This window comes from Nicotiana tabacum, chromosome 9, assembly GCF_000715075.1.
Source record: "Nicotiana tabacum cultivar K326 chromosome 9, ASM71507v2, whole genome shotgun sequence".
Classification (NCBI taxonomy): domain Eukaryota; kingdom Viridiplantae; phylum Streptophyta; class Magnoliopsida; order Solanales; family Solanaceae; genus Nicotiana; species Nicotiana tabacum.
This window is the reverse complement of record NC_134088.1, coordinates 24,690,775-24,762,863: the sequence shown is the minus strand read 5'-3', so window position 1 is coordinate 24,762,863 and position 72,089 is coordinate 24,690,775. Positions and strand designations below refer to the sequence as shown.

At 36.7% G+C, this 72,089-nt stretch overlaps 1 protein-coding gene across 3 annotated transcripts; it reads right to left on the bottom strand.

The window, feature by feature from the left end:
- Positions 1-38,251: 38,251 nt before the first annotated feature.
- Positions 38,252-46,046, bottom strand: LOC107807035 (oxysterol-binding protein-related protein 4C-like). Of its 3 annotated transcripts, none has more exons than XM_016631313.2 (7): positions 45,885-46,046; positions 43,130-43,288; positions 42,310-42,555; positions 40,107-40,203; positions 39,685-39,961; positions 39,104-39,206; positions 38,252-38,616 (listed from the first exon to the last, which is right to left on the bottom strand). In XM_016631313.2, the coding sequence occupies exons 1-7, from the start codon at positions 45,885-45,887 to the stop codon at positions 38,362-38,364; spliced, it is 1,140 nt and encodes a 379-aa protein (XP_016486799.1). In that variant the 5' UTR covers positions 45,888-46,046; the 3' UTR covers positions 38,252-38,361. The 3 variants fall into 3 exon arrangements, with proteins under 3 accessions (XP_016486799.1, XP_016486798.1, XP_016486797.1); XM_016631312.2 differs by having other exon boundaries at positions 39,685-39,973; positions 45,885-46,045; XM_016631311.2 differs by lacking the exon at positions 45,885-46,046 and having other exon boundaries at positions 39,685-39,973; positions 43,130-43,303.
- Positions 46,047-72,089: the final 26,043 nt, after the last annotated feature.

Sequence of the window (72,089 nt, the reverse complement as noted above, 5' to 3'; positions counted from 1 at the left end):
ATATCGAGGTCGATTATGTGTTCCCAATGTGGCAGGGTTGCGCCAGTAGGTTATGGGAGAAGCTCACTATTCTCATTATTCTATTCATCCAGGAGCGACGAAGATATATCGTGATATCATGGGAATATACTGGTGGGACGGAATGAAGAAGGATATAGCAGAGTTTTTTGCTCAGTGCCCTAATTGTCAGCAGGTTAAGATTGAGCATCAGAAACCATGTGGATTATTACATGCTATAGAGATTCTGACTTGGAAATTTGAAGTGATTAATATAGATTTCATCATAGGCTTACCTCTTACCCAACGTAAGTTCGATTCTATATGGGTTATTGTCTCTAGACTTACAAAAGTAGCCATTGTCTGTCTGTTAGGACTACTTACTCAGCAGAGGATTATGCAAGGCTTTACATTAGAGAGATAGTACGAATTCATGGTGTCTTTATATCTATTATCTCAAATAGAGGTGTTCAGTTTACAGTTAATTTCTGGAAGTCCTTCCAAAAAGGATTGGGGACTCAGATAAGTTTTAGTACAACATTTCATCCCCAGACAGACGGTCAGGCTGAACGTGCTATTCAGACACTGGAGGATATGCTGCGGGCTTGTGTGATGGACTTCAGGGGTAGCGGGGATGACCATATTTCACCTATTAAGTTTGCATATAATAATAGTTATCATTCCACCATTCAGATGGCTCCAAACGAAGCTCTTCATAGACGGAAGTGTAGATCACCTATTAGATGGTTCAAGATTGGGGAAACTAAGTTAGTAGGACCAGAGTTGGTACAACAGGCAGTTGAGAAGATTAAGCTTATAAGGGAAAGGCTATTAGTAGCACATAATCGTCAGAAGTCCTATGCAGATAATCGACAACGAGACTTGGAGTTTTAGGTAGACAACTGGGTATTCCTAAAGGTATCACCGATGAAAGGCTCTATGAGATTCGGTAAGAAAGGAAAGCTTAGTCCTCGGTACATTGGACCTTATAAGATTATACGCAGAGTAGGCCAAGTAGCATATGAGTTAGACTTGCCTTCCAAATTGGAGTATGTACATCCAGCCTTTCATGTGTCTATGCTCCGTGTATTGGAGATCACTATAAAGTCATTCTAGTTGATAATGTTCAGGTTACAGAGCAACTATCATATGAGGAAGCTCCCATTGCTATACTAGATAGACAAGTTCAGAGATTAAGAACTAATGATGTAGATTCGGTTAAAGTACTTTGGATTAACAATAATGTGGAGGAGAGGACTGGGGAAGCTGAAGAAGAAATGAAGACTGGGTATCCACATTTTTTTTTTCACTTCTGGAGGAGGCTCAGACTGAGACATTACAACCTTTAGGTACGTATATGGTACTTAATTCTTATGTTAGTTACTGTTATTGGTCGTGTGAGGCCATTGGTGTTATTGATAATTGTAGCTCTGTGTGGCTTTGTATTGTTGGTTTTGCTGTGTGGCAAGTTGGTAGTAGTACCATTACAGAGGAGACTCTGCAAAAATTTCTATAGATTTCTGAGAGTTTAACATTCGAGGACGAATGTTTGTAAGGGGGGAAGATTGTTACACCCCGTGCGTCCCAATGTGACATAATAAATATTAGACTTGTTAATCATGATTTAAATAATTTTAAAGTCATAATATGGTTATATATGATGTTTGTATAGAAAATATGAAGTTTGAAAAAAATCGGATTAAAGTTGCGGAAACATCGACTAAGGATTTGCCATGTAACATAATTGTTTGAGAAATATATTTTGTGTGCTATATGAGGTCTCTTTAGGACATATTATATATGAAATTGAAGGTCTTGGAATTTAGTTTTCAACTCACTTAACCGTTCATTCATACGATACCCGGATAAACAGTTATAAGCATTGGAAGAAGGGCCAATCAAAGGGTGCCAAGTATCACCTTTATGACTTTTAAAATAATTGGGATATTTGCATCCCATCTCGTCTCTTTCTCCAATTTTCCAGAGAGCTCGCCAAAATAACACCCCTAACTTTACTCTTAAGCTCTCTATAACAGCTTCAAACAATATTATCATCCCGGGCACGGAATCAAGAAGCGATAACATTAAAACGATCCCTACGATATAAGTATCGCTATATCGCCTCTCTTTTTCTTTCTGGTTTGAGTTTTGGAAGGTACTTCATAGTTAAGAAAATATGTACTTTCTGTATTTAAGTGTTTAAATATCAAGGAAGGTTGATAAATTCATTTCCAAATAGTTAGAACTCACGGGACGGTGATCGGAAGCCGTGATTTCGAGTTATTTGACTTATAGTGGACTGTTTTGTGGGCTGTTTCGTGTTGCCTTTGGGCTGTATATTTTTATACTGTTTAATGGAGTTGTGGAGGATAAATGGTGTAGATAAACACCACATAATGACGAAATGGTGGGCTGGTCGTTCATCGTTACATTATTTTAAGTTGTTTGACACTACTTTGGTTGTCGTTTTTTGTATGAAATGATTAGGGTGTGTGGGCTATTTTATGGTATATTATGATGGTGATAAGGTTGGAAAATGATGCTCACATGTTGTTATTGTTGTGTTCTTGTTGTTGGTATATGGTATTGGAGGAGGGCCTAGTTATAGGGGAGATACTGCCCAAATTTACGTAAACGAACTACTAGTTTAAGTTGCGGACTTAGCCTTTACTCAACACTGATTTTGAATCTCCTTATGATGTGGTAGATTGAATTGATTTGTTTGAAGAATTTCTTGGAAGGTATTAAGGACTCAACGGAGTTAAGGTATGTTAAGGCTATCCCTCCTTTCCTTTTGGCATGATCTGTACGATACAAACGAAACGAGCAAATACACAACTTTCATAAGTGACTCTATTAATAGAAATACTAGGGATGTCTATACTCTTGATTCCCCATGTGAATTATTATTATATCCTCTGTTCATGGGTCTTAGAAAAATATGTATTTGATAAAGTTTGTCCGAAAGGCATATTGATTTTATGATATTCGAGAAATCTTATTAACGTATTTCTTATGCATTTCATGCATTTATACATGTACATTGACCCATGACCAGAAGGTGTTATATACGCGTATATTATATGTATATGGGATATGGAAAAAGGTTACAGACATTATATATGCACCACCACCTGATCAGCTGGTATATGTTGATGATTTTGCCCACAGTGGCCGAGATGATATGATGGGATGCCCTCAGAGGTTTGATGATGTTATGAACGCATATACCTATGCATGGTATGACATTTATACGCACATGCATGACATTATAAATTTTCATGATTCAGAGAGCTATTCAGAATTTCAGGTTGAGTTCTTTACTCCATGTTTCTTTCATGTATTTTATATACTACTGTTATGTCTTACATACTCGGTACTTTATTTGTGCTGACATCCCTTTTTGCCCGGGGATGCTGCGTTTCATGCCCGTAGGTCCCGATAGACAAGTTGAGAGTTCTCCTAGTAAGCTATCAGCTCAGCAGAAGGTGTTTGTGCACTCCACTTGCTTCGGAGTTGCCTATGTGGTCAGTATGATTTGAATATGTATTGTTTGGTATGGCGGGCTCTGTCCCGACCTTTATGATATTTATGTACTCTTAGAGGATTGTAGACAGATGTCATGTATACGGATACTGGAATGGCCTTATAGGCTAGTACGTAATATGTATAAGTCGGTATATCAAGTTGGTTCACCCTATATTGAGTATTTCCTCATGTTTTATTCTACTTATCTCACGACAGCCTCGCCGGCTAAATTACCTATGATAGTATGATATGAAAGACACGTTACATTGATACTCAATTGAGTAAGGTGCCGGGTGCCCGTCGTGGCCCATCGATTTGGGTCGTGACACAATCATAATGGGGTAAGTGCTTTCTTCTCAATTTTGAGTTAAATACATGAGTTTACATGGATTTGAACATGAAAATTAGTATAAATTATGGGGTTTTTGGTAGAAAACCTAGAATTCGGTATTTTGGATTTTGACCACGAATTTGGACTTGCAATTGGGAATAAATCATATATTTGAGTTCATAAGGTTATGGGTAATGATTATCTTCGAAATGTTTTGGAATCCGGGCACGTGCGCCCTAGGGTTATTTTTATCGACTTTTCGATCGGGGTTAGAAATTGCTATAAATTGGATTATAAGAGTATTCGAGCGTATATTAATGGGTTTTGCATAATTATTGGCTAGTTTTGGAGCGTTGTGCATCGATTCAAGTTGTTTGAAGGGCTCGGAAGCTGGTTATGGAACTTCGGAGCGAGGTAAGTCTCCTTTATAACTTTGTAAGAAGGAATTGACCCCATAGGTGAACTAAATTATTATATGATTCTATTTGTGGGGGCTACGTACACACGGGGTGACGAGAGTCCGTACGTAGCTACTAAATATGCCTATGTCCGGATAGTTTTAGGCTTACATCATGCCTTGTTGGTATTGTTGTTAAATTTATGTTTATTTCTTGCCTTGAATGGAAGCGAGATTGAGTTAGCTTATTAAACGTTTCGAAAGGAATTGAAATTGAGGAAAAGTTGGGAATTTAAAGGTTTCCATTTGAACTTCTTATTTTTGAAAAGAATTGAGGAACAGCGTAATAACTTAAGAAGTCTATGTGTAACCGCGTCACATGTATGTTTCGCGAGCGGTGTAATTTCCTTAAAGAGCTACAAGCTGAATTTCCCTTATTTTGAAAAGAATCAAGAAAGAGATATGGTTTTAAATGTTAAATTTATATTTGAACGCGTCGCATGTATAATCCGCGAGCAGGAAAATTCCTTAAATTTGTACTTGACCGTGTCGCACGTATGATTCGCGAGCGGGGTACTTCCTTCTTCCACTTTTATAGGATCGGGTCGTTCTCCTCGGCAGGATTTATGTATCACACTCTCATGGGAGCGGGTTGTTCGCCTCATCAAGTTAATAGATGCATCTATGGTTCGCGCCGTTCGACCCTCGGCCGTGCACATTTTACTTTTATGTTGGATTGGGTCGTACGCCTCGGCATTTCCTATATATATATTATCCTCGTGGAATCATGCGTAACATTTGGCAAGAAGCCAGTGTATCTGAGGGTTTTTCCCTGATTTGAATTATGACAACCACCTCTTTGATGAGATCCACTACATCTATATATATATATATGATCCGGTTACGGAGGGAACACGCTAGTTGAGAGCTTGAGTAAATTGTAAAAAGGGAAATTGTACCACATATTTTATACTTATTTATTTCATATATTTATTCTGTCTCATATTCATTCACTTCTTTACTGTACCTTATATTATTGATGGCCACAATACGTGTCGGAGTCGACCTCTTGTCACTATTTCTTCGACGTTAAGCGGGACACTTACTTGGTACGCATTGATTTACGTACTCATACTATACTTGTTGCACATTGTTTGCAATAACATATATGACTAGTGGTCTTGTGGGCGCAAAGGCGCGATTATTACGGGAATTTATGTGAGCTGCATCTTATGTACGACCCGCAGCTGGCATAGTCTCCTTTAGCGTATTGTACTTTCTTTCGTGTCCAAATTTGTATTCCGGATAGTTATTGTATTTTATTTTAAATTCTTAGAAAGTGCTCATGCACTTGTGACACCGGGTTCTGGGATAATTTTGGGATGTTCAGTATTGAAATTGGAAAATATTGTTATTATTCTGTAAATTCATCTTTTACTAGTTAGATTGAAGTAAATTTTTTATTTCAAAAATATCAAAATGAGAATTTAATTAACTATTTAGTATTGGCTTGCCTGACAGTGGTGTCTGGCGCCATCACGACCTTTAACGAATTTTGGATCGTGACAATATGGTATCAGAACCTAGGTTACATAGGTCTCATGAGTCATGAGCAGGTTTAGTAGAGTCTTGCAGATCGGTACAGAGATATCTGTATAAGATAAGCATATTATATATATAACACAAATTAATAATTATTAAAATATTGGTAGTTGCTTTTATAAAAATAATAAAATGCTTATCTCTTTATAGTTTTGATGAATTCAAAATTATAATTTAGTAAAAAAAATTATATTATTTAAATTTTCAGTAAACTACAAAATGAGAAAACTAAGCAAATATTACAACAAAAGAATGTATGAAAAGAGGGGGATAAAGATAATTCTATGATATTTATATTTTGAATTGATTAAAGATATAAGATAAATAAATAACACTCACAAAAATTATCAATAAATTTAGATAATTGAAGAATTTTGTACAATATAACATAAGTTTAAAAAAATAATTTTATTTCAAGATTAGGAAAATATATATCTATGTTATATCTATCTATAATTAAAAGTAGAAGAAAAAACAATCTCATTAAGCAAAGTGGCATATCTACAAAAATCCAAGTGACATTGTTAAGACAAATTAAAATAAACTACCTTTCTAACTAAAAACTATTTTGAATTTTAAATTTTGAATTAATTGGTTACTCTATTTGAATTAATAAATATACATATCTTATAATTATCTATAATAAAAAAACAAAAATATAAAGATACTATTATGATATTATATATAAGATAAGCATATTATTGGAGTATATAACACAAATTTATAATTATTAAATTGGTAGTTTTTTGATAAAAATAATAAATGCTTATCCTTTTATAGTTTTGTTGAATTCAAATTTATAATTTAGTAAAAAAAAATATTATTTAAATTTTCAGTAAACTACAACATGAGAAAACTAATCAAATATTACAGTACAAAAGAATGTATGAAAAGAGGGTAATAAAGATAATTTTATGATATTTATATTTTGAATTGATTAAAAATAAAAGACAAATAAATAACACTCAAACAATTATCAATAAATTTATATAATTGAAGAATTTTGTAAAGTATAACATAAGTTTTAAAAAATAATTTTATTTCAAGAGTAAGAAAATATATATCTATGTTATATTAAAAGAGAAGTAGTATCAAAATATTAAGCCAATTGACAAATTAATAAAAAGTCACATTAGTAAATGTATAGTATTAACTACTTGCTAATTTGACAATAAGAATAAATAAGGAACAAGTAATTTATTTATTACTATATGATGTGTATCCTTTGAGTTTGTATAAATTTTGTTATATTTCTGCACACTGTATTAAATAATAAAATATAACTAATATTTATTAAAATAATATGATATATTAGATCATAATTTTATAAGATTAATATTCTGTCAAATTATTCACGCATCGCGCGGGTACTAACACTAGTTTGACCTTAAAGGAGAGGTATTTTTAGTTGGTAAAACAAAACGTAAGGTTATACAATTTACGTCAGACCTTGGTATTGTGGTATTAGATTGCTCAATATAAAAACTATCCAAATACCTTAATGGTCTTCTTATGCTTCTCCTACAATTGGGCATACTTCACCCCAGTGGCAGCAATCTCTTCAGTTTTGGAGTTCAAGGCCGCCTCCAAATTATTTAATCTTTCAGCGGCGGCAGCCTCGCGATCAGATGCAGCAAGAACGACACTATGGACTTCAGCTCATTTGGCCCTAGCTTCTTCAAATTGAACCCTCAACGGGGCGATCTCTTGGCTAAGGGTTTCTACTTCTTACGCGCTTTGCTGCAACCGAGCCTCCAACATAATAGCCTCAACAGCTTTAGCTTCCAGTTCTAAGAGGCGAGCAACAGTTTGGTCCTGCTCGGCCAAAACTTGATCCCGCACCGAGATAAGTTCCTTCTTATCTAGAATCAACCTTTGGAGGCCTTCAGAAGCAAGAAAATTGACATGCGAAATGAAAAGTGCAAACTCAAAATACTACTATATCAAAGATAGAAGAGGTAACAAAGGAAAGAAAGAATATACCGATGCAGCATTGTGCATAGCATTGTTCAACAAACACTCTCCAGAGAGAGCTTATATCTTTTCCCTATCTTTTTCTGAAGCCAAAGGCTTCAGATAGTTAGCAAGTTTCACCATCCGAGACAACAGGTTACATCAGGTAGAGATCGAGAGAGTAACGCTCCTTCTCCTTTGCAGATCTTCTGAGGGGGCGGCATAATTTTTTCCCAAGTGCCCATGAACTAGGGACTCGGGGAGATGGACGTCCGATTCTTGAACAGTTGTGGCCGGTGGAGATGATGTAGCAGTTGCTGATGGTAAAGGAAGAGTTGATGAAGAAGGAGATGAAGTTGATGGCGTTGAAGGATGCGAAGTGGTTATGGAAAGCGCAGTGCTGGTTGTTGGTTGCTAGTCAACCGAACATGACAGGGAACCGGTACACAGCCTCACGGTACCGGGAACAGTAGCCGGGATCCGGAAGCGGGAGCTGGAATTTTCCAACATCTCAAACTCCCCCCACAGCATCGAGGCATCGTCCTCGGTTGGTGTAACTAACTCAACAGATTGAGCAGTCTGTTGAGCTGAGGAAGGTCGTTATCTTCTATGTAGAGAAGCCCCCTCCTCACTGTCTTCCCCATCATTGTCAATCATCATGGTGTCCATGGTCGGCCGGGCTGGGGGGCTCGTCACCACAACTTTCAGAGACAACTCGGGAGCGGCAGTCTTCGCTCTCTTATTTTGTTTCCCCGGCCGCGGAGGAACGTATTTTCTTTCGTTGTTTGTTCTCCGATCGGGGACTCCGAGAAGAAGCACTCGTACCAGAAGCAGGCCCGGAGACATCTGTCTTTGTAAAACGCCTCCTGCAGTAGCCTCGCCGTATCAGCAGGATTAGACAAAATGTCCTCCTTTTGGACGACAACTAAGCCCTGGGGTAGACCTGAATTCGATAGAAGAGAAGGGTCAAACAACTTCCTTATATGAAAAGTGAAAAACAAGATGAGTTTGACTAACCATGATTTTTGGCCTTTCACCTATATTTAAAGGACAGTTCTTTCCACGTGCGGGTTTTGGGCGTAGTAACGTCCAAACTTTTCTGGACCCATTGGTCCAAGCCTTCAACCCTTGGTTGAACCCACCGAGTCGCTGAAATAAGTAAAAGAATAAGGGTCAATAACGATGTGGACTGATCTTTAACGGAAGAAAAAACAAATGGTAGACTTACGAGTGCGGTTCTATAATTCTGGAAAAGCTAGAGCTGTGGCCGGGATGATGTCACTGGTGGCGACTGAAACGAACTGTTCCATCCACCCACGGTCCTTGTCATCATACATGCTGGATGGAAGAGCATGGTGTCCGCCCTTGCTGAAATTTATCATTCCCCCGCATAAAATCTTAGGGGATTAGAGGTTCATCACTCGAGCTAGGGTTAGCGCTTCTCCCGTCTCCTGGCATAGGCACCGAAGACAAGCGATTGTCCTCCACACGGAAAAACTTACTTGTGCCAAGAACACTTGGTAGCGGAGGCAGAACTTCACAATGACGGAGTCAAGCTCTCCACTCAAGGATATGTGTAAAAATACGTAAAACCCTTCTTGGGTAAGGTTATCCGCCAGGTCGAGGCGATAATGTCCAAATCTTGACAGTGGCAATCTTCCTTCACAGCAAGGATACTGGAAGGACGGATGGAAGAATAGTATACGCTAACGGCCCACGTACGAGGGTGAGTAGAATGATACTTCTATTCAAAATCTTTGGTAGTGACTAGACTCTTTGAGATGATGGTGCTCACCGTAGGAGGAGCAGCGTCATCAAAGAAGATGCCATTTTTTATCAGAAGGAAAGTTTTTCTCTCAAAGAAAAAAGTTAAAGAAAGGTTAAAGACGAAGTATGAGTTGAGTAAAGAAAGTTTGAGAAAATTTAGAGCATTATGAAGTGTAAATGAAAGAGGTTGATGCATATAAGTAAGGGTATAGGCGGCTAAAATTGTGGCCATAATTACCTCGATTACCAGTAAAAATGATGCTAAATCGTGGGATGACGTATGTTCGGGGCATTAAATGTGGAGATACTTATGTCTAATCAATCGTCAGTAACTTTTCAGATGGGGTCAGTGAATTTCCCGCCAAAAAAGGGATTTCTACCAACTTCCCGGTGACACAAAGTTATGCCACCGGAAAGCAGAGAGACTATCTTTTTAGGGTAAAATATATTTATATTAAATGATCGCATGAGGAAGTGACACGTAGAGCTGAAGATAGAAGGTAGTCGAATTTGGATGCAATTCACGTTTGTTACCAGAGAGAATGATATTCATAAAAATGAATAAAATTCCTGTCACCCGGTAGCATTTAATGAGGAATATTCTACAATATTAAGTACTCGTCCCCTTACAGGGAATATGGCATTCAGTGCACGTCGTTATACATTCTTCAATGACCCTCATAATTGTAATTAAAGAGAAGCTTGATCCTGGGACCTTGTTCCCTAGATACAGCTATAAATAGTGAGCTCTATTATCATTCTAAGGGAGACGGATTTTCTAACAAGCATACACTACACTCTATTCAAAGCTCAATATAATTTTATCTTCTTGTTTACTCATATCATTGTTATTGTCCCCGGAAGCCTTGTTCCCGAAATTACAATTTCTGCTATTTTATCTCCGTCTCAAGGCTAAATATTACATTTTTATCTAATTCATCTGTTATTTTAGAATCAAATTAATTCAGTTGTTTATAAATCACCCATAAATTCAATTGTACCATTTTACGGGTAAACACCTTGGTTATTGCAATCAATTTTCTCCATGTTACCTTGGAGAATTTGTCACGCCCCAAACCTAGGGAGGCGTGGCCGGCATCTGGTGCCTTACTCAGTCCAAGAGTGCCACTCTGTAAATGTGAACTCTAGAGGGGTAACCCTCAACTTAGGCCGATGAGTCCTACCTGCGAGCTAAAATGCCAATCAAGGTCAACGAGGCCATATTATGAATCATGTAAAAATAATGTCTCTCTCATATAAGGAGTAAACATACCCTAAAGCTCATATACATAACTATGTAGGCCAACGAGGCCGCCATGAACATCTACAACCAGCAATACCAAACTGAACATGTACACAGGGCTGGCATAGGCCACAATAATAATATACAAAATATACAAGACTCGTCTACAAGACTGTAGAGATAACTGAAGTGTATCATTGTCGGGACAGGGCCTTAACCTACCCATCAAACCTGTATATATAAAATGGATTCCAAGTTCTAGACCTGGTAACTCCGAGGAAGTGGAGCTTACCAACCAAGCTGATGTTTGACTCTGTCTACCGAGAAGGTCTATCCAGCTGTCTAGCAGGACCTGCAAGCATGTAATGCAGCATCCCCGACAAAAGGAATGTCAGTACAAAATAATGGACTGAGTATGTAAGGAAATAGAATAACTTAAAGCTGAACTAAATTGATAATATAATAACTGAAAGTAACTAGGGGTCAAAGCTTATCTGAAGATATGCTTACCTACTGATACTAGTTCAACTCTCTCAATATAGTAAGTAAAATAATTGTCCGACCCTATAAGACTCGGTAACTATAACTGCTATGTCGTATTAGGCTCGTTCATAGGCGCTCGACCATACTAGGCTCTATATCTCGACCATTCTGGGCTCGCTCATAAGTGCTCGACCACATTAGACTCGGTATATAACTTACTATCTGATCAGCTGTTGCCTAATAGGGGATTATCCACCGATTATAACTCGATGATGGTGAAAATACTATAATACTGCCCAATAGGGGCCTACCCACTAATTAAAGCTCGATGGTAGTGCAAATACTATAATACTATATATTAATAGACCCTCTGCTCTCTTGAATAGAAGAAGAAAATACTTAACTAAATTCAAGAATACGAACTTCTCTTTATGTCTCGTTATCAAACACATGTAGTTACGTGACCATGCCAAAATAAAAAAAGGTTTAGCCTTAACATACCTTAACCCCGTTGAGTCCTTAATACCTTCCAAGCAACACTTCAAACAACTCAACTCAATCTACCATAGCATAAGGAGATTCAAAATTTGTGTTGAGTAAAGGCTAAGTCTGTAACTTAAGCTAGTAGCTCGTTTACGTAAATTCGGCAGCATATCGCCTGTAAAAAGAGCCTCCTCCAAAACCATATACCAACAACAAAAACTAGAGGAATCCGGCAACATATAAGTATCAATAACAAGACACAATATAACAACAACAAGTCACAACTACTTCACGACGAATGACAAGCTACGATTGGAACCCGTATACCCCATATCACCCCTTATAGACTTTTTAATTTAACTTAATAGTATCATTAACATGATAATGAAGTCATTCATCAATGATTCCAACCTTACACCATATATTTATAATAAAAAATATAATCCACAACTCAAACTATCCTCAATTAGCAACTTTATTCACCAGTTCATATCTAGTCTATCCATTTAACTCAATCAACATCAAGATAACCTTAAGAACATGCAATAACATAATATACTTACCCCCGACAGTAGATTCAAGTCGAAATCCAAGTTATATTTAGATTACAACAACTTTCAATGGCAATACAATACTATAGAAGTGACTTAAGCTAATTTTCACTTCCAATCTCAAGTTTCATATGTTTCTTTCATCAATTCACTTGATAAACATATATACATGCATAACAACATAAACCATATAATAATCAAGTTATTTCCCCCAATTTCCAGACATAACAAAACACATATATATAGCCCTAAAATAACCCAACAAAAGATAACAACATTCCCCCTTTCAAGTGCTATCTTGTAATCTTTCACTCCAACACTATAGCCAACATGTAATTAACCTTAAACACAATCAAAAGGATGTTAAAAATACCTTAGATAGTAGATAAAATTTTAACCCTAAGCTTAACTTAGCTCACCATCATCCTTATTCACATCACAACATCATAGAGGGGTTATTCTTCACCTTTGGCCAACTTTGATGTTGGATTATGGTGTATTTTTTTGGAGTTTGTTTGGAGCCATGGGAAAACTATTTGGGAGGTTTTGGATAGTGCGATGATGGAAGAAGATCGAAAAATGAGCAAAGCTCATCCCCAAAATGAGTTATAAAATAGGTGAAGTTCGGGCACCGATCAAGTGGGTCCCATAGGGGCTGCATGCGCGGTCTCACAAAAATACGAATATCTATCTACTCCGATGTATTATTGACAAACGTTTTAATGCGTTAGAAATTAGACTCGTAGATATTTAATTTGGTAGGTGGATCATCCCATAATTTCAAGTATATTGCGAGAAAATCTCAGCTACATTTGACCTAATTTTCAGCACATTTACGAATGTAACTTGTGATGACCTTTGCCAACTTTTGTTCCACAACTCGCTTGATTATAAAACATAATACATAACTATCATATGACTAAAATAACTCATAATATAACCTCTTTATCATGTTAAGCACTTTAGGCTGGCCCCAAAAGTACATGTTATAACATTTCCAACTTGTCGGTTTTCGACGGAACTTATTTGCTTCGATTCGTTTAGCTTCTAAACCATCCAACCATCTTGGTACTTGCATTTCATAATCTTAAATATTTGTAACTTTCAAGGTAACATGATTAATTTACTTTATGTACTTTCAAAGATGATCTCATTTCTGAGCTTACATCAATTGACTTACGACGTACTTTTGCGTACGAAAATATGGAGTGTAATATCTCCCCTCTTAACCTATTGTAAAGTTCCTTTGTGGAGGCCCTCTCCGTGTTGTATATATCATGCACCTCATAACCTACCTTGGTATAGTATCTCTTGGCTTTTAATATCTTCTGTACCATTCATGAAGCTTGTTGGGGAACATCTTCAATCATATTCATGTTTGTCCCATAGTACACATAAATTTACTTTACCCGTAGCATGTCTTTCATTCCACAACAATTTGCACATTTAAGCTTTATTCCACACAAAGATGTCAAGTATATTTAGGCCACCAGTAGTCCTAGGCATACAGATTTTATCCCATGCCAATAAAGCTTTTTTGGATAGTTCAATACCTCCAGTCCACGTGAATCTTCTACGGTTAGCTTCAATAAGTTTTATCACCTTCTTTGGTAGCACAAAAATCTGGGACCAGTATACTTGAATGGAAAATAGGACATACTTAATCAATGGGGCTCTGCCTGCATAGAAGAGGTATCTATTAGTCCATGACTTGATTCTTTCTAACATTTTATCTAGCAGGATTGACATTGCATCAGTGAGACCCTTTTTATACTCAAGGGGACACCCAAATATCTTATGGGAAGTTCCTCTTTAGAGAATCCAAGAATAGCCAAAAATTTATGGTGTTCTACTTCTACCTGTGTGACTCCTCCAAAAAATGCTGAGCTTTTGCTTAAGTTTGCTATTAGTCCATAAGCTGTAGAAAAGCTTTGAAAATAATCAAAGAGCATTTTCACAGAAGTTATATCTCCCCTACAAAACAAAAAAGTAAGTCATCTGCAAATCCCAGCTGAATTAGTTTTAATTTAGCACGTTTCGGATGAAAGTTGAAATTAGACTGTTGTGCTAATGTCTTTAGCTGCCTGATGATATTTCCTTACTAATACAAACAAATATGGGGACAAAGGTTTTAGTTTGCAGAATAATAAGAATAACACAAGTACAGAAATAAATATTAAATTCCTTAAGATTGTTATTCCCGGTCAATATTGCTGTATTTGTAAATATTAATTCTGCAAAATATAAGTTAACGTAATGAAATAATAATAATAAATTCGAGCCCACTGAATTCACAGTGTTTCCTTAAGGAATTTAATCCCCTCCTAGTACCCAAGGTTATGGATTATTTCCTCCCAGGATAGAACGAATAACACACTGGTGTAGCGGTACTTCAAACCCCAGTGTTTCGGCGAACACAAAGTTCGGTAGCAAATCACACTTACAGTTGCTTTGTTTGAAGTTAAAAACAATGCAGAACGAAGGAGTATATACTCAGAAAAACGTATGGAAGTTCTGAGAGGAAGGAATGCAATGTATAGCCAATTTGTTGAGCGAATTGTATGTTGAGTTGAGTATATTTCTTCAACATTTGCTGCTCATATATATAGCAGCCAAGAAGGAGTGCAAGACCAAACGTCCACCCTTCATGGTGGAGCAAGCATTACATGTTTGTGGAGCAAGCACTTCATGTTTGTGGAGCAAGCACTTCATGGTGGGAAGACCATTATCCGGCTGCCAAATTATCAATACACGGATTGGAAAATATCCGTTTACAAATACGGATAATCTTACGTTAATATTTACTATTAACAAATAAATTTGGTCCAAAAAATTAATCAATCAATCGATCATTTGACCAAATCCAAATCCGAATCCGAATCCGAAGCCGAAGCCGAAGCCGTAGCCGAAGCCGAGCCGAGCGAGCGACGACGACGACGGCGCGAGGCTTGCTTTCTTCTTAACTCTTTAAGAGCTACAAGAAGAGCAATTATATATATACCCACCAAAAATGTCTTCCACTTCCAATATGGGACAATGTCTCATTGTTAAGAGGGGAAACTTAAAATTTTACTCAAAATTTCATTTTCCCTCCATTTCCCATTCACCCTCATTTTAAGAATATTACATCTTAAAAAATAAAACCTCAACAATCCCCCACATGAATGGGAATGGCTATATCACGAAAGTATGCATGAAAAAACTGTGTGATTTACAAGCAAGGATTAATTGCATCTGGATAAGTAGGTTTCCCTTTGAACTTTCCGTAGTAAACTTATGTCGGATATACTCGGTCAATCGGTAGATTTGATATCTTTGAACCGTCGATCTTTGGTGTATACCTAGACAACCATAAGTCACACAATCAACCCTTAACCGTCTTTGGTTCTCATTGTTGTGTTCGTTTCAGCCATGAACACCGCCTGGTTTCATAAGTGCGTAGAGAACTGGCCTTACAAAGTTCTCCTTGAAGCGGCTCACACTTCACACTTAAATGGGTGATTCCTAAACGTGTCATCCTGTAGATACACTATTTGATATACCCCGTATCAAATTTAGAAATCATTAAAAAGCCTTAATGCTTTATCCTTGGTACTGAACATTGTCTCATCACGAGAATGGACTAAAATTTTATTTGACAATGTTGAACCGTCATTAATGACTTTGTTTGATCTCTTTGAACCTAGATCTTGGGATCTCCAGTCTTCTAGGTAGAGTTACCGCCACAATGACTTGTTCTCGGCCATAGCCCCATTCCCCTTGATGATTTCTCAACTACCTCTCTAGTTAGGCCTTTTGTAAGTGGATCCGACACATTATCACTTGACTTTACATAGTCAATTGTGATAATTCCTCTAGAGAGTAATTGCCTAACGGTTTTATGTCTTCGTCGTATATGACGAGATTTACCGTTATACATGACGCTCCCAGCCCTTCCAATTGCCGCTTGACTATCACAATGTATGCATATTGGTGCCAACAGTTTGGGCCAAAATGGAATGTCTTCCAAGAAATTCCGGAGCCATTCAGCTTCTTCACCGGCTTTATCTAAGGCTATGAATTCAGCCTCCATTGTAGAGCGGGCAATACATGTTTGTTTGGACGACTTCCAAGATACCGCTCCTCCACCAATAGTGAATACATATCCACTCGTGGACTTAGAATCAGTTGAACCGGTGATCCAATTTGCATCACAATATCCCTCAATCACCGCAGGGAAATTACTGTAGTGCAATTCAAAGTTCTGGGTATGTTCTAAATATCCCAAAACTCATTTCATTGCCATCCAATGAGATTGGCCTGGATTGCTCGTATATCGACTCAGTTTACTTATAGCACAAGCTATGTCTGGTCGTGTACAATTCATGATATACATTAAGCATCCCAATACACGAGCATAATCCAATTGTGATATGCTTTGGCCTTTGTTCTTTGCTAATGCAAGATTCACGTCAATTGGAGTCTTTGCAACTTTAAAGCCCAAGTGCTTGAATTTTTCAAGTACTATCTTAATATAATGAGATTGTGACAATTCCAGACCTTGAGGAGTCTTATTGATCTTAATTCCCAGAATTAAATCAGCAACTCCCAAGTCTTTCATATCAAACTTGCTATTGAGCATACGCTTAGTAGCATTTATGTTGGCAATGTCATTACTCATTATCAACATATCATCCACATATAGGCAAACAATGACTATGTGATTTGGAACATTTTTAATGTACACGCATTTATCACATTCATTTATCTTAAAACCATTTGACAACATTGTTTGGTCAAATTTCGCATGCCATTGTTTGGGTGCTTGTTTTAGTCCGTAAAGAGACTTAACAAGTCTACATACCTTCTTTTCTTTACCTGGAACCACAAACCCTTCAGGTTGTTCCATGTAAATTTCTTCCTCCAACTCTCCATTTAAGAAGGCCGTCTTAACATCCATTTGATGAATTTCAAGACCATACACTGCAGCTAATGCTACTAACATTCGTATGGACGTAATTCTTGTAACTGGAGAGTATGTATCAAAGTAGTCTAGACCTTCTCGTTGTCTATACCCTTTGACTACGAGCCTTGCCTTGAATTTATCAATAGTGCCATCATCTTTGATTTTTCTCTTAAAAATCCATTTAGAACCCAAAGGTTTATTTCCAGGAGGAAGATCAACCAATTCCCATGTATGGTTGTTCAATATGGATTCTATTTCACTATTGACTGCCTCTTTCCAAAGCAATGATTCCGAAGAAGTCATAGCTTCTTTAAATGTTTGAGGCTCATTCTCCAATAAGAAAGTCACAAAATCTGGTCCAAATGAAGTAGACGTTCTTTGACGTTTACTACGTCTTGGATTCTCCTGATTACATGTACTTTCTTTTGTTTCTTCCCGAGGTCGTTTAGATCCTTCACCAAACGACTCACATTCCTTTTTATACGGATATATATTTTCAAAAAACTCAGCATTATCTGATTCTATAACCGTATTATTATGAATGTCGGGATTTTCTGATTTATGAACCAGAAATCGATATGCTTTACTATTTGTCGCATATCCTATGAAAACACAATCAACGGTTTTCGGTCCTATCTTTACCCTTTTGGGTTTAGGAACTTGCACTTTTGCCAAACACCCCCATACTTTAAAATAATTCAAGTTGGGCTTCCTTCCTTTCCATTGTTCATAAGGAATGGATTGTGTTTTGCTATGGGGCACTCGATTTAATATTCGATTAGCCGTAAGAATGGCTTCCCCCACAAGTTCTGTGGCAAACCAGAACTTATCAACAACGCATTCATCATCTCCTTTAATGTGCGATTCTTTCTTTCCGCAATCCCATTAGATTGGGGCGTGTAAGGGGCTGTTGTTTGATGAATAATTCCATATTCTAAACATATTTCTTCAAAAGGAGATTCATATTCACCACCCCTATCACTTCTTATCATTTTTACTTTCTTGTTAAGTTGCGTTTCAACTTCATTTTTGTATTGCCTGAATGCGTCTATTGCTTCATCTTTACTATTCAGTAAGTAAACATAGCAATATCGAGTACCATCGTCAATAAAAGTTATGAAATACTTCTTTCCACCGCGAGATGGTATTGACTTCATGTCACAAATATCTGTGTGAATTAAGTCTAAAGGATTTGAATTCCTTTCAACGGACTTATAAGGATGTTTAACATACTTACATTCCACACATATTTGACATTTTGATTTTTCGCATTCAAACTTGGGCAGTACTTCCAAGTTAATCATTTTCCGCAAGGTTTTATAATTGACATGACCCAAACGTACATGCCATAAATCATTTGACTCAAGTAAGTAAGAAGAAGCTGAAATATTATTATTATTTTCAACAACCATTACATTTAGATTGAAAAGGCCCTCGGTGAGGTAACCTTTTCCCACAAATGTTCCATTCTTACTAATTACAACCTTGTTGGATACAAAAACGCACTTAAAACCGTGCTTAACAAGAAGTCCAGTAGAGACTAAATTCTTTCTCATTTCGGGAACATGAAGGACATTGTTCAAAGTCATGACCTTGCCAGAAGTCATTTTTAGAAATACCTTCCCATGTCCTTCAACTTTTGCTGTTGAAGCATTTCCCATATAAACTGTCTCTCCGGGTTCAGCAAGAGCATAGGTAGCAAAAGCCTCTCTAACTGCACAAACATGGCGAGTGGCTCCTGAATCAAACCACCACAGTTTAGGATTTCCCACCAAGTTACATTCAGAGAGCATGGCACACAAGTTATCAACATCATCACGGTTTACTACCATGTTTGCTTGACCCCTTTTCTTGTCTTTCTTCGGAGCACGACACTCCGTAGATTTGTGTCCGGTTTTCCCACAGTTGTAGCAGTTTCCACTGAACCGCTTCTTGCTTGGGTTGTATTTCGGACCAGAAGCCTTCTTCCTCTTTTTGTTAGCTTCAACAATATTTGCTCCCATTATTGTTGAATTTCCACGGCCTCTCCTTTCAGCAGCTTTATTGTCCTCTTCGATTCTCAACCGAACAATGAGATCTTCAAGGGACATTTCCTTTCGTTTGTGTTTCAAATAATTTTTGAAGTCCTTCCACAACGGAGGCAACTTCTCAATCATTGCTGCTACTTGGAATGCTTCGTTGATTACAAGACCTTCAGCAAGTAGATCATGAATAATCACTTACAATTCCTGGACTTGAGTAATAACAGACTTGCTATCTATCATTTTATAGTCCCGAAATTTTGCGGCAACGTATTTCTTCATCCCGGCATCTTCAGTCTTATATTTCTTTTCAAGCGCATTCCACAATTCTTTGGATGTCTCCATGCTACTGTATACATTATACAGATTATCATCCAGTCCGCTAAGAATATAATTCTTGCATAAAAAATCAGAATGCTTCCACGCTTCAATCACGAGAAAGCGTTCATTATCTGGAGTTTTATCCGGCAGATCAGGAACATCTTCCTTGATGAACTTCTGTAGACATAACGTAGTTAAGTAGAAGAATATCTTCTGCTGCCAGCGTTTGAAATCAATCCCGGAAAATTTTCCGGGTTTTTCTGCCGGTGCCAACGCCGGTGTTCGGCTTGTCGTTGCGTTGGCAGTCGCCATCGGAACAGCTTGGTTTTCATTTTCAGTCATCATCTTTTTCAGAAAAGAATGACACAAACAAACGTTTAATACACATTTTTAAACTGGAGTAAAAATCACGTAGATTTTAATATCCAACAAAACGCCACGAAGGCCAAAACGGGAGTACACAAACCACAAAGGTTTTAGTTTGCAGAATAATAAGAATAACACAAGTACAGAAATAAATATTAAATTCCTTAAGATTGTTATTCCCGGTCAATATTGCTGTATTTGTAAATATTAATTCTGCAAAATATAAGTTAACGTAATGAAACAATAATAATAAATTCGAGCCCACTGAATTCACAGTGTTTCCTTAAGGAATTTAATCCCCTCCTAGTACCCAAGGTTATGGATTATTTCCTCCCAGGATAGAACGAATAACACACTGGTGTAGCGGTACTTCAAACCCCAGTGTTTCGGCGAACACAAAGTTCGGTAGCAAATCACACTTACAGTTGCTTTGTTTGAAGTTAAAAACAATGCAGAACGAAGGAGTATATACTCAGAAAAACGTATGGAAGTTCTGAGAGGAAGGAATGCAATGTATAGCCAATTTGTTGAGCGAATTGTATGTTGAGTTGAGTATATTTCTTCAACATTTGCTGCTCATATATATAGCAGCCAAGAAGGAGTGCAAGACCAAACGTCCACCCTTCATGGTGGAGCAAGCATTACATGTTTGTGGAGCAAGCACTTCATGTTTGTGGAGCAAGCACTTCATGGTGGGAAGACCATTATCCGGCTGCCAATTATCAATACACGGATTGAAAAATATCCGTTTACAAATACGGATAATCTTACGTTAATATTTACTATTAACAAATAAATTTGGTCCAAAAAATTAATCAATCAATCGATCATTTGACCAAATCCAAATCCGAATCCGAATCCGAATCCGAAGCCGAAGCCGAAGCCGTAGCCGTAGCCGAAGCCGAGCCGAGCGAGCGACGACGACGACGGCGCGAGGCTTGCTTTCTTCTTAACTCTTTAAGAGCTACAAGAAGAGCAATTATATATATACCCACCAAAAATGTCTTCCACTTCCAATATGGGACAATGTCTCATTGTTAAGAGGGGGAAACTTAAAATTTTACTCAAAATTTCATTTTCCCTCCATTTCCCATTCACCCTCATTTTAAGAATATTACATCTTAAAAAATAAAACCTCAACAATCCCCCACATGAATGGGGAATGGCTATATCACGGAAGTATGCATGAAAAAACTGTGTGATTTACAAGCAAGGATTAATTGCATCTGGATAAGTAGGTTTCCCTTTGAACTTTCCGTAGTATACTTATGTCGGATATACTCGGTCAATCGGTAGATTTGATATCTTTGAACCGTCGATCTTTGGTGTATACCTAGACAACCATAAGTCACACAATCAACCCTTAACCGTCTTTGGTTCTCATTGTTGTGTTCGTTTCAGCCATGAACACCGCCTGGTTTCATAAGTGCGTAGAGAACTGGCCTTACAAAGTTCTCCTTGAAGCGGCTCACACTTCACACTTAAATGGGTGATTCCTAAACATGTCATCCTGTAGATACACTATTTGATATACCCCGTATCAAATTTAGAAATCATTAAAAAGCCTTAATGCTTTATCCTTGGTACTGAACATTGTCTCATCACGAGAATGGACTAAAATTTTATTTGACAATGTTGAACCGTCATTAATGATTTTGTTTGATCTCTTTGAACCTAGATCTTGGGATCTCCAGTCTTCTAGGTAGAGTTACCGCCACAATGACTTGTTCTCGGCCATAGCCCCATTCCCCTTGATGATTTCTCAACTACCTCTCTAGTTAGGCCTTTTGTAAGTGGATCCGACACATTATCACTTGACTTTACATAGTCAATTGTGATAATTCCTCTAGAGAGTAATTGCCTAACGGTTTTATGTCTTCGTCGTATATGACGAGATTTACCGTTATACATGACGCTCCCAGCCCTTCCAATTGCCGCTTGACTATCACAATGTATGCATATTGGTGCCAACAGTTTGGGCCAAAATGGAATGTCTTCCAAGAAATTCCGGAGCCATTCAGCTTCTTCACCGGCTTTATCTAAGGCTATGAATTCAGCCTCCATTGTAGAGCGGGCAATACATGTTTGTTTGGACGACTTCCAAGATACCGCTCCTCCACCAATAGTGAATACATATCCACTCGTGGACTTAGAATCAGTTGAACCGGTGATCCAATTTGCATCACAGTATCCCTCAATCACCGTAGGGAAATTACTGTAGTGCAATTCAAAGTTCTGGGTATGTTCTAAATATCCCAAAACTCGTTTCATTGCCATCCAATGAGATTGGCCTGGATTGCTCGTATATCGACTCAGTTTACTTATAGCACAAGCTATGTCTGGTCGTGTACAATTCATGATATACATTAAGCATCCCAATACACGAGCATAATCCAATTGTGATATGCTTTGGCCTTTGTTCTTTGCTAATGCAAGATTCACGTCAATTGGAGTCTTTGCAACTTTAAAGCCCAAGTGCTTGAATTTTTCAAGTACTATCTTAATATAATGAGATTGTGACAATTCCAGACCTTGAGGAGTCTTATTGATCTTAATTCCCAGAATTAAATCAGCAACTCCCAAGTCTTTCATATCAAACTTGCTATTGAGCATACGCTTAGTAGCATTTATGTTGGCAATGTCATTACTCATTATCAACATATCATCCACATATAGGCAAACAATGACTATGTGATTTGGAACATTTTTAATGTACACGCATTTATCACATTCATTTATCTTAAAACCATTTGACAACATTGTTTGGTCAAATTTCGCATGCCATTGTTTGGGTGCTTGTTTTAGTCCGTAAAGAGACTTAACAAGTCTACATACCTTCTTTTCTTTACCTGGAACCACAAACCCTTCAGGTTGTTCCATGTAAATTTCTTCCTCCAACTCTCCATTTAAGAAGGCCGTCTTAACATCCATTTGATGAATTTCAAGACCATACACTGCAGCTAATGCTACTAACATTCGCATGGACGTAATTCTTGTAACTGGAGAGTATGTATCAAAGTAGTCTAGACCTTCTCGTTGTCTATACCCTTTGACTACGAGCCTTGCCTTGAATTTATCAATAGTGCCATCATCTTTGATTTTTCTCTTAAAAATCCATTTAGAACCCAAAGGTTTATTTCCAGGAGGAAGATCAACCAATTCCCATGTATGGTTGTTCAATATGGATTCTATTTCACTATTGACTGCCTCTTTCCAAAACAATGATTCCGAAGAAGTCATAGCTTCTTTAAATGTTTGAGGCTCATTCTCCAATAAGAAAGTCACAAAATCTGGTCCAAATGAAGTAGACGTTCTTTGTCGTTTACTACGTCTTGGATTCTCCTGATTACATGTACTTTCTTTTGTTTCTTCCCGAGGTCGTTTAGATCCTTCACCAAACGACTCACATTCCTTTTTATACGGATATATATTTTCAAAAAACTCAGCATTATCTGATTCTATAACCGTATTATTATGAATGTCGGGATTTTCTGATTTATGAACCAGAAATCGATATGCTTTACTATTTGTCGCATATCCTATGAAAACACAATCAACGGTTTTCGGTCCTATCTTTACCCTTTTGGGTTTAGGAACTTGCACTTTTGCCAAACACCCCCATACTTTAAAATAATTCAAGTTGGGCTTCCTTCCTTTCCATTGTTCATAAGGAATGGATTGTGTTTTGCTATGGGGCACTCGATTTAATATTCGATTAGCCGTAAGAATGGCTTCCCCCACAAGTTCTGTGGCAAACCAGAACTTATCAACAACGCATTCATCATCTCCTTTAATGTGCGATTCTTTCTTTCCGCAATCCCATTAGATTGGGGCGTGTAAAGGGCTGTTGTTTGATGAATAATTCCATATTCTAAACATATTTCTTCAAAAGGAGATTCATATTCACCACCCCTATCACTTCTTATCATTTTTACTTTCTTGTTAAGTTGCGTTTCAACTTCATTTTTGTATTGCCTGAATGCGTCTATTGCTTCATCTTTACTATTCAGTAAGTAAACATAGCAATATCGAGTACCATCGTCAATAAAAGTTATGAAATACTTCTTTCCACCGCGAGATGGTATTGACTTCATGTCACAAATATCTGTGTGAATTAAGTCTAAAGGATTTGAATTCCTTTCAACTGACTTATAAGGATGTTTAACATACTTACATTCCACACATATTTGACATTTTGATTTTTCGCATTCAAACTTGGGCAGTACTTCCAAGTTAATCATTTTCCGCAAGGTTTTATAATTGACATGACCCAAACGTACATGCCATAAATCATTTGACTCAAGTAAGTAAGAAGAAGCTGAAATATTATTATTATTTTCAACAACCATTACATTTAGATTGAAAAGGCCCTCGGTGAGGTAACCTTTTCCCACAAATGTTCCATTCTTACTAATTACAACCTTGTTGGATACAAAAACGCACTTAAAACCGTGCTTAACAAGAAGTCCAGTAGAGACTAAATTCTTTCTCATTTCGGGAACATGAAGGACATTGTTCAAAGTCATGACCTTGCCAGAAGTCATTTTTAGAAATACCTTCCCATGTCCTTCAACTTTTGCTGTTGAAGCATTTCCCATATAAACTGTCTCTCCGGGTTCAGCAAGAGCATAGGTAGCAAAAGCCTCTCTAACTGCACAAACATGGCGAGTGGCTCCTGAATCAAACCACCACAGTTTAGGATTTCCCACCAAGTTACATTCAGAGAGCATGGCACACAAGTTATCAACATCATCACGGTTTACTACCATGTTTGCTTGACCCCTTTTCTTGTCTTTCTTCGGAGCACGACACTCCGTAGATTTGTGTCCGGTTTTCCCACAGTTGTAGCAGTTTCCACTGAACCGCTTCTTGCTTGGGTTGTATTTCGGACCAGAAGCCTTCTTCCTCTTTTTGTTAGCTTCAACAATATTTGCTCCCATTATTGTTGAATTTCCACGGCCTCTCCTTTCAGCAGCTTTATTGTCCTCTTCGATTCTCAACCGAACAATGAGATCTTCAAGGGACATTTCCTTTCGTTTGTGTTTCAAATAATTTTTGAAGTCCTTCCACAACGGAGGCAACTTCTCAATCATTGCTGCTACTTGGAATGCTTCGTTGATTACAAGACCTTCAGCAAGTAGATCATGAATAATCACTTACAATTCCTGGACTTGAGTAATAACAGACTTGCTATCTATCATTTTATAGTCCCGAAATTTTGCGGCAACGTATTTCTTCATCCCGGCATCTTCAGTCTTATATTTCTTTTCAAGCGCATTCCACAATTCTTTGGATGTCTCCATGCTACTGTATACATTATACAGATTATCATCCAGTCCGCTAAGAATATAATTCTTGCATAAAAAATCAGAATGCTTCCACGCTTCAATCACGAGAAAGCGTTCATTATCTGGAGTTTTATCCGGCAGATCAGGAACATCTTCCTTGATGAACTTCTGTAGACATAACGTAGTTAAGTAGAAGAATATCTTCTGCTGCCAGCGTTTGAAATCAATCCCGGAAAATTTTCCGGGTTTTTCTGCCGGTGCCAACGCCGGTGTTCGGCTTGTCGTTGCGTTGGCAGTCGCCATCGGAACAGCTTGGTTTTCATTTTCAGTCATCATCTTTTTCAGAAAAGAATGACACAAACAAACGTTTAATACACGTTTTTAAACTGGAGTAAAAATCACGTAGATTTTAATATCCAACAAAACGCCACGAAGGCCAAAACGGGAGTACACAAACCACAAAGGTTTTAGTTTGCAGAATAATAAGAATAACACAAGTACAGAAATAAATATTAAATTCCTTAAGATTGTTATTCCCGGTCAATATTGCTGTATTTGTAAATATTAATTCTGCAAAATATAAGTTAACGTAATGAAACAATAATAATAAATTCGAGCCCACTGAATTCACAGTGTTTCCTTAAGGAATTTAATCCCCTCCTAGTACCCAAGGTTATGGATTATTTCCTCCCAGGATAGAACGAATAACACACTGGTGTAGCGGTACTTCAAACCCCAGTGTTTCGGCGAACACAAAGTTCGGTAGCAAATCACACTTACAGTTGCTTTGTTTGAAGTTAAAAACAATGCAGAACGAAGGAGTATATACTCAGAAAAACGTATGGAAGTTCTGAGAGGAAGGAATGCAATGTATAGCCAATTTGTTGAGCGAATTGTATGTTGAGTTGAGTATATTTCTTCAACATTTGCTGCTCATATATATAGCAGCCAAGAAGGAGTGCAAGACCAAACGTCCACCCTTCATGGTGGAGCAAGCATTACATGTTTGTGGAGCAAGCACTTCATGTTTGTGGAGCAAGCACTTCATGGTGGGAAGACCATTATCCGGCTGCCAATTATCAATACACGGATTGAAAAATATCCGTTTACAAATACGGATAATCTTACGTTAATATTTACTATTAACAAATAAATTTGGTCCAAAAAATTAATCAATCAATCGATCATTTGACCAAATCCAAATCCGAATCCGAATCCGAATCCGAAGCCGAAGCCGAAGCCGTAGCCGTAGCCGAAGCCGAGCCGAGCGAGCGACGACGACGACGGCGCGAGGCTTGCTTTCTTCTTAACTCTTTAAGAGCTACAAGAAGAGCAATTATATATATACCCACCAAAAATGTCTTCCACTTCCAATATGGGACAATGTCTCATTGTTAAGAGGGAAACTTAAAATTTTACTCAAAATTTCATTTTCCCTCCATTTCCCATTCACCCTCATTTTAAGAATATTACATCTTAAAAAATAAAACCTCAACAATCCCCCACATGAATGGGGAATGGCTATATCACGGAAGTATGCATGAAAAAACTGTGTGATTTACAAGCAAGGATTAATTGCATCTGGATAAGTAGGTTTCCCTTTGAACTTTCCGTAGTATACTTATGTCGGATATACTCGGTCAATCGGTAGATTTGATATCTTTGAACCGTCGATCTTTGGTGTATACCTAGACAACCATAAGTCACACAATCAACCCTTAACCGTCTTTGGTTCTCATTGTTGTGTTCGTTTCAGCCATGAACACCGCCTGGTTTCATAAGTGCGTAGAGAACTGGCCTTACAAAGTTCTCCTTGAAGCGGCTCACACTTCACACTTAAATGGGTGATTCCTAAACATGTCATCCTGTAGATACACTATTTGATATACCCCGTATCAAATTTAGAAATCATTAAAAAGCCTTAATGCTTTATCCTTGGTACTGAACATTGTCTCATCACGAGAATGGACTAAAATTTTATTTGACAATGTTGAACCGTCATTAATGATTTTGTTTGATCTCTTTGAACCTAGATCTTGGGATCTCCAGTCTTCTAGGTAGAGTTACCGCCACAATGACTTGTTCTCGGCCATAGCCCCATTCCCCTTGATGATTTCTCAACTACCTCTCTAGTTAGGCCTTTTGTAAGTGGATCCGACACATTATCACTTGACTTTACATAGTCAATTGTGATAATTCCTCTAGAGAGTAATTGCCTAACGGTTTTATGTCTTCGTCGTATATGACGAGATTTACCGTTATACATGACGCTCCCAGCCCTTCCAATTGCCGCTTGACTATCACAATGTATGCATATTGGTGCCAACAGTTTGGGCCAAAATGGAATGTCTTCCAAGAAATTCCGGAGCCATTCAGCTTCTTCACCGGCTTTATCTAAGGCTATGAATTCAGCCTCCATTGTAGAGCGGGCAATACATGTTTGTTTGGACGACTTCCAAGATACCGCTCCTCCACCAATAGTGAATACATATCCACTCGTGGACTTAGAATCAGTTGAACCGGTGATCCAATTTGCATCACAGTATCCCTCAATCACCGTAGGGAAATTACTGTAGTGCAATTCAAAGTTCTGGGTATGTTCTAAATATCCCAAAACTCGTTTCATTGCCATCCAATGAGATTGGCCTGGATTGCTCGTATATCGACTCAGTTTACTTATAGCACAAGCTATGTCTGGTCGTGTACAATTCATGATATACATTAAGCATCCCAATACACGAGCATAATCCAATTGTGATATGCTTTGGCCTTTGTTCTTTGCTAATGCAAGATTCACGTCAATTGGAGTCTTTGCAACTTTAAAGCCCAAGTGCTTGAATTTTTCAAGTACTATCTTAATATAATGAGATTGTGACAATTCCAGACCTTGAGGAGTCTTATTGATCTTAATTCCCAGAATTAAATCAGCAACTCCCAAGTCTTTCATATCAAACTTGCTATTGAGCATACGCTTAGTAGCATTTATGTTGGCAATGTCATTACTCATTATCAACATATCATCCACATATAGGCAAACAATGACTATGTGATTTGGAACATTTTTAATGTACACGCATTTATCACATTCATTTATCTTAAAACCATTTGACAACATTGTTTGGTCAAATTTCGCATGCCATTGTTTGGGTGCTTGTTTTAGTCCGTAAAGAGACTTAACAAGTCTACATACCTTCTTTTCTTTACCTGGAACCACAAACCCTTCAGGTTGTTCCATGTAAATTTCTTCCTCCAACTCTCCATTTAAGAAGGCCGTCTTAACATCCATTTGATGAATTTCAAGACCATACACTGCAGCTAATGCTACTAACATTCGCATGGACGTAATTCTTGTAACTGGAGAGTATGTATCAAAGTAGTCTAGACCTTCTCGTTGTCTATACCCTTTGACTACGAGCCTTGCCTTGAATTTATCAATAGTGCCATCATCTTTGATTTTTCTCTTAAAAATCCATTTAGAACCCAAAGGTTTATTTCCAGGAGGAAGATCAACCAATTCCCATGTATGGTTGTTCAATATGGATTCTATTTCACTATTGACTGCCTCTTTCCAAAACAATGATTCCGAAGAAGTCATAGCTTCTTTAAATGTTTGAGGCTCATTCTCCAATAAGAAAGTCACAAAATCTGGTCCAAATGAAGTAGACGTTCTTTGTCGTTTACTACGTCTTGGATTCTCCTGATTACATGTACTTTCTTTTGTTTCTTCCCGAGGTCGTTTAGATCCTTCACCAAACGACTCACATTCCTTTTTATACGGATATATATTTTCAAAAAACTCAGCATTATCTGATTCTATAACCGTATTATTATGAATGTCGGGATTTTCTGATTTATGAACCAGAAATCGATATGCTTTACTATTTGTCGCATATCCTATGAAAACACAATCAACGGTTTTCGGTCCTATCTTTACCCTTTTGGGTTTAGGAACTTGCACTTTTGCCAAACACCCCCATACTTTAAAATAATTCAAGTTGGGCTTCCTTCCTTTCCATTGTTCATAAGGAATGGATTGTGTTTTGCTATGGGGCACTCGATTTAATATTCGATTAGCCGTAAGAATGGCTTCCCCCACAAGTTCTGTGGCAAACCAGAACTTATCAACAACGCATTCATCATCTCCTTTAATGTGCGATTCTTTCTTTCCGCAATCCCATTAGATTGGGGCGTGTAAGGGGCTGTTGTTTGATGAATAATTCCATATTCTAAACATATTTCTTCAAAAGGAGATTCATATTCACCACCCCTATCACTTCTTATCATTTTTACTTTCTTGTTAAGTTGCGTTTCAACTTCATTTTTGTATTGCCTGAATGCGTCTATTGCTTCATCTTTACTATTCAGTAAGTAAACATAGCAATATCGAGTACCATCGTCAATAAAAGTTATGAAATACTTCTTTCCACCGCGAGATGGTATTGACTTCATGTCACAAATATCTGTGTGAATTAAGTCTAAAGGATTTGAATTCCTTTCAACTGACTTATAAGGATGTTTAACATACTTACATTCCACACATATTTGACATTTTAATTTTTCGCATTCAAACTTGGGCAGTACTTCCAAGTTAATCATTTTCCGCAAGGTTTTATAATTGACATGACCCAAACGTACATGCCATAAATCATTTGACTCAAGTAAGTAAGAAGAAGCTGAAATATTATTATTATTTTCAACAACCATTACATTTAGATTGAAAAGGCCCTCGGTGAGGTAACCTTTTCCCACAAATGTTCCATTCTTACTAATTACAACCTTGTTGGATACAAAAACGCACTTAAAACCGTGCTTAACAAGAAGTCCAGTAGAGACTAAATTCTTTCTCATTTCGGGAACATGAAGGACATTGTTCAAAGTCATGACCTTGCCAGAAGTCATTTTTAGAAATACCTTCCCATGTCCTTCAACTTTTGCTGTTGAAGCATTTCCCATATAAACTGTCTCTCCAGGTTCAGCAAGAGCATAGGTAGCAAAAGCCTCTCTAACTGCACAAACATGGCGAGTGGCTCCTGAATCAAACCACCACAGTTTAGGATTTCCCACCAAGTTACATTCAGAGAGCATGGCACACAAGTTATCAACATCATCACGGTTTACTACCATGTTTGCTTGACCCCTTTTCTTGTCTTTCTTCGGAGCACGACACTCCGTAGATCTGTGTCCGATTTTCCCACAGTTGTAGCAGTTTCCACTGAACCGCTTCTTGCTTGGGTTGTATTTCGGACCAGAAGCCTTCTTCCTCTTTTTGTTAGCTTCAACAATATTTGCTCCCATTATTGTTGAATTTCCACGGCCTCTCCTTTCAGCAGCTTTATTGTCCTCTTCGATTCTCAACCGAACAATGAGATCTTCAAGGAACATTTCCTTTCGTTTGTGTTTCAAATAATTTTTGAAGTCCTTCCACAACGGAGGCAACTTCTCAATCATTGCTGCTACTTGGAATGCTTCGTTGATTACAAGACCTTCAGCAAGTAGATCATGAATAATCACTTACAATTCCTGGACTTGAGTAATAACAGACTTGCTATCTATCATTTTATAGTCCAGAAATTTTGCGGCAACGAATTTCTTCATCCCGGCATCTTCAGTCTTATATTTCTTTTCAAGCGCATTCCACAATTCTTTGGATGTCTCCATGCTACTGTATACATTATACAGATTATCATCCAGTCCGCTAAGAATATAATTCTTGCATAAAAAATCAGAATGCTTCCACGCTTCAATCACGAGAAAGCGTTCATTATCTGGAGTTTTATCCGGCAGATCAGGAACATCTTCCTTGATGAACTTCTGTAGACATAACGTAGTTAAGTAGAAGAATATCTTCTGCTGCCAGCGTTTGAAATCAATCCCGGAAAATTTTCCGGGTTTTTCTGCCGGTGCCAACGCCGGTGTTCGGCTTGTCGTTGCGTTGGCAGTCGCCATCGGAACAGCTTGGTTTTCGTTTTCAGTCATCATCTTTTTCAGAAAAGAATGACACAAACAAACGTTTAATACACGTTTTTAAACTGGAGTAAAAATCACGTAGATTTTAATATCCAACAAAACGCCACGAAGGCCAAAACGGGAGTACACAAACCACAAAGGTTTTAGTTTGCAGAATAATAAGAATAACACAAGTACAGAAATAAATATTAAATTCCTTAAGATTGTTATTCCCGGTCAATATTGCTGTATTTGTAAATATTAATTCTGCAAAATATAAGTTAACGTAATGAAACAATAATAATAAATTCGAGCCCACTGAATTCACAGTGTTTCCTTAAGGAATTTAATCCCCTCCTAGTACCCAAGGTTATGGATTATTTCCTCCCAGGATAGAACGAATAACACACTGGTGTAGCGGTACTTCAAACCCCAGTGTTTCGGCGAACACAAAGTTCGGTAGCAAATCACACTTACAGTTGCTTTGTTTGAAGTTAAAAACAATGCAGAACGAAGGAGTATATACTCAGAAAAACGTATGGAAGTTCTGAGAGGAAGGAATGCAATGTATAGCCAATTTGTTGAGCGAATTGTATGTTGAGTTGAGTATATTTCTTCAACATTTGCTGCTCATATATATAGCAGCCAAGAAGGAGTGCAAGACCAATCCGAATCCGAATCCGAATCCGAATCCGAATCTTAAAAAATAAAACCTCAACAATTGTCTTCCCACAAATCATGATCGAATCAACAAAGCATGGCTGGAAAATTCAGAGATATTAACATGTCATTAAAACGCTGAAAAGAAAATTAGTAACAACTTTTTTATGGCATTATTGTTTATGATTTCTTGACTTCCCCGACTCCGACGGCTATGACAAGTTTTAAAGTTCGGTCCCAAGTGGGTGTGTTTTTAGTCTCCAAATGGGGCAACTAGCCTACTAGACGACAAGGCTGATTGAGACTTAATATTTATATCCCAAGATTTTCAAGTCTAAATATATAGTTAGCCAGTTTTCATCAATCTCAGACCCAAAAAAAAAAAAAAGGATTGAGGAAAAAACAAGAAAAATGTATTGGTGTTTCTCTTTCAAACCCTCTGATAAATTAAAGACTATCAGAGTGGTGCATTTGAATGGCTATGTAGAGGATTTTGATTATCCTATTAGTGTTAGTGAAGTCATAGGCAAACCCCAAAACCACTTTATATTCACTCAATCCCAACTCTTATCCACTTGCTTAATGCCTCTCAATCTTGATTACATATTGGAACAAGGCAATTTTTACTTCCTTTTGCCTCACTCAACCTTTCAATCTAGTTTTTCTCCTATAGATTTTGCTCAAATAGCTAGAAAACTTGGTAACATAGCCAAAAATCCCATAGCTAAGAACAAGTCCAGGAAGAATAAATCGTCGAATTGTACTAGCCCAGTTTTGAACTCACCGGCTAGTAGCCCTAACCGGTTTTCAAGCCGGGGCGCTAGCCGGGTTGAGACAGAGAAGGGAAAAATAGTATATGGTGTGGGACAAAGAATGTGGACAAAGTCACCAACATGGAAGCCACTTTTGGATACCATACAAGAAAGATCGTTTAATCGAAGAACGGAGTCTGAGCTGCAAATATTGTTTGATGAGAGAAATGAATATGAAGTGCAAGAGAAGAATTTAGAAGTTGTGAAGTAGCTCTTTCATTGCTTTAGAATTATTTCAAGAGTATAAAGTAGCTTAGAAGAAAAGTGTTACTTTTTGCTTTATACAGTTTTGCTTTTGAAGTTTGTTAATATTGTTCTAGGTAAACAACATAGCTTGGGGTTTGTTTTCTGCAAATATGCTAAGATCGAGTTCTTAGAATTGCGTGTTTAAAATTAAGGAAGAATAAAAATAACGCTGCTCCGTTATATTACATGAGGGATTTAGGTTGTACACACTAAAAAGATTTTGTTTTATTTTGTTAGTGAATTTTAACTTGTAATAGCAAGTTATTTACCATCTTTCCTATTCTTATATTCCCGATTTAATTTTCTAAAGAGATTTACTTGTATTATTTTTTTAACAAATGCTTATTGAATTTTAATCAATGCATGTTATAGTTAGCATTTTACCAGTATACTAAGTAATGTATGTCAAGAGATTTATCTATAGCTACCTAATAGTGCAAAGTATTTTGTAAAGTGTCAGTACATAGAATTTAAATTTATTGTTTATTAATTAATTCATTTGGGGACAAAACAAATCCGATTACGAAGCTGACCTTGTTCCCATATTAAATGACATGTTTTATATATTTATAGAAGATATTAAACATCGAAAGTAATAATCCATGATTTATTTTGTATTGGATTTGTTAACTGGACGACATAATTAAATAAATAAATAAAAAGTGGGTTCACTTTGTTAGGGTAAATTTTTAGATGAAATGATTGATAATTCAATATGGTATTTGAGTACGTAAAAGTTCTAAGTTCGAGTTATGCTGCTATTTATTACTATTAAAAAGAATTTTCACTAAATAAAAGTAAACTATCTTTATCAATTTAAACTTTTAGATTAAATGTTAACTTATTTTAACATAATTTATTTAAGAAGGTTGAATTGCACATGAGGTTCGAATCAAAGAACGACGCGTTGACTCAGTATTGAATCTCATCAAAGTACAAAGTCATCGACATAAATCAAGATGCTAGAAAGAATTATCGCGGTCATGTTGTTCACCAACTCTTTACTACAACGTAAATAAGAAGTTGATTAACAATATGGTAATGTTAATTAGGACTAAGTAAACAACCGAAAGATTGAAGGAACTTCCTTAACTTTTTCAACCAAAAATATAAAGCTGCACACTTTGTTGTTAAAGCCCGCGCTGATAATTCCGGAGTTGTTAAATACTACTTTATTCAATCATCTTTTGTAAAAAGTTTCGAGTTCGAGCTTTAAGTATAGATTCAATTTTTTTTTTGGAACAATTTATCTTTCAATGTGAAACTCTTGTCGAACTCCAAAATATACAAAACACTAAATGGAAAACAACGCTTGTTTCAAAATTTCACTCCTCACTAGTTCAGACGACGTAAGAGTGAGACAAGCAGCCACTAATTTTGTAATACTAAGAACTACGCGTCCATACAAGTAAATAGTACATGAATTTAAAGATGGAAAATGACTTGAAAGTTTAATATCCTTTTACGAGCAGGTACAAATTACAATATTTAAAGTTAGGAAGGACCCACCCACTTTTAGAATTATTTTATTTTATACATATATGGCTATATCATTCTTATTTTAAGCAAAAAAATATGAAATTGATCGGTGGGTCGAAACTAATTGCATTCACTAGCTAATATATATCTCCCTTCGTTTCAAATTAGATGAGGTACTTTCCTTTTTAGTCTGTTCCAAAATAAATGATATATTTCTAAATTTGGAAATAATTCATCTTTAAACTCTTCATTTTACCTATTTTACACTTAATTGGAAGCTTTTATAACCACACAAATGTCATGATCCCATAAAACTTTTACCCCTTAAGCTTTTAAGACCACAAATTTCAAAAATTATTTTCTCTCTCTTAAACTCAGCCGAGTCAAGTTACCTCATCTAAATTGAAACAGAGAGAGTATTAGTTTTTAGAGAGCTAAAAATAAATATTTTTTCTATTTTAATTGGGTTATTATTTATTAGACTTTAAATAAAAAATAAAAAAAATTAAAATAAGAAAATACTACCGAAAAATTATATTTTTCGGTCATTATGATTTTTGTATGAGTTAGTAAACATTTTATGACTTTTGTGAGAGAAAAAATATAATTATATGACTTTGGTAAAAAAAAAAAAACCATTTGTGAATTTTACCACCCCACTCTTATAGCAAAATAACAAGATAGAGGGTGTTCGCCGGTGACACCAAGTTTAATGCTAATTTTCAATAGGATTTAAAAAAATTGAAGACCTACAGGCTAGGAGGTTTTTTGCGCTTCTACTCCTCCGCATTCAATAGAAGAGCATGCGTTAACACAAACAAGGCAAACTGAAAATTAAAACTTGAACAAATAACTAATAAAAGCTCAACTCACTTAAGTAGCTAATTTCTAAGTCCCCGGCAGCGGCGCCAAAAACTTGTTGTGACCAAACGCACTCACGCAATTATACATAGTCGTCAAGTAATAGAGTAGTGAGTAGAGTATCGTTCCCATGAAAATTTATGGTTAACTTTTGACCGATTCAAACTCAAACAACTTATCGATTCAAGAGATTTCTCACAAAATATATAAGTGACTAATTTACTACCTAAAACTATTAAGCAATGAAATAACTAGAATTCAACCACAACACTTAAGCAATTTCGGATAACAATCAATAGGAGATGATATTCCAGGGTCACAGGTTAGCTAACAATCATGTTGCGTTCTTGGCTTAAAATGACTAATTGATTTATCTGGATTGTTGATTGACAGGGTTGATATTACTCATAAGAATTTGTCGAGTTCTTACTCGCCTATTCAAGCTAACTTAATGCCTATATGTCTATGGAATTAAGATTAACAGGAATGCATTTACACTTCTTGTATTTCAACCAAGCAAGGCAATTAGATATATTTCTATCCTAATTGTGAATCTGTTGCCCGATGCACGGGGTTCAAGAACCTGCTCTATTTAATTCTATATGCAATCTAGAATTCTCACTTTCGAGTTCAACTCTAGATTCGTAGATAGTATTTCACGGTTAGCTACTCAGCAAAATAATTAAAAATAGAATTAAATAAACAACTCAATATGATAAAATTAAATTCGTCAATTTAAACTTCAAACATCAACATTCATGTATCACCCATGACCCTAAAATAATAGGGTTCTTAGCCACTCATGTTCATACAATCATCAAAAATAATATTTTCAAACATAAAATCAATGAATACTAGAAGAAGAATGAAAGATTTGATCAAATTTGTGCTCCCGAGTATTTCGTACTTTTGTTTTTCTCTCAAAATCACGTCCTCCTCTTCAAAATAGGTTTAGGTTGGCTTTTATATGAGTTGGGGGCGTCTTGGGGTCGAAATAACCGAGTCATAGTTGAAATAGGACATGCTTGCATTTTGAGCGTCCAGGGCAGCGTGGGGCGCTGGCCCTGGCGCTCAGCTGCCCAGCAATTCTGTAAAGTGTGCCACAGGCAGCGCCCCACGCTGCCTGTGACCCTGAAATTTTCACTTTTGCCTTTTCTTCCTATTTTCGCTCCAATTCGCGCACTTTCGTCCCAAATTACATCCGAATGATTCCTACACATAGAGATACCACAAATTAGCAGAAATCATTATATTATACATCTCAAATCTTCGAGACATGAGCAAAATGTGAGGCAATATATATCAAAATATGCATACATTAAGCCAAATATCAATTTCGAATAATATACAAGAAATCTACAATTTCTAGGAAAATGTAGAAAAGTTAACAACCAACAACAAATATACACAATGTAGACAAAATTTCAATAGATACAAAAAATAAAAAATATGTATAGTCATGAGAATGAGAACAAGTTTTGTAACTTAAAAAAAATCAAAATTGTAACTACTAAAAATTTACCTTCTCCAATGACTGCTGGGATATAGTTTTAGGTAATTTTTGAACCTTCTTCTTTTTTGAAGGTTTGACAGTAGGAGAAACTTTGATTTTTTTTGCAGGTTTTGGGATAACTTCTTCTTCGACGAAATCATCATCACGACCAATTTCTTTGCCCTTCCGCTTTATTGATTTAGCAGATATCGAAGCTTCACCAACATCCCTGTCATGCTTGAGTTTTGTTCGAGCTTCTACCCTAGCTTCACTAGGGGAAAGCTTGAACTTTGTCACTAGTTTTGCATGTGCCTATTTCACTACTTTTTTGGGTGAATCCTGTGAGAAATCACCAAAATTAAAAGTAGGAATATCACCAACATTAGCTTTTTTAAGGCTATTCTTCGGAACTCCTTTCTTCTTCATTGTAAGGGAAGAAAAATTTTAAGCTGCTACTATTTTCATAGGATTTAGAGCGAGAATTCATAAAGATTGAGAGAGATTATAAAAGATATTTGAACAAAAATGAAAGAGAGCGTTAATGGAGGGAGTGAGTACAGAATCGGGGGGAGGGGGGGGGATATGGACAGAGAAACGTGGGGGGAGTGAGATATGTACGTTAGAGGGATTATAGGAGTTAATTGATTCTCATTAAATTTCTAAAATGTATATAATTGGTAAATTGTATATGCCTATATAATTTTATTGAAACTTGAGTAAGGAGGGTAATAAGGTTTCAAATAGTGTATAGGAAGGTAAAAATCCCAAAAATAAAAGAGTGGGTTTGTAAAGAGAATTGGGTATTAAAATTGGTGGTAGATTTTAGTTCATGTGATGCCACGTGTCCCTCCAATAAAATTATAGGTAAATTTGAACAATAGTATAACGATAGAGGCAGTTATGGGCTGATACTCAAACAGGAATGTATTTTAGCCTTTTGATTTTATTTTGCAGGTGAGTTTTTACCTTTAACGGGTCGGTTTGGGTGTATGGGTGGATTTTTTAGGTTTCAAAAATATAAAAAGTCCATGTAGACTGCAACATCGAATATTTTTATCGAAAAGTTTGATAATTCCGATTGAACGACCATTTGTGTGCAATAATCATAGTTCAGTGGCTTTTCTATTAAAAACGAAAGTAAAGTAACTTTAGTCATAATTTTGAATAGTTAAATAATCTTCTCGTGAACTCTACTTTTTTTCCCTTTGTTCTTTCTTTTTTTTCTCTAAACGTTTATAAAAGTGGAAAGGATAAAGCAACTCAAATTATACTTATAAAAGACAAGGTTAATTACCTATATATCCCAATGGCGAAAAAGTGAATAGAGAAAAAAAAATCGCTTTCAGTAGATTTTCTGTTTCGTTCATCCACATCCAGCTATTTTATCTTTTAATGGATAAGCCATTTAAAGTCAGCGCTTTCTATTCCAAAATTTAACTCCTTTATTATCAGCTCAGATATAATTAAGAGGGAGACAAGTAAAGCCATTGACAATTTATAATATACATAATTACTACACCTACAAAATAAACATATGAATTTAATGTAGGAAAATGACCTAAATTAGATTTTTCCACGTTACAAATTGATCAAGTAGGAGCAATAATTGGAGCTGGAGGGACCCACCTCTCATTTGGTGTGGGTTCCCACCCTGACTCTTTACTATAGGATATTGTAAAATGTTTTGGAACCCAAATTTCAGATTTGGACTTCCTTTCTTTTGCAACTTCTCTTTCCCTTTCCTCTACTATTGTCTTTGCTTGCTTTGCTTTATCCCAACTTCTACTTAGGATTGCTTGACTTAGTTCTGCCCATACCACTGCTGATTCACTTGGCATAACAACCTAATAAATTCCAAAAAATAGTTATACTAAGTAGATGAAGAAAATACAATTTTATTAGGCTGCATTATTTATATATATAATCTCGAAAATCCAACTATGTGACAAGAAAATACAAATATCTAACGTTTTATGTAGAGAACATACAAAAAATCATTTGATACTTTATTCTAATTAGGTGGAATATTAATTGAGACGTTTAAGGAGAGATGGAAGATAGTTTAGACAAATACTTCAATTTAACACTCTTAAATATTATTCTTAAAGAATGTAAAACCTTAAAAGATACATATTATGGATATAAATGAGTATTATCTAAATATCTCATATTGGTTAATGCCTAAAAATAACTATTAAAATGTCCTGCGTACAAATTTGTTTTGCCGTGAGATTTCAGTGTGAATATTTGTCCCAAACTTTTCAATGCTTTCTTTATTTTGAGCAACCTTAAAACAATATTCATTTTTCTAATAGAATTGAAGAAATGTACCTTTGGATCTTTCACCATAGGAGTCTTCATTCCGGATAGTGCTTCCTTTGCATTGTAAATCACATTGACTTTTCCAGTAGTTATATCCTTAACTGTAACAGTTCTGTGGACATTAAACAAAAAAAAAACAATTAAAAATGAAACATGTAAAATATAAGAAAAAGAAAATTATTGTAAATATTCTAGATTGATATGAAATTAAAACAATAAATTAACATATTTGGTGCTTCGAAATCTCATTTGGTTAAAAAATCTCTTCTAGCTTCTAAAAAAATCTTTCTGGAACACCTTGCTTTTGTAAAAATTAAAATTCATCATTAAATCATGCATTTACAACACATCCTAAAAATTAAAATTCATCATTAAATCATTTACAACACATCCTTTTGTATCTTCTTTATTTCTCTAAATGTTTAAAAAAATTAATGGAGAAAAAAAGGAAGGGAATGTCTAGTTATAAAGTATATTGCTCGAACTCTTCAAAAATATCCTATAAAAATGTAGTACCTTTGAGGATCTGACACGCATTCGGCAATATGTTTTAAGAGTTCGAGTAATATAGGTTATAAGGGCATGTTTACCTGTCCCAATGGCCATTGATCTCACAAATTGTCTTTGAAGATGAAGGCATAAAAATATTGCCTTTAACAGATCTATTTCCACTGTTGCTTAAGAAAGAACTTCCTTTGTAATATAAATCAGCTTGAAGACCAGTTTCTTCACACTTAATTGTTACATTTCCCACCCAATCAACACCAGGAAATGGGAGAAGTCTGATAACTAGCTTTGGTGAGTTCATCACATAAGTTTCTTGCCTATTTAGAAGCTTCAATTCCCTTTTTCCATGCACCTCAGTTTCTATTTTTGTACCTTACACAAAATTATTGAAAAATCATAAAATAAAAATATGTCTTTTAGTTTATGTGTAGACTGTAGTAAATATTTGTTAATGAAAATGATATGGAAACAAAAAGATGGACAAAGTAAATAATAATAATAGTACCACAGAATTTTGGGACAGGATTATGACACCATATCATGTCAATGTTCTCTTTCTCATCAGTTGCATGAAGAGCTGTCACTGGTGGATGATGGGAAACCTAAAATCATAAAACAACAAAGTTAGATTTTTCAATAAAAAGTTAAGTATGTTTTTTCAATTCAATTTATGAGACAGACTTTATTTTAGGGTAAAATACAAAATTGGTCGTGGTCGACCAAAACTAAATGTATTCGCTAGTCCAAAATGTGCGTAAAATTATATATTGTATGTATATAATACAACTATATATATATAAATAAATATATAGATTGTTGGCTAATATATTTTGTAGCGGTCAAAAATATACATTTCTCATGTATAAGGACCAAGTGTGAGATTCTTTTGTGAAAATTTGTCAAACTTCAAATTATTATGAGCACGTAAAATTAGTAATGTGTTGCTAAAGCATAAATCTATCTTACAAAATGCTAACTTGATATTTGAACTTTTCAGTAGTATACTTTTCAATTTTACTTCGCCCCAATTGAGTTGTTAATTTTGTACTCTCCAATTAACATTTGCTTCGATGAAAAGAGTGTAAATTCAGTGCTACATATTTTCTATAAAATCCGAGTCAATCCATAACAACTATTAATGATTTTAGTCTGCTTATAGGCCAATGCCAATGAAAATTTAGAGAAATTAATATAAATAGTAGCTCACTCAACCGCTTAAACTAAAAATAACCGAAAAATATATAATAGATGTATAATCTATATATACTGTAATTTACCGTCTATCAGCCATTATTTTTAGAGTTTTTTTACACGCTTGATCCTTTTCTTAAAATTATTTAAAAAAAAGAATGAATTCTAGCTTATTCCATAAATAGCAGATTTTTTTACATTATTAGCCTAATATAAAAATTATGTTTCAAAGTAATAAATTAACTGCACAAATCACGGGATCCATTTTTATTCTTATCACCATATATATCAATCCTCAATGTAATTTCAATAAAGACTATTTTATATACTGAATATATACAATAATTCAATAAAGATACAGTAAATTGACTTATTAAATTTAATATATCCTGAATATACATCGTATATGTTCATGCATTAAAAAATTATATATATAAATAGTTATATACTACGTATAGCTAAAGAATATAAATACTATACCAATAATATTATATTATATACTTCATAATTTTTTCTCTCAAAGAATTATATAATCTGTGTATACCATTAAAATACATTGTATATGATAGTAATCCACAAGTATAATATAATCTGTATATACCATTAAGATATACTATGAATATATACTATTAATATATTCATATATAACATTACTATTCATCATCAAACAAATAGTTTTACAACACCATGAATTATTAAATTTAATATACTATATGTATAAAAACTAGAGGTAAAATCAGTTACGTGAAGGAGGAATGAAGTAAGGAATAAGTTGAAGACGAAAGTTGAATTGAATAGGCGCAAAAAGGAAAGGATTTAGGGTGAAGAAATTTTCCAACTGTAGAGACATTTTAGCATTGACACAATAACAGTGCATGTCATTAAATGGGGGAGAGAAAATTGTGGGGAAGACTTCAAAAGTTATGTGAATTACTATTAATTACTAATCCCTATTTTAATAGGATTGGTCCAACATTATAGGTTCCAGCTAGAAATGTATTTAATTAGCTGTCGTATTTGTTAATTGCTATCTGCTACTAGAATTCAGTAAAATTTTCTTAAATATTGTCTAAATATGTTTTTTCCTCAATTTAATTTGGGTTAGCAATCGGCCCATTAGCCATCTCATATGAAGATTGAAGACAATATGAAGTACCAAAGGCTAAGCCCAGCCGCAACAAGGCCCACCACCTCCAGGATAATGAAAAGTTTCCAATACCACTAGATTTTTAAATATTCCAAAGACACTCCCTTAAAATATATAATTAATCCAAACTTTCCTAATTAAAATTTCTCCATCTTACTAGCCTCCTTATAATAAAGGGAATGAAATCACTTGTTGTAATTAGTTTCACACATTTGAACACTTTTGCAAGTGGAGTTGATAGTATAAAATCTTTATCCTTTTAGTTTAAGAATAACGAGTCAGCTAGTTTTAGTTTAAGCGATTGGTTGGACGACTATTTGAGTTAATATGTAAATTACATTCACAATATTCTATATATCAATATGTTTACCTGTTCCAAGAGGACATTGAGAGAGGCTGTAGAGACATGGTGAGTCTCGCCAAGAATGGGATTAAAAGGAGCCACACCAAACATCAAAGGGCGCAATGTGGATATGCTCCAACCCACTACTGCTATCATTCTTTCAAGTGAAGTTTCCCCTTTCCCACACTTGCTTAACATGTCATTCTTTATGCAGTATACTGATTCCCCATAGCATTGTAGCTGTGACTTTGGGAGGTTGAATAATGGAGGTAGCTGAAATTACATTTGTACGTTACGAATCCAAAATTTGAATATAACTGCAACCGCCGCTCCTTGGCAGCCCAGTATATAAGGCATCTCGCGTTTCGATGAAAGGTCACACCTGAAGAGATGTGATATAAATATATGTTTTTAAAATCTTTTTAACTACATTGGTTTCGCCACAAATAATAGAAAACTAGATTTTTTTTAGCTACTTGTCAAGCTAACAAGAAGGTACAGTCGCGTTCCTCTTTCCCTACCGACAAATGATTCTCAACATATACTGAATAAAAAGAAAGAAGAGAAAATTAAGGGACCAACTAAAAAATTGCGTAATTGATAATTTCGTAAGTATCTTTTTTCTATTTAGTGATTTGAAACAACTAAAAAGATTCGGTTCCAGTCATCATTGAAATAGACAAATTGGGAATTGCCTCACCAACACCATAAACATGAAATTAATTGTCCTCTAATTGTAAAATAAATTAATTTAGATAATTAAATTATCGCAATTTTGACATTTTCCGGTATCAAAACAAAATTACTCCGATGCCAGATTATTATAAAAGGTAAAACTAATACTTGCCTGAATACGGGTGAGATCAGATCCTGGCCGTACATTACTCAAGAGGCTTAGAATGCGCTGTAGCAGATTAGGAGCTTTGTAATCAGAAGCATCTGATTCTCCCTCCAATGATAAGGGTGCTGTTAGAACTACCCTTGGCCCCACTTCTCCTTCTGAGACCTGTACCAAACCCATACAAATTTTATTCTTTTAAAATCAGTGTGTACGTCGTAATATGTAATAAATTATATGCATTGATAATTTAAAGATTTTTTAAAAATTTTAATGTAATTTACATGTCTTATACTAGGTTGTCTACCTTATGTCTCTCAAGTAATTACTTTTATTTATTTATAATTATCTTTTAAGTTAGTGATAGTGTAATAATTCTTATATTGGTGATATATAGAAGTTAAACTCTTCGACAACCACTCTCATTATTGTTTGTGACTAGAGTTTAACTTTTATATACTGACAATTAAAAAAATTTATATACCATTAGGTCACTTAAACAATATAACCACAAATAATCATCTATAAAAAATAAATTTAAACTTGAGAAATGAGATAAATTACTTGCTACAATATTATAATCGATTAAAATCCTTGTGACTATAGATATGGACTTAACTTAAATATACAGTTCAATGATTAAAAGTCATTTACATGCTTACTAAAGCATATTTTGCAATTGTTTTTTTTCAAATACTCACGCTAAGTTCTCTAGCATTTGAAAAAAGACATGCATTAGTGCATGTTTCCACAGAGAAAAAGCCAACACAGAAAACAAGTGAAATGCAAAATGTAACAAAAGGCCAAATAATAAAGATAAGAAATACAGAGAAAGTAGAATCTTGCTTCTTTGTTAGCATCTCAATTTTAATTTACTACTACTAGTACCAACTCCACCACAAAGAATAACTAATGCCTAACCTATTGTTAAAAGTAAAAGTATTGAACGTCATTAACAATGAAAACATTTTTTTTTTAATCTAGTAAAAAGATACATCCAAGAGATAAAAACGAAAAAAGTACTACTTTTTATTTTACCCTTTTCAAATTCAAGTTTCAACTATGTGAGTTAAATAAAGGTATTTTTGAAAATCATGACTTTCTAACCGAATGCAATGCTCGTCTTCCAAATAAATAAAAGGGTTTGTTTGGGAAGAAAGCTAAGCAGAAGAGCTAGATTGTTGGGCAAAAAAATAAAAACAAAACCTAAAAATATCACTAGCTAATTTCGACTTTGAAAGGATAACATTTATTATTATTATAATTATAATATTTATCCGAGCTGAAATAATATCAATTTAAAATCTTTGCATAAGATCTATTGGCCTTTAATTAGTACCTGTACCTTACTCTACAACTGCATGATTTTGGCTACGTCGACTATTATTATCAAATCATTACTCAGCAAATTCTTTCTAGAAAACTAAGGTAAAAAATAATGCTTCGATTTTAATTTTCACCTACAAAATTATGTCTTCTTTCTTGAACTAATAAACTATATTTCCTGCTTTTTATATAACTTCTGAACTGAAGGACTGATAGCAATTGGACCAATTCTGATTCAAATGCTGCTATTTGTCAATTACTTCATCTTTACGTTTGTAAAGATCTGGAAAAGCAGTTTTCCTCATTCTATAAAGCATTGGGAACACTTTCTTTATTTTCACGAAACGTATTTAGATTCACCTAATTGGGATAAGCATTTCATCACCGCCAAATAAGTAAAGAGATATCAACTTTTTGAAATATCAAAAAAGTGAATCAAACTTTTCTCTCCAAAAATAATGATCGAAAGCCGCAAAACCAGAAAAAGAAAAAAGAGAAACTAAAGATTCGCACCAAAAAGAACCCAAAAACAGGATAAGGAAAGAAAAAAGAAGAAAAAACTGTTCATACTTTCAGTTGCAAAAAACCTTTTGACAGAGAAAACCTACATGTTTCAAATCTAACTGCTTGAACCTATTAAATGTTTGACGGGGATTAAAAGTATTTATCTTTATATATAAAATATAAAGAATTAAAATTACTTAGGAGTATATTTAAGGGACTATTTTAAATTTACACTTATTTTTATAAAAATTAAAGAATTAAAATTACTTGGGAGTACATTTAAGGGATTATTTTAAATTTACATCCAAAAATTGGGGACCATTTCTGTCATTATTTCTCTGTATCTATTTGCGTATAGTAATATTTTGGAGTAACATAACTTTGTAAAAACTTAATTTTTCTTTTTAAACATTAATCAATAATGGCAAAGAAAAAAGCAACATAGACTACTACGTCTATGACGCATGAATTCTTCAGACAATATTTGATAAATATTTTTAACAAAAAAATATAAGCGGAGACGTGACAGCTACTATATATTTTCATGTGTAGCCTAACTCCAAAGGAAAGAAAAAAAGAATAATTATGAATTATTAAAATTGTATATACCAACTTTGCTTGTACTTCTCTTTATGCTAGAATGACAACTCCAAAAATATCAAAAGAAAATAAAACAAGAAGAATAAGAGAATGAGAATATATCTTTAATGTCATAAAAATCATATACTCTTATCAAATAAGCGAAATCAAATGGGGTCCCCGGCGGAGTATTCGCCGGAAAAATCTAATGGTTATCAAACAAGGCGCCGGAGTATCAAATTTCTAATGGGGTTTCTTTTGATTTAATTTTAAACAGTAAAATGGTTCTTTAAATTAAAAACCTGAAATTAAGAAGATATATAAAGAAAGAGAGAAGAAGAAGAAGAAGAATTACCATTGAAGCTGATGATAAAATTCAGTTGTATGTTGCTGAAGATTCTTCTGCGGAGAGACTATAACAAATTGTATGAATGAGAGGAATGGTGTGAATAACTAAGGAAAAGGGAGTTTTTTTATATGGGTTTTGGACTGCAGACTACTCGGCTGAAAATGTTCTTTTTCTACTGTCTTTTTGCTTTTAAAACGTTTTTAAGCATGGGCGATGAACGGGAAATTATTTTATTATAAATTTATGAAATCTCTTTACAAATTCTCTACACATAAAATAATTTAATAACACCTTTATTTATAATTTAGGAAATCTATTCTTATATAATTCTTACTATAATTACTATATAAATATGAATTAAATAAATTAACAAATAAAAAATTCTAAACAATTTAGATTTTCTATTCCAACTTTGAATTAGTCTTTCAAACACGACTTTATTCCCTTTTTCCTTTATTTCTTGAGTGAATACCCTAAAAGTCCCCTAAACTATCATATTTTTGTCACGTACCTACTTAATTATTCGGTGGCTCCAAAATCTTCTTAAACTATACTCCCATATATATATATATATTAAAAACCCCTGGAAGAGTATAAGGTATTGTCTGAGTTCTACGCACCCCAAACCCCTTTTAAGTCTGTCAACCTGGAATTAATTTCCATTAACATAATGTATACGATCAAAACCGGTTTTGCCCTTCGTATAATTAGTCAAATTTGGAACATGATGGACCAATGGTCGTCTTCATAATATCGAGATAAGATCCGAAGCCAGGTTATCAAACTCAAGATTCAGGGACCGATCAATACCGAGCTCAAAGTCAATACCGAGCTCGAGTCAATAACAAGCCCAAGTTAATACCAAGCCCAAGTCAATATCGAGCTCGAGATCCGGAGATCGATCAGTACCAAAACTAACCAAGATCGAGCTACGAGACAAAGAGCCGTTGTAGCCGCACTTAGGGAGAGAATCTCGGCAGAAATTAAGGAAAAGCTAATTAATTAATCTATCATGGGATCTCCATTATGTATTTTTTATTTTATCCAAAGAAAGATTTTCCACTATATTAAAAGTGGGTATTATTTCTGTAAGGGTGGATGGAAGATCCAGAGAAGAAAGTATTGATACACTTACATTCTAAAGATTACTACATTGATATATAGTTGAGACTATCCTTTTTTGAGCTTGGACATTGATTCATCTCGCTTGTTTATAAATCATTCTCTACTCAATTTGGTTTGAATTTTATTCCTTTATACAGTCAATATTCAATATATTTTTACTTACTTTTCCGATTTATACCAAGTTATACCATGTATCCTTAGGACTACGTATAATTCAACTGTATCCGTTTTTTGGGTAAACAGTTTGGCGCCCACCGTGGGGCTAAGAATAATAGTGGTTATTTGATACGAATCTCTGTGAAACACACTATTTTACACTTTCTCTTGGAAGTGCCTTTGATTTCATGCTGAAAACGACGAATTCTCCATTAATGGCACTACCTATCGACAACGAAGCTCGCCTTCAAGATGAGAACAACAACCCGACGACCGGGGATGAAAGTCCACCCGTCGACCTTGTTGGAGCTCGGTCCATAGGTCCAATTGACGATAATTCACATGTGGCCATCGAGGCAAACCAACTTTCCGATCCTGAAAATAACATTCATGGTGGAACTCGATCTGCATCTCGAAATACCCAAAACGCAGAGGAAAGCAAAATAAGCTTGCGTATGATTTTTGAAATATTGCAAGCTCAACAAGTAGCAATAGCCCAGTTGCAGAGCTAAACCCAGGCACCGACCAGGCTCGAGCCTAGTCCATCCCGAAAAGTCATCCACAAAACAGGGCCAGCTATAGTGAGGTCGAATGAACAAGAATCAGGAACTAATCCCGAAATTATTAAGATGCTCGAGTAACTGACAAAACGAATAGAATCGGGAGAAAGGAAGATCAAAGCAAACGACCAAAAGATGGAAACTTATAACTCCAGGGTTGATCAGATCCCGGGGGCACCACCGATATTGAAGGGCATAGATTCTAAAAAGATCGTACAAAAGCCTTTCCCCCCGAGCGCGGCTCCAAAACCGATCCCCAAAAATTTTCGCATGCCCAAAATTCCTAAATACAATGGAACGACCGACCCCAACGAACATGTAACCTCTTACATATGTGCCATCTGTCACACCTCCTTTTTTCGAGGGATATGGGAGTTTTTCCAACAAAAGTGACATTATTCGAAATGGGATTATTAATTTAATTCAGAGTCACCACTTGGAATAATTTATGGTATCCCAAATCAACGGTTTATTTTAAAATCCCAAATCGAGGAAAATTAACTCTATTTATGGTCCGCGAATACAAAAAATGGGGTAAGAAATTCTGTTAACCCGGGAGAAGGAGAAAGGCACTCCAGAGTTCCGTTATTTTATCACGGTTGCTTAACAATTTATTCTTGGCCTAATTATCTGATTTATTACATGTTTAAAACCTATTGTGTATTATTTTACTTTTGACTATTTTTAATAGAATTTTAATTGCTTTTAGGATTTATGGAATTATTTCTTGAACAAGTTACGATGTCGTACACTTGTCGTTTTTGGCACACATTGCAATACCCATGATTTACAACATGTCTGTTTTAATTATTATTTGAAGTTATGGTCGAGTGACATGAAACACACACTCGAATTGGGGATTACGTTTCATGACTATGCCACGGGAACCGTAACCATAGTCACGATAATTTTATTAATCGTGACTAAAGCAAACTACGATATTCAAAGATTGTTTGTCCTAAAACTAGTTTAAGATTATTGTAAGGCCAAGAGTTTACAAATATGGAATATACTATGAAAAACAAAAAAAATGGGCTATGGGTTTAAAATGATTGAAGACCTACATGAGATATCACACAAGTCGGGTATGAGCATACATGGGCTAAGCGTGAAGCTCATAGCATCAAGCTTTATACATAACAAGATTTGTCACTAAGTCAATAAGTAAAATACTGCAAAGATGAATGATGTCTAAATGAGCTTTCATGTGAACCCTAGTTATATTAAGCCTTCCACTTTCTGACTTCCATTTGAAGTTTGGGCCTTGCAGCTGTAGAGTCCAATTAATTACAACCTTAGACCAAGGCCCAGATATGCCCATAACTAGTCACACAGACGAAAGTATTTCAAACGAGTTTAACGCCAGCTCAAATTGAATCACTTATACAATATCAATATTAACCTAACATTTATGTCTCCTATTGTTAATAAACTACGAAAAATGAAGCTATTTCGAGAAAGAGGGACTCGTGCTAAACTTCTATACAGTAGCATTCCATAATCCATATTTCTAACATCAACTATCAATCTATTGAATCTATATAACTACATTCACTGATAATGAACAAGGATTATTACAACTTTGAATCAAGAGCCATATTAATAACCATACTAACTCGGATTCAATAATTATAATAGATGACCACTTTCAATTAATAAAACTTTAAAATCAGGCTAAGCACTGGTCAGATTTTCAAGCTCATCTCCAACACTTCTGATGTCTCACTTCTTAGGCCACAAATCTAATAGAAAATTTCCAGAATTTCACATGTATGAATCCAACAACAGCAAACCAAATCTCAGCAGTCATAAATCACAGTACAACTGATAACTGTTTTATCACTCAGGTTACCAACATGTATGAAGATTTATCAAACCATTTTTCTTCAATCTAAACTCAAATTTGCAGTCAAACACAGAGGAACAACATACACGTAAACTAATAAACAACAGAATTTTTAAAGCAATGTGATATTCAAATAACAACTACATTATTTGAAGCTAATCAACACATACCTTAACAGCAATAAAGAAAGAGAAGAAGAAAATAAGTGTCTGAAAACTGGGAAGAAAGCAGCAGCAAGAAAACAACAGCAGAAAATAATAGACAACATCCTTAAACCTCAAATCCAGAAATCCAGGAAATCTCAGTAATATAGAAAAACAGCAAGAGATTAAGGTGAATCCTAGATCTTCATTTTTGTATTAAAATGGAATCCCAGACTGTCTTTTGGAGAAGAAATCAGTATGAGATGAGAGCAGAAATTAAAAGAGTGAATTTTGTGTGTGCCTTTTCTTTTGTGTGAAATCCATGTCCCTGAATGAGAGGAGGAGTCCTTTTTTTTAATTTTATAGAATATGCATATGCTCTATGAGATAAAGCCTAGAAAAGAATTTGTCAGCTGATTTTAATGGATAAGGCATCCTTTCCTAACCAATTTTTGACAGTTGTTCTTTTTAGAAGCTTCTCTCATAACAGAAAAAATCTTTTTATTCATTTCACTGAATTCTCTCAAATCTTGCAATACTTTACTGAAATCCACCTGGGCCTTTGGCCCATATTTTCCCTACCCGAATCTCACATTTAATGGGTCTGCCTACCCAGCAGGCCCTCCCAAATTTAAACGAAGCTTATGCTTACAGTCTTGGCCACCCCACACTCAAGCAAACATCAAAATTAAACAATTGAACAAACTCATTACATATTGTAATTAAAGCCTAAATACATTAAGTCTAACAAATAGATACTAATTTAAATCGCTTATTAATCAAATCATGCTTAATTGGTGAAACAGTGGTAACTAAAAATAAAACACAGAATAGAGGAAATAGATATACCAAGTTGACTTATCAGCAAATAATTAAATCCGACCATCAAAGTTAGAGGATGAAAACTGGCCGGTCCATATCGTCGTGATCGAGTTTCGATGAATTCGAAATGGTCCGAAATTAAAGTTAAATGGTTGCTCTTGTCAAAAGCAAACAATCAACATAGATTCCGATCCAAATCGAGTTGAATCTAAAGAAGAAAACTGGAAAAGGGGCCGAATTAGGTTCTTTTGAAAATTCGGATCCAAAAATAGGAGAAATATGGGAGGTTTTGAAGGAACATAACAGGAGATGTGAGATGAGGGCAATGTGGAGATTATAGGGTGAGGATTTGGGGTGATTTGGAGTGGTGGCCGCCGGCAAGGTGGGTTGGAGGTTTATGGCGGCTAGGGTTAGGATTAGAGAGGAGGGAGATGAAGAGAATTGGGGAGGGGGTTCCTAAGTGTTTGCACTTCTTCCGACACTTAAAGGGGGGAAAGGTGAGGGGTTCCGGTCCAATAGATCTGGGGAGGATCAACGGTGGGGATTGAGGTGACCAAAGCAGGGTCGTTTTGGTCATTTGGTGGGGGGACTGGATTTTTAAGGGGTCATTTGCAAGTTCAGCAATATAAACTAAACAGTTAGAAATAGTAGGATAATATTGCCTAGAAAATTCATTTGTAGCAATATGAATTTTTTTAAAAAAATCAACAAGCATTTTAACATTAGCCCAATACCCATTCGTAAGGTGCTCATCGTCATCACTTACATGTGCACTAAACGTTGAGTTAATGGGGTTTCTATATTCATATGCAATAACCAAACTTTCATAATGTAATTCCATCTTGTTGGACAAGGTTTAGGAACCTTTCTTTCTCTTAGGCCACATTCATCGTATCTTTTAAAATATTCTCTAAGTCTACTTCTACAGTTTGAATGAAAAAGCCAGTTAAGAGCCATTTTAACTTTTTCAATTTGAATATTTAAAATTCTCATACTATCACCCACAATTAAATGGTAAATATGACAAATACATCTAACATGAAAAATGTTACTAAATGCAGGATTTAGCATAGTGGTAAGCAAGTATATAGCATATATGTTATTAGTAACATTATCCATTGAAACCGATATTATTTTATCACTAATGCAAAAATATTTATAAATATCTGTAACTGTGCTAGCAATAAACTGCCCTGTGTGACGTGAAACAATTATGCATTTTTGCATTATCCAATACTCATCAATCCAATGACATGTAACAGTAAGGTAATTACAGTCGTTGTTACTTCTACCCATATCAGTTGTAATAGCAATATAACAATTTATATGAGTAAATAACTAACGCAAATATTATTCATATTCATGCTTATATTTATAAATATCGCTCTTTACGGTTGTGTGAGGAAAATCTTTATAAGTAGGATTAAAACAATTTCTAATATAATGCACAAACGTAGGGTCAGAAGAAAAACTATAGGGTAAGTACATAACAGTTACCATTTTTGCCAATTCTTCCCGATCGTTTTTTGGATCATACTATAAAATACTATCGGTAACAGTGTTGGGGAACTATGAGAAGATATCAGGTCAGATGATCAACAAAGATAAGAGTTCATACTACATGCATTCAAAGGTTGCTAATGGATTATTTCAGGCAGTTGGAGCTATAACAGGATTTGCAAGAGGTAAATTCCCCTTCACATATCTAGGATGTCCTATTTTTTTATAATAGAATGAGGAATGACTATTATGAGGATCTTATCAAGAAGGTGAAGGCTAAATTACATTCATGGAAAGGAAAGCTACTGTCATTTGGAGGAAAGGCAACACTCATCTCTAGTGTGTTGCAAAGTATGCCAGTTCACATGTTATCAGTCCCTGATCCACCAAACAACATCCTGAAGCATCTACATAAGATTTTTGCTAGGTTCTTTTGGAGCACAAAGGAAGAAGGGAGAAGCATACACTGGGCTTCATGGAAAATTTTTTGTCTTCCTATAGAGGAAGGCGGCCTAGGTTTTAGGTAATGACATGATATCTCAAGGGAACTGTTTGCTAAACTATGGTGGAGGTTTAGGACCACAAAATCTTTGTGGTCTAATTTCATGTGGAATAAATATTGCAAGAAGGAACTACCAACAATGGTGCATTTTAGGTAAGGGTCTCATGTTTGGAGACAAATGCTGAATGCTAGGGAAGAAGTAGAATATGAGATCGTATGGGAATTGAAGAGCGGAACCACTAATATTTTTCATGAAAATTGGACTGGATTGGGTGCACTTTATCATGTATTACCTGAAGACTTTACAATCAATGAAGATCTTCAGAAGGTGGCAGAACCTCGGCAAGGGGAAGCATGGGATGATCAGCTGCTAGATCAAACTTTCAATGAGGAAATTGCAGAACATATAAGGCTAAATGTGCATTATGAAGGCAGTGAGGGATATTGGGATAGGCCATACTGGATGCCAACTCCTTCAGGCAAGTTCAGTGTTAGCAGTGCTTGGCAAATATTAAGGCATAAGACTGATCCTAATCAGGAATTCAAGTTAATGTGGATAAAAGGTTTGCCTTTCAAGATATCCTTCTTCTTGTGGAGATTGTGGAGGCAGAAAATAGCCGCTGATGACATGTGGAGAAGGCAAGGGAAAATTGTGATGTCTAGGTGTTGGTGTTGTCAGCAACCCCAAGAGGAATCCATTCAGCATATATTTGTCACAAGTCCTACTGCCTCTAAGGTATGGAACTTGTTCATGGGGGCTACTAGAATTATTGTTCCATTGATTCAATTGAAGCAGGTTATTAGACATTGGTGGTATGCTCAGTGTTGTCCAAAATTAAATCCACTGTTTCAAGTAGTACCGGCTATCATTACTTAGGAGCTTTGGAAGACAAGAAATGCAGGTAAACATGGGAGTTCAGTGTCCATAAATAGGGTGATTCATGAGATAAATAGGACATTACATCAATTGACAAGGGTTAGGTATGCTTGGATGCCTAATATTCCGATGTTATGGCCATACATGATTCAATACTTTGAAGGATACAAACCTATATTTATCACTACAAGAGTAACGTGGCAACTTCCTTTTCATAGTTGGTACAAATATAATACTGATGTAGCCTCAAAGGTAAATCCTGGACCTAGCTCCCTAGGCTTTTGTGTGAGGGATGATGAAGGGGATGTGGTGTATGCTAGGGCATTATACCTGGGAGTGACAACTAATGTGGTAGATGAAGCTAAGGCTATTCTTCAAGGGTTAGAATACTGTGTGGAGCATGCTCTTCACCCTCTCATATTGGAGACTGATTCGTTGGTGATGAAGAAGGTGATAGAAGGGGAATGGGATCCTCCTTGGGTAATTGCACAGGATGTAAAGAAAATTATAGAGATGAAGGACAACTTCAATGTGGTCTTTCAATATGTGTTCAGAGAAGGCAACTCAGTGGCGGATTTTATAGCTAACATTGTGCTTTCTTTTGTATGTACATCTGAGTTTTATTCATTCTCTGAACTGCCTAGTGCAGGGATGAGGTTGTTCAATCTAGAAAAATCTCAATCACCTAACCTTAGAGTTAGGATAGCAAAGAGAAGAACCACAGACTGATGGCTTTACAGGATTGGACTATGCACAAACCTGCATGTTTCTTTGTCTAATTCAGTATGCTATTAAGGTACTTTCCAATAGTATTAGCATGGTCTCATGCTCATTCTGGGGGTGCTTTGATAGTGTACAGAAATAATGCGTTAAGCAGGTGTTAGATGGTACAATTTATCCTAATTCTGATATGTCCAAATGCTAAGGAAAATGATGAACCTATCATATGGTATTTCTGGAGATTGCTGAATCATTTATCAGTGGTATTAGCATGCTTTCATGCTCAATCTGAGGATGGTTTAGCAATGTGTAGAATGATGTCTACATTAAAGTTTCTAGTTGGGAAGGATCTGAGCTTACAAGATCACAAAAAGGCACAGTTTCAAAGCCTGGCCTTTGCCTTGCAAAGCCTGCTTAAAGCCAGCTCATTCCTGGCTTTTGCCTTGCAAAGCGTGCCTAAAGCGAGGCCCTTCTTCTACACATTAATTCTGATGAGTGAGCATATGATTAGTACTTGGACAAAATCAGTCCGCTGCATATGGAGATCATATAGTAGCTACACTTGGAAGACTATGTTGGCTTCAACTCTGTGATGGAGATGTTCGGAATTCATTTTAGCCTATGGACAGTATACCCTGGCGCCTGGTAAGAGCTTGATGGGTGTTGCTTGGTATTTGCCAATGACAATTGGATTCGCATACACTGATAGGAGAAGGAAGCATTCAACTTATTAGGTTGTAATAGCTAGTTCATTAGATTTTAGCTTTTCTATCTTTTTAATAGCTAGTAGCTTCATGCAACTTCTATTGACATCTTGTAAGCTTTAGACCCATGTTGGGATTTTATTTATATATTAACCACTAGGCAAGTGCTGCCGAGTGGTATAGTTGCTTAAAAAAAAATTTCCAGTTGAAATTGATTTGAACCGGTACTAGGGTCAGTCTGTTTAGGACTAGGTACACTTTTTCCCTCGGCCAAAGCATTCAGACATTGATATCCGACGTTATCTTTAGGGTATTTTTTTTATGTGTCTAGCCAAAGATCTCGTCCCGCCGCATGATCCAAATATTTAAAAGTTAACTCCAGACCACAAGTTTTGCACTTAGCCTTATTTTGTGGAACTAGTTAAGTAAAAAATGGCCAACAGGAGATGTTTCCTGCCGTTTGGTAGATTGTCTAGAAAACGTGGGGGCAGTAACAAGAGTATCAGATGGGTCATCATTTGGATTAGCAGCATTATCACTAGTTGGGTTAACATCAAGAGCAGGACTAGTGGGTGTATCATCATCCGGTTGAGTTTCATCAAGATCAATTTCCTCATCATCATTTTCATCAATAGTATTATAATTATTTGAATAGAGATCATTCATTAATTCATGGTCTAAATATTCACCGGGTGCAATATTATGACAAAATTCAGTCTCGGTAAATTGTAATAAACAATTATCGGTATCAAGAATAGCAGGTGTAGGACGGATATGGGGTTTGGTTCGGGGACCCGGTGTAGGGGAGGAGGACCATCAGTACCACTAGATTCCCCAGTCTTGGATTTTCCCTTATTCTTAATTTTACCAAAAATATTTCTTAAGGAAGACATGCTAATTAATCAAGCAATTGCAAATAAATAAAACAAACAAAACTATAATAATAGACTTAAGAGTTGGAACGAGTTTACCAAATTCACGAATAACTTGTTAAAAATTGATTATCGTTGAAGACTTCAATTCACCAACTTCACAAATTGTAACAACCTAATATGTTTTGACTACTTTTTTGGAATAAAGTAAGCAATAGTAGCAAGTATAGAAGAAAATTAGAGAGGGATTGTGATAGATTGATATTGATTTTGTAAGAAAATGAAAGAATGAGGGAGTATTTATATTTGAAAATAGAAAAAAAGTGTAATTATAAAAAGTTTGGGGTTAAAATTAAGTTGGGGGTTAAATGGCTATTTGTTAAATAGCCAACGACTATTTTTTAAAGCCCAACAACTCTTTTTTTAAATACCCAAACGACTAGTTTTTTTTTAAAAAACCAAATATCCGTTGGGCCCGTTTGGCCTGCCAAGGGATCGGAACCTGACCGGTCCCTTGGCGGGCCAAACGGGCTCGGTCCTAATTATTCCTACATAACGCTTCCGAAATTAGAATTTTCTTTCCAAATCAACTCCAAACTTCCCGAAAGTCAATTCCAACCACGCGTACAAGTCGTAGCACCTGAAGTGAAGCTACCAAGGCCTCAAACCACCGAACGATGCACTAGAGCTCAAAACGACCGGTCGGGTCGTTACATTCTCCTCCACTTAAACATACGTTCGTCCTCGAACGTGCCGAGGACTGCTTCGGGGTTGTCCAAAACACCTCGGGCACCTGCCCGTGCCACCACAACCCACGTGAACACACCCGCTCGAGCCAGACTAAAGATTCTCCCTTTTATTTTTAGCCATCAAGCCTTGGGACCAAATTCCAATATCCAAATTGCGCCACAAGATCTAATTCAACATACAAACATTGTATCAATCACTACACATTGTACCAAAACATGATCATGCACCTATGCTGAAATCACACCATGCACCATAGAAGTCGTTTGCCCATAATAACATCCTCCGACCACAATAGCTGTGATTTCACGAATCTGATGCCCGCAATATGCCTCATAACGCATGTAAGCCCTGTTCCAACTCTCGCAACACTGCCACGACGAAAAAGATGTGTAGAAACTTATAACCACCTGCCGAATCAATAAATCATGGAATCTCTCCTTCTGACAAGAACCATTACGTTAATCTGAACCGAATAACGATATTTTCTCTTTAATATACCCAACATAACTCTGATCGCACCAATCTCAGGTCTAATAATCTCGCTCACCCAGTACAAGTTGCTCGGGCAATAAGCCACCTCAAATACCATCTAAAATCTTGTATGACGGCATCAATGTGCCAACACGCTACAACCCGAATATGACTCCATCTCAGAGATGAGAAACAAGGCATACAAATAAATATACATAACTGTACTTAAACTCTCACTGTTGCGCCGTGCAGCCCGATCTAAATATGACATTGTTGCATTTCGCAACCTAATCCAAACATGACATTGTTGCAGTGCGCAACCCGATACACATAACATGCTTGTGGCGGCATGCCACCCGATCCAAATATGTACCCATGGAGGCATGCCACCTGATCCACACATAACGATCAATAAGGAAACATCCACCAAGCCAAAATGCTTATACTTACGAAATGCCAAAATATCGACCACAAGTATGCCTAGTGCATAAATACGCCCATGGGGGAGACAACTAGTGCCATGCACTACCAAAAACTCAAGCATGACCAAGGTGCAATAAATGACCTACATCTCGAGAGCCATCTTGCTCATATAACACCACAAGCTACTCGGGATCACAACACATGTGCGAATAATCAAGCCGTCTCACATGGCACAATAGGGTATTACATGGAATAGCTGACGACTGAAATAACATCCAACGCCCGAAGACTCCTCCATTAGCAACGCTATGCTGAATGGACATATCCAACCTGATGTAGAGCACACATTCACATTAGACCCACCAATGGATCTCAAGTTGATTCCAATCATCCCATACTAGGCCAACAACTTTTCCAGGATCCGCTATGGCCCTATTCTTGACACACATGAGCAGCCATACAATTCAGAACAAACTCCCACAATCCACAACCAAATGAATAGAGCGCTTTTCAGGAATAAACTCTCACATTAGCGATAATACCAGAATCTCCATACTTGATTTCAATCCTTAAAAATCAAGTGACTAACATGTCACACTTATAAAATTTTCCCGTAGGATACGCTCCCACGACCTTACGTGCCAGGTAGAAAAGTCTGCACCTCCATACCACCAACCGTACTAACTCTGTAAAGTAAATCAAGAACCCGCTAATCAATACACAATGCCTCTTACACAGAACATCATTCTCAGGCGACCCTACGATAATTCCATATTACTCTGAACATCTGAATTATTCCATGTTCATCCCAGCTGGTGACATTCTTATCAACTCCGAGCCGCAACCTTGATCCTCAACTTCCAATTCTCATGCCTCTCATTGCACCTATCATGCCGCTATGCGAGAGTATAAGAATTCATCATAACCCCTGAACTACTAGTAGAATAAATACTTCATTGGCTAGAAACCTCTCACTTAATTCATTTCAGAAGAACCATTGCAACATGCAACTGAATTCCCATAACCGCATAAAATACAAACCTCAAGTCATGGTCTAAATCTCCATAACTCTTTCGGGATCAATTTATGCAAAACAAGGCCATTTGAATCAAATACATCCCAAATCAATCTAATCACGGTGGCTGTCAAGCCCACACGTACAATCACCAACCACCTGTATAACTTAACACGCCGAAGGAACTGATCATTGCCACAATCATGCTGATTCAAACCATTACTAACCGACCCAACTTACTCTAATTTACTCTTGACTTGCCTAAAAAATAATAATAGCTCCATTTAAAAACTTAACTAAACTCAACAACACTCATCCCGAGTGACCCAATTAACGAGACCACATCGTCTCAATACCCATGAATCAACTCATATCCTCCTCACGTGCACAATAGCATCTCCAACTAGTACACCCATTCTGAAAGACCTTCCGCAAATCATTTTCTCCCATTTCTCCAATTCTGCCCCGCATACTCGATGATAACATAGGAAATACCCCAAGTATTCTTCACACTCTGCTGCAAAATCTCGGTCTTCAGCCACATAACGAACCCAAAATCCTTAGACATCGCGCTTACATTCTTGAACCCATTAGAACCACTATTGAGAGTTGCCCACTCTAACTTGGTACCGAATATATAACCAAACTCCAATGTTATGTTTGCACATGAACACTCCCAAAGAAGCAACCAGATGGATTCTTTTCCTTCTACATCACATTCAGAAGAAGTATAAACTCTAAGTCTTCCCAAAACCTGCACATGAATTGATAAGGCGATATATAGCACACATTCATCAAGTTCTTTGCCCGAATTAACCCTGATGTTTTCTTTTCTTAGTCATAAATAATCCACCAATGCACCGATAACCAGAAACCGCACAAGCAGACAACCACGCAATCCAATCGTAGATGGTGGGCTCCCTCACTTAGCTTTAACCTACAATCACATAAATGCAGAACCCACAAAGATTCCTCCTTCTCAATTACCATGATCTCGCACCGTTAACCCGCCAAATGTATCGAAATCCCTTGTTAAACTTTTCATAAAACATTCTGAATTATCAGCCATGATCGGACATTTGATCTCCTGACAGTCGCACCATCCTCTTCAAGCAATCCAAGCTCACATCTCAGTGCTTGCCTCCTGCTGTGGAGAAATTAGAACTCTTCGTAGAAACTTCATCAAGACTCACGCAACAGCTAACTTGCTCACAGGAGATAGTCCACCTGCGGAATTCCATTTCGACATCTCCCAACGACATTACCCTGGTTACAACTACCACGAAATCAGCAAACCCTTCCTGACCCCATGCTCGTCCACTAGTTGTAAAAGTCTGTTCATTCCCCATTGAAATCAACTCAAAGTCGACAATACGTTCCAAACTCGAAGTCATGTTGCATCCAAAAACGATAATCAAGCTTTCGCAACTATCTTCATTTCAAGCAAACTCTTCTCTGCCATATTCAATCTGCCTCAATACAGTAGCCACCATCCCAAATGAAATTTATAGACTTAGTCATTGTCCACCATGATCCCCAAATCGCTCTAAAGTCTCCTCAACAGTTGTGCCTACGTGCCAAGATGACCTACAAATAAATCGGTCAGATCCTACACATTTTGTGCAGAAGTGCAGCATGAGTACGCAAATCAACGTGTACCTAGTAAGTATTTAGCCTAACCTCGGAGAAGTAGTGATGAGGGGTCGACATCGACACTTACTAGAGGTCCAATAAAGCAATATGATAAATCATAAGTAGATATGACGCACAACAGTAATAATGGGGTAAAACTGCAAGTTACATAATCTTCCAAAATATTCTTTTAAAGTTATAGATTTCCTCAGCCTAGTATCCTATCTCAACAACTCAAATGTATCAAGTGCCAGTATCAAACAGATAAGGAATACCATATAAAATGTCAGGCATCAGTGGAAGGATAATCTCATGAATATTCGGACTGGTAGCAATATAACGCCGATTATGCCGAGGTCGTACGGCCTGATCCCGAATAATGTGTACACTGCCGAGGGTCGAGCGGCACGAACCATAGATGCGTCTATTATAATGTCAAGGCGTTCGGCCCGCTCCACAAGAAAGGAAGGAAATTATCGAATTAGGAGACACGTGCTTATAATACAGTACATGGGCACAAAGTGAATATAACCTTTATCGTTTCTCAAATAACTTGCCAACAACTGAAGGTGATAAGGCTCGGCCTAATATATATAAATATTTCTAAATCAACTTCAATTATAAATTCAATTAATTAAGCCAGCAGAATGAGTTCAAATAATTCAAATATTACATGATAAAGTCCTAAGTCTACCCAGACATAAACATGCTTTAGGTACGTACGAACTCTCGTCACCTCGTGCGTACATAGCACCCACAACTAGTAGCACATAACAATTACATCACCTAGGGGTAGTTTCTCCCTCACAAAGTTAAACAGGAGACTTACCTTGCTCCAAAGTTCCATAACCGTATCCCTCGCCTCTCTAACACCTCAAACCAATGGCCATTGTTCCGAAACTAGTCAAACAATATGCAAATAAATCAAAATATACTCCAATGCGTATAATTTAACAATTCATAATAATTCTCAACTCCGCTCGAAAAGTCAACTCTCAGGCCTACGTGCCCAGATTCCAAAAATTCTTTAAGATTATAATTACACATAACACCACGAACTCAATTATATAATTTATTCCTAATTCCATGTTTTATTTCGTGATCAAAATCCAAAAATACCAAATTCTAGGTTTTCTATGAAAATCCCACAATTTCTGCTACTTTCCATGTTTAAATCCATATATAAGCCATGTATTTAACTCACAATGTGTAGAAATCTCTTACCTACAGATTAATGACGAAAATGGATCCTTTAAATCACCCCAAAAATCGCCCAAGCAAGAGAGGAATGAGTGAAATGAGCAAAAATCCCGATTTAAAACAATTCTGCCCAGGCCCGTCCTATTCGCGATCGCGAAGACCAAATTTAGCTGCCCTCGGATTTCCCTCTATGCAAACGCGACAAAAGCAATGTGATCGCTAATCTCTGCTTGATCAGCCTCCGCGAACGCGAGCCCATCTCCGCTAACGTGAAGGCCAAACCTTCATGCCTAAGACTAACGCCTTCCATGATTGCAAAGAACAACATCGCTAGCTCCCAGTCAACACTACGCGATCGCGAGCCTATCTGCGCGATCGCGATGAAAAACTCAAACACCAGAAACCAGCAATCACAAACAAAGGGAAAATGGTCTGAAACCATGCCGAGACACACCCGAGGCCCCTGGGACCCCGTCCAATCATACCAACCAGTCCCAAAATATAACACGAACCTACTCGAGGCCTCAAATCATACCAAACAACATCAAAACTATGAATCGACGATCAAAACCTTTATTTAAACTTTCAAACATTCAAACTTCAACAACACGTCCGATTCATACTTAAACATTCTAGAATGTTGCCAAACTTTTGCATAAGTCGTAAATCACAATACGAATCTATTCCAAGGCTCGAAATCCCAAACAGACATCGATAACACCAAAGTCCACTTTAAGTCAAACTTAAAAAATTTCTTAAACTTTCAAAAGGCCAATTGTCCACAATAAGTGCTGAAATGTTCCCGGACGGCCCGATACTCAACCCGAATATACGCCCAATTCTGAAATCATCATACGAACCTATTGGAACCTTCAAATTTTGATTTTGAGATCGTTTACTCAAAATTCAAGCCTTAGTCAACTCTTCCAACTTAAAGCTTCCGAATTGAGAATTTTCCATCTGAATTAATTCTGAACTTACCGAAATTCAATTCCGACCATACGTACAAGTCATAATACCTAAAGTGAAGCTACTCAATGCCTCAAACTGCCAAATGATGCGCTAGAGCTCAAAACGAATGATTAGGTCGTTATACGGCATGTTCTTTTTCCTTTATAAAATTCCAATCATAATTTCCTCTCTTAATACAATTTGATACATATCAATAATTTTATGTAAAATGATTGTATTTATAAATGAAATACAAATTTCATCCAACGATTCATACAGTATACAACTAATTTTGCAACTTTCATTAGATATAAACTCCAAAGAATATTCCTAATCATTTGTAATAACACCCAATCCAAATAAATAATATTTTTTAAAAACTCGAATTCGAATTCTGTAATGATCTGACAGGTCGTTTTTAGCATTTGCACTTTGCTCTATAGTTTACGGGCATGGGTAGCTCTGTATGATGTATTATGACTTATGTGAATCGTCGGTTTTGTTTTTCAGGTTATTCGGAATCGATTTGGAAGAATAAATTTCATTGTTGAAGCTTTAAAGTGGGAGAGTTGACCAAGTTTGACTTTTTATGAATTTGAACCTGGAACGGAGTTTTGATGGTTCCCTTAGCTCCGTTGGGTGATTTTGGACTTAGGAGCATGTCCAGATTGTGATTCGGAGGTCCGTAATGGGATTTGGTTTGAAATGACAAAAGTTGAATTTTTAAGAAGTTTGATTGGGAGTTGACTTTTTGATATCGGGGTCGGATTTCGATTTCGAAAGTTAGAGTAGGTCTGTAATGTTGAATATGACTGGTTTGCAAAATTTGAGGTCAATCGAGCGTGGTTTGATATGATTCGATATCGTTTGTAGAAGTCGGAAGATTAGAAGTTCTTTAGGCTTGAATCCGGGTGTAATCGGTGTTTTGGTGTTGTTTTGAGTGATTTGAAGGTTCGACTAAGTTCATATTGGGTTATATGACTTGTTGGCATGTTTGGTTGAGGTCTCGGGAGCCTCGGGTAGATTTTCGGGTGGTTAATGGACTTGATTTTGTTTAAGTTGATGAAACAGCTGAAGAGTTGTTGCTACTGGTGTAACCATACCTGCGGAGTGGGCACCGTAGGTACGAGCATGCAGAAGCGTGGTATGAATCGTAGATGCGAGAAAGTCCATGAAGGATAGGGATCGCAGGTGCAAAGAATTTCCCGCACTTGCGGTGGTGCAGATGCGTACAAGTGGACGCAGGTGCGGGCGCAACTAGGAGAGACTGACTCCGCAGAAGCGAGGTCATGGCCGCAAATGAGCATTCGCATGTGCGAAACCTGGAGCGTAGCTGCGGGCCCTGGAGGTGCAAGTGGCTTCCGCAGAAGCGACATTTTCACCGCAGATACGATGTCGCAGGTGCGATAATAGGCCCGCAGATGCAAAAAGTCTGGGCAGAAGGTTTATAAGCAAGGGTTCACGATTTTAGTTTTATTTCAACATTCTGGACTTGGACTTAGGCGATTTTGGAAAAGATTTTCGAGGTGATTATTGAGGTAAGCTTCTTGTACTTATTTTGGATCATAAAGCTTGTTTCCCCGCTGATTTCCCCACCTAATTAGTGAAATTTTGAAGTGAAATTTGGGGGTTTAGGGCTTAAGAATTGGAGAGTGGATTTTGGGGATTTGGATGACCAAATGGTGTCGGATTTTGATAATTTTGGTATGGTTAGATTCGTGAGTGAATGGTCTTTTGGGTTTTGTAAATTTTTTTAGGTTTCGAGGTGCAGGCCCGGGTTGGGATTTTGGCCGATTTTGGGCTTTTAATTCAAGATTTGATCTTTTTTGATCGGGATTGGTTCCTTTAGCATTGTTTAATGCATTTGAATTGTTTTTGGTTAGTTTCGAGCCGTTCGGAGGTCGAAACACGCGGGATGGCATCTTTGGAGCATCGCTTGGCTTACTTGGAATTGGTATTGGCTTGTTCGAGATAAGTAACTCTTCTAATCTTAGTGCTGAGGGTATGAAACCCCGAAATACGTGTTATGTGATTGGTATTGAGGTGACACACATGCTAGGTGACGGGCGTGTGGGCGTGCACCATGTGAATTTGGACTCTGTTATTTCCATGGCAATGTATAACGGTCCTAATTTGTTGATATCCATGTTTTCACCATGTGATAAAGTTGTTAAGCTATCAATCATGCTAGATATCATGTTTAGGAATTATGACGATATTGTTTGGACTCATAGTGGTTGTTTCTTACTGTCATCTCATTGATTTTACTGATGTTTCATACTCAGTCATATTCATGCATTCATATCATATCTCAGTCTCAGTTATTTATTGATACATCATATCATTATTTTCGGGCTAGTTTCATGATATTGTGACCCCGTGAGTGAGACTGAAGAGATTGATGACTGAGTGAGGCCGGGGGCCTATTTGTTAGGATGTTGTCACTATAGCACGTGAGTTGTCCGTGCGATTTCATATATTGATATTATAGCATGTGAGTTGTCCGTGCGATTCTAGATATTTATATTATGGCATGTGAGTTGTCCGTGTGGATTGTAGCGCTTGGGATGAAAGGATCCCCTACGGAGTCCGCACACCTCCAGTGAGCGCAATCGACTATAAATATGGATCGTGCTGCATGCCAGCTGGTATGGTACATCGATGAGTGATTGAATGTGTTGAGCATAGTGAGAGAGAATGCGAGATAGTAAGGTTGAGTACTCTGAGAGTGTGAGTACATGATGCATTGCATTTGACATGCGTACTTGAGATACATGCATAGAGGTGCATTTCCTTCTGCTACCCAGTTTTGGGGACATTTGTGATTTTACCTGTATCTTGACATGTAGGCATAGAGAAGTACTTTCCTCATGCTATTTGAAAATGAAACATCTTACTATTTGTTGAAAGGAGTTTTGGGCAAAATCACAGTTTTCAAACTTACTCATATTTTGGCTTTTTCGGTAAAAGATTTGGATTTTCACTGAGATACTTGAAAAGAAATGCCTATTTTTTTGGAACTGATGTTTGGCTATAATTATATATTTTTAGTGTATTATCTACCTTACATTTTGGTGCTTTAATACTAAATTATACTATATTTGTGCTTAATTGAGTTTATTTTATGTGTAGGTATTTTTGGGTGAAAATTGTGAGCAAAGCAAATATTTTGGAAGTATATTATATGTATTTAAATGATTGCATGCAATTATAGACACAAGAATTAAAGAATGAAGGTTTGGAGATTACCTGGCAGCACTCAAAAGCAACGAGCTTCAAGATAAAGAGTTAGGCAACAACAAATTGGATAAGAAGGTGAAGCGAGCCTTTCTGCTCGTGTTTGAGCTCGCGAGGCGCGGTTTGACACGAAGTGTGTATCGCATTTCGCGTGGCGACGCGTGATCCGAGTCTCAAGCCTATTTTAAATCCTTTTTGGTTTTAGACTTGGTTATTTTGTCTAGGTCTTTTCCCTACACATATAAATAGCCATTAAACACCGTTTTTAAGGGGGATTTTGAGACTTTAGATAAAGGGAGAGCACAGAGCCGCCGTGGAGGCCGGAATTCATCAGATTCCATCTTTCTTTCATCAAAAATAGAAATCTTTACTTTTTCTTGATGATTTGTTGTTTTGCTACCATGTATATGTGGAGATAAATTTCATGTTCTTGGGTTGTGGTTGTCATGAATATTGAAGTTTATTAATTATATTATCGTTAATTCGAGTTATCATCTTTGGTTGTTTCTCTAATTCTATGCATAATTGCTTAATTATTTGGCCAGCAGTTGACTTCTAATTACTATCTATGATATGCTTGGTAAAGCCGTGTTTAGATTAGAGTAGAATAAGAGAGAGTTTATTTCTGAACCTGTGGCACGGGGAAAGATTTCGCGGTTAGGATAGGAGTATACCTAACAGTCTTGCTTAGTTGAATACCGTACTATATCCATTCATGATAGATTCAAGACCATAGGAATATAGGTTTGATATATTATGGATAGACGGATAGTATTGTGGGAACATGATATTTATATAAACGATCTGGTCAACTTGCAATCATAGATAATTTGGATTAACATGTGTAATTACGAACTCAATAGGGTTGATAAACTGACCACAACCCTGGAATTTATATCTCCCTTGGTTACGTGTTTAAATTTCGCAATAGTAGTTGTAATAAAAAAGTTAAACTTTTGATCATCTTTGATAGTAAATTGATCTTAGTTTTCTTAGTTAACGGTTAATCTAAGTCTCTATGGGTTCGACATCTGACTTTCGAGTCACTTTATTACTTGATGGCCATGTATACTTGCGTGTACTTAGGGAACCAACATGAATTGTGAATGGACTGAGCCTTTTATTTCTGAGATACTCTTTTGGTTACATGTACTATGTTGTTATGAAATGTTGTGGAATATTGGTGTTGGACCCGACCTTTCTGTTAGCTCATCACTACTTTCAACCTAAGATCAGGTTTGCGTGTAGATATTGGCTGTTGATGTTGCTGTGTTCGATGAGAGTTGGATTTGAAGATGTACCTGCGTCCCGGTTGTAGCTGTCTCTTGTTCGTGGTAGCCTTAGATCTATAAAACTCTGTTTATGTACTTTTCAAATAGACGATGTATTTATTTCATTTCAGCTTTGTAAACTCTATTCTTAGAAGGGTTGCTCTGATGGTAAGCAACCTCCACTTCCAACCAAGAGGGTGTGAGTTCGAGTCACCCCAAGAGCAAGGTGGTGAGTTCTTGGAGGGAAGGATGCCGAGGGTCTATTGGAAACAACCTCTCTACCTCATGGTAGGGGTAAGGTCTGCGTACACACTACCCTACTCAGACCCCACTAGTGGGATTATACTGGGTTGTTGTTGTTGTAAACTCTATTCTTAGAAGCTCGTGATTTGTACTACCACTTCTTGGAAAACGTATCAGATTCAGATATTTCTTTACTTAATTGCTTTGTTAATTGTTATTGAAATTGGTTAGTGGTTAATTGGCATACCTAGCGGATTGGGTTAGGTACCACCATGACTAGTGGATTTAGGGTCGTGACAAGATGGTATCAGAGCTCTAGCTTCATAGGTTCTACAAGTCATGAGCAAGTGTCTAGTAAAGTCTTGCGGATCGGTATGATGACGTCCATACCTATCTTTGAGAAGCTACAAGATATATAGGATATACTTCCCATATTTCTTTCCTTATCGTGCGACATTGATTCATCTTGAAGCGCAACTCTTTTAATTCCTTCCACACACTTATATGCGCATGTGAGCGCTCGGTATCCGCTGTGCTCCAGCGGCTTGTGATTCCATGGTTGAGGTGCGAGATGTAATTTTGACGTGCTGATGATGGTCTAGTCTGGAGGATTTGAGGCCGAGTTTTAACGGTAGCTTGATCACGAAGATTTCGATTGTGTGAGCACGTGCTTTTGGGACTTATAGGTCCGTTGGTGTCCCTATTAGTGGAATTTGTGATTGGATGGTTATATGATAAGTATAATGTAACTGCGGGATGTGTTAAGATGGTTTGAATGTGACGAGAAATGTCTCCTTGGAATGTAATGAGGGCCATTGGGTGCTTAGTTTTTGTTATGATGTGGCGTACAGTCCGAGTTGTGAGTGTGTTGAAGGATCTGTCATATAGTTTAAAGAAATTTTCATCTTGTGGACTGGGGTAAGTGTTCCCTACTATTTTTTATTTTATATCACGAATCTACCTTCGTTTTTGGTAATTGGATTGTGAATTTTAAAGAGTAAATTAGGAGTTTTGGCCTAAAGTTTCATAATATGAATTTTTATGTTTTGAACATCGAAATGGAGTCAAATTTGAGTGAAACTAGTATAGTTAGACTCGTAATTGAATGGGTTGTTGGATTTTATAAATTTTGTCGGGTTCCGAGGTGCGGGCCCGGGCTGTGCTTTTGGCCGGTTTTGGGCTTTTGATTCAAGATTTGATTTTTTCGATCGGGATTGGTTCATTTAGCATTGTTTGATGTACTTGAGTTGTTTTTGGTTAGTTTTGAGCCGTTCGGAGGTCGGAACGCGCTGGATGGCATCTTTGGAGCATCGTTTGGCATGCTCGACATTGGTATTGGCTTGTTCGAGGTAAGTAACTCTTCTAATCTTGGATCTGAAGGTATGAACCTTGAATATACATATTATGTGTTTGATTTTGAGGTGACGCACATGCTAGGTGACGGGCGTGTAGGCGTGCACTGTGTGAACTGTGAATTCCATTATTTCTGTGGTACCGTGTAGTTACCTGAACTTGTCTGAAATCATGAAATCTCTACGTATTAGAGTTATCAAGTTGTATTTATGTTAGAAACCATGTCTAGGTTACATGCTTATCATGTTGGTACCCACTGAGGACATTTCCGTTGTTGAGTAATCTGCTTTCATTGCATTACATACTCAGTCATACGCATTCACATGCATATCATATTTCAGTCTCTGTTGTTATTTATTGATGCATCATACTATTGTTTTTGGGCTAGTATCATGACATTGTGAGCCCGAGAGACTAGAGAGATTGATGACTGAGTGAGGCCGAGGACCTGATTGTGAGGATGATTATGGGATCGGGTTGCACGCTACAGCGGGTCAGTTTGGCTTACTATGGCACGTGAGTTGTCAGTGCGATTCCAGATATTGATATTATGGCACGTGAGTTGTCTGTGCAGTACGTGAGTTGTCCATGTGGATTATAGCGCTTGGGCTGTAGGTGCCCCTCCGGAGTCTGCACACCCTCAGTGAGCGCAGGTACCTACTGAGTGCGAGTGCCGAGTACCGAGTGCTGAGTGATTGGGAGGACTGAGTGAATTGATACTCTAAGCGTATGCAGATGATCTTTATCACTGATTTGCATCGCATTTGGCATGCACACTTCACATACAGGCATAGAGATGCATTCTTCCTCATGATGTATAGTATCACGTCATTTATGACTTCCCACACATGTTGACATATGGGCATAGTGATGCATTTGTTTTAAACTGAGATACTTGAAAAGAAATACCTATTTTTTTGGAACTCTGAATGAACTGAGCAATTTATTTCTGAGATACCTCTTTTGTTACTTGTAAAATGTTGTTATGAACTATTGTGGAATATTGGTGTTGAACCCAACCTTTGTGTTACCTCATCACTACGTTCAACCTAAGGTTAGGTTTGTTACTTATTGAGTACATGGGGTTGGTTGTACTCATACTACACTTTTGCACCTTGTGTGCAGATATTGACTACCGACGTTGCTGTGATCGATGGAAGCCGACATTGAAGATGTACCTGCGTCCTAGATGTAGCTGTCTATTATTCATGGTAGCCTTAGATCTATAAGACTCTGTTAATGTATTTTTCAAACATATGATGTATTTACTTCATTTCAGTCTTGTAAACTATATTCTTAGAAGCTCATGATTTGTACTACCAGTCCTTGGGAAATGTATAAGTTTTAGATAATTTCTTTACTTAACTATCTTATTAAATATCATTGGAATTAGATAGTTGTTATTTGGCTCACCTAGCGGGTTGGTTTAGGTGACATCACAACTAGTGGGATTTTGGGTCGTGACAGGTAGTATAAGAGCTCTAGGTTTATAGGTTCTACAAGTCATGAGCAAGTGTCTAGTAGACTCTTGCGGATCGATATGATGACATCCATACCTATCTTCGAGAGGCTAGAGGTCATTTAGGATATACTTCCCATCGTGCTATCCTTATCGTGCGGCATTAATTCAGCTTAAAGCGTAACTCTTTGAATTCCTTCCACGCATTCGTATGCGCATGTGAGCGCTCGGCATCGGCTGTGCGTCGACGGCTTGTGATTTCATGGTTGAGGTGTGAGATGTGATTTTGGCGTGTTGATGATGTGCCAGTCTGGAGGACTTGAGGCCGGGTTTTGACGGTAGCTTGAGCACGGAGATTTTGATTGTATGAGCACGTACGTTTGGGACTTATAGGTCCGTTGGTGTCCCTATTAGTGGAATTTGTGATTAGATGACTATGTGATGAGTATGATGTAACTGCATATGTGTTCTGATTGTTCCAATGTGACGAGAAGATTTTACTTGAGATGTAGCAAGGACTATGGGGTGTCTGATTTCTTTCTTGATTTGGCGTATGGTCTCGAGTTATGGGTTTATTGAGGGTTGTCTCATGTTGTTTAGTTGTGGGGTAAAGTAGATTCTCATGTATTTTTGATGAATTCAGAATTGAGAAGATTAAGTGATTGCATAGAATGCGTGACTGTGGAAGGGTATAAAGAGATGTTAGTTTGAGGAAAAGCAGGTGGATGATCTCCTGCGAGGTGTCCTGAGGTTGTATGATCCCTATGATGTTTTGTAGAGAGTTCTCTTTTACTAGTGAATGATATATGTTGCAGTTTGAGTTTGGATTGCTTGTGGAAGTTGGCTTAACCATCAAGAGGATGAACGTGAGATTTGTAGATGATTTGAGGTATTAGATAGTTTGTGTTGCATGAGCGGATGAAGGATTTAGTGGAATCTCACTGTGGTATTATGGTAGTAATGGGGTATGGTTATTGTAAGTAATCAGATGTTTTATCCCATGGCTTTGAGCCAAGTGGGAGAGTCTTCTATCGACGAGTTTATTGCATGGTTATTTATTGTAATGGTTTCGGGACAGGGTATACTCGTGAATCAGTTATGACTTGCAGAGGTCGGGATCGAGGATGACTCGGGTAAAGGAATTTCTAGATACATGTGGTATTACACTCTATGGGTATATGGGAGTCATAATATAATTGAGTGGTGATTCGTGAAGGATGTAGAATACATGGAGTAGGAATTTGCTCAGTTGCTTAGAAGCGTGAGTTACTCCCTTGGGTGTTGGTGTGCTAATGGGGCACAGGTCGTTCGGTCCGTTTAATTAAGATTTGATTAGAGTGGATGACTCTGAGTGGATGACTCGCGAGAATGGTTCTAATGGATTCAAGATTATATGTAGCGATTTGGAATTTTCAAGATTTGTATATGGCTAGAAACTGAGAGTTACATTGGATGGTGTCGAGACTTATGGAATTTTTATAACTTTGTGGATTATGCATTTCAGCATCAAGAAGGTGAAGGAAACAGTTTTAGGTTCACATAAGGTCTCTTTAGAGTGGGGGTCGCGATTGTGGTGCTTTGGGGTACTTAAGAGGGAAGTCAATGGCTTATGGGCCTTAGGCATTGTGGTTTTATACTAGGGCCTCTTGTGTGGTGAATTTTGGTTAAGGATCGTGGTGTTCCAGCAAGGAGAAGTATCAATTTGAAGGCAATTTGGAAGGGACTTGGAGAAATAGGAAAGCATGGTAGTAGGTTGGATCAGCACAGTAATGTATATAATCGGTTCTTTGGGTACTTATGATGTGGCTAGTTTCCACAGGTGCTTCGTGACAATGCTCTTGGGTCTTGGTGACCTGCGTGGCTGGGTTGAGTTAGAGAGATTCAGTTCTGATAGCTTGGTTATGTGCAATTGGACTTAGAAGAGTTCTCAATTGTTTCTATCACGGTTCGAGGGGTATATTACCTTCTGGTGTAAGGAGCATGTGGCGTATAGTGATTTTCTCTAGGATGAGATCAAATGGAAGGCTTCTGGCTGATCGGATATGTATTCTACTTGTGACTCAGAATGATTATGAGGTTCTCATATTTTTCATATGATGGCATGATAGATGCAGTTTGTTGTGTAGGATTGAGATTTGCAGGTGCAAGGTCACGATTCAGGTTTGAAAGGAAGATCCTGAATTCTTAGGCATCATAGACGGTTTCAGATGACTAGGTGAATGATATTACTTTTTGGTATTACTTGAGGAGAGTGTTTATTCCAGGAGGCGCACTATGTTTTGATTTATGTATACTTCATTGGTATTGTGGCACTCTCCTGGTTGATCGACTGTTGATATTCAAATTTTTCCATGCGGCACGGAAGAATTTTAGAAGTAT

Bases quoted from the DNA above. Each gene is read 5' to 3' on its own strand.
- LOC107807035 (XM_016631311.2), bottom strand. From the start codon at position 43,303: ATGGGTTTGGTACAGGTCTCAGAAGGAGAAGTGGGGCCAAGGGTAGTT. The intron at 40,204-42,309 runs GTAAACATATTG...TTATGATTTTAG, and splicing joins TCAATGTCCTCTTGGAACAG to GTTTCCCATCATCCACCAGT. The intron at 39,207-39,684 runs GTAAACATGCCC...TAATGTCCACAG, and splicing joins ATCAATGGCCATTGGGACAG to AACTGTTACAGTTAAGGATA.